This window comes from Durio zibethinus, chromosome 7 (assembly GCF_047325235.1).
Source record: "Durio zibethinus cultivar Kanyao isolate XHJ-2024 chromosome 7, ASM4732523v1, whole genome shotgun sequence".
In the NCBI taxonomy this organism is placed as follows: Eukaryota; Viridiplantae; Streptophyta; class Magnoliopsida; order Malvales; family Malvaceae; genus Durio; species Durio zibethinus.
The window spans coordinates 14,275,275-14,347,363 of record NC_143168.1 but is presented as its reverse complement, the minus strand read 5'-3'; the positions used below and the strand labels follow the sequence as shown (position 1 = coordinate 14,347,363).

Genomic DNA, 72,089 nt, shown 5'->3' with positions numbered 1-72,089 from the left:
GGATATTTTCATAATTTGACCTTTATGAGCTTTAATTTTAATGAAAACTTTCAAATTTTAATTTTATAATATTTCATGATGTTTGGTGCATTTAAAATCACAGCCGTACCCTAATAAATTTGAAATTATCAAAATACCCCTATAAAGGTATTTTCATAATTTGACTTTTTCGAGCTCGTATCTTCATGAAACTTTTGAGATATTAATTTCATAATATTTCATGATTTTTTGTTCATTTGAAATCATAGCAATACCCCAAAAATATCAAATTACCAAAATACCCCTATAAAGGTATTTTCGTAATTTGACCTTCATGAGCTCGGATTTTCATGAAACTTTTCAAATCTTAATTTTATAATATTTCATAATTTTTGACATTTTAAAATCTCAAAAATGAGCATGGGAGCATTGATATATAAAACAATAGCCTAAATACTAAAAACTTTGCACTATGGGTAAAATAGTCTTTTCATATGTTTGAAGGATAAAAATCCAACCTTTGCAATGAATAATATGAAAAATTGGATCTTTTATTGATCTTGATCCAATGGTCAAAGGTGGCTCCTTGGAATAATAAAAGGATAATCTTTGACCTTCGGATGAAATCTCATACAAGGGTCTATATTTATTAAGAATGAAATCTTTTTTTTATTTATTTAAGCTGACTATTAAAGGGGTTGGAGGTTTCAGTCAAGAGGGAGGATAGGGCTGAAAGGTTGGGAAGAAATGAGCTAAACATGTAAAAAAATGGGAGGGAAAGAAGCTACTAAAAAAAGAGGGGAAGAAGTTGAATAAGGAGGTGCAAGAGGAGGAAAAAAGAAAGAAAATGAGAGGAAGCTACTTAAAGAAAGGGGTTGGAGGGGAAGTTACCAAAGAAAGAAAAAAGAGGAAGCTACCAAAGGAAGAGGAAAAAATCTGCCGAAAGAAGGTAGCAAGCCAAGGTAAAAGAAGTTTCAAGTTGACTTTCTTTGTTCTTTCATGCGGCATGATTTCAATTACTTTTTTTTGTTGTTTTTAGCTTCTATAGTATTCTAATTTACATAATTTAGAGTGGACAAATTGACTTCATTTTCTTTACATGCCATATGCATATTTGGCTTAACTTCATGGAAGTTGTGGTCAATGCATTTCCAAGTTAATTTGCTTGATGCTAAGTTGCACTTAGTTATTGTTTTTTAAATATTCATTGAATCCATTGGTTTCTATGGCGTGATGAATGCTTATGGGAAGGCCATAATTTCTTTTTCTATTTTGGTTTTTTCATTTGTTAATAGTATTGTTTCACCTACTTCTTTTTCGATTGTTTACAATTTTACAAAGTTTTTAAAAGATGCTGAAATTTTTACAATAAGGCTTATTTTCATGTATGTTTTATATCATCATTTATATTTCTCTAATGTTGTTTCAAATATGATTATAATTTAAATCCCATGGATTTTCCTTTCATTGTTAGTTTGGTTAAATTTCTATGTTCATTTTGATCTTTATGCAATTTAGTTTTTGCACCTTAATTTCTTTTTTAAGGCAAATTTGTTCTTCACTTATTAATAATACATTAAATGAAATTTTTCGATAATGATATTTAGAGAAATCTGAGTAGTGATTCTCTAAAATATATAAGTGAGGATATTTTTTAAAAAATATTACCAAAGTAATGGAGTATTTAGGAAAATATTCAATTCAAAAAAGTTTCACTTGTCTATTTTTTTTAAAATTTTGATAAATATTAATAATAATGTGTAATGACTCTTTTAGTAATGAAATTGGTATAATCAAAGTTTAAAAATTAGATCAAGAAAGATATAATTAATTAAAAAAGGATAAAGTGAATAAAAATTTTCGAGGATAAGATTCTAAGGAAGTCTAGGTAGAAATTTTTAAAAAATTCTTAGATGAGAAAATGTTTCTAAAATACCACTAAAATATCAAGATATCTAAGAAAATTTTCAATAAAATTTTTTATTTACTTTGTTCATTTCAAAAGTGTTAGTGATAATTGGAAGATAAGTAAAAATGATTAAAGTATAATCAATATATATTTCTTTTTGTATACATATTCTACTTGATTATTTGCATTACATATTTTTAAATGAGATAAAAATTTTCAATGATGAGATCTCAAGAAATCTAAGTAGTGATTCCTAAGAATTCTCTAGGTGGAAAAAAGTCTTCTAAAATTTGCCAAAGTATTGAAATATTTAGAAGCCTTTTTTCAGTACGAAAGATTTTCATTTTATCATTATTCTCAATTTGAGTAATTTTATATCAAAATATACACTTTTGGAAATAAATTTGTTTATAGATAATGATATTATTACATAATTTTAAAGTAAATGAAATTTTCGATGATGGGACTTTGAAAAGTTCGAGTATTGATTTTTGAGAATTGCCTAGATGAGAAAAGCCTTCTAGAGATTGCCAAAGTATTGGAATATTTAGAAGTTTCTTTTCAATATGAAAAACATTTTCACTTTATAATCATTTTCTTTAATTGGAATAGTTTTTCTTAATAAATGGGAGAATTTTTTAAAGAAATAAATGTATTTGTGGATAATTATATTATTACATGATTTTTAATATTTTTTAAAACAAACAAAAATATTCCGAGGATAAGATTCTAAAGAAGTCTGAGTAGTGATTATTTAAGAATCTTTAGGTAAGAAAATCTATCTAAAATGCTGCTAATGTATTAGAGCATTTAGATTAATTTTCAGTAAACATTTCTCTTTTTTTAATGGCATAGAAATGAGTTTTGAAAAACAATATTTGTTTTAAAAAGATATTATATTTTATGCTAAAAAGAAACATGAACCACCAAAGATAAAATTTTTTAGAATTCTGAGTAGTGATTCTTAAAAGTTCTTTAGGTGAGATGGCTCCTTTTAATATTGCCAAAGTATTGGAATATTTGTAGGAATTTTTCAATATAAAGTTCTTATTTATTTTCAAGCATACTAAAAATATGTTTTTAAAGAAAATTAAATTTTAAATACCAAATTTAAACCATTTTTGTCAATATTAAAAGATAACACATGATTAATTGGTACTATTTTAAATGAGTATTGTAGGGGTGCTAATCTTTCCCTACACATAACTGACTCTTGAGCTCAAATTGTTTTTCGTAGACCAAAAAATTATCTTTTTAATAAATTTTAATTGGTTTTAAAATTTTATTAAAAGAATAAGTTTCAATAGGCAATCAATTACACCTAACGAAAAGATTGGTAGCGACTCCATTTCTTTTGTTTTTCAAATATGTCTAACGATCTCCAAAGCCATTATGATAGCTTTGTGACTCCACTGGAGATATCATTTTTAGAGAGTCAGGCCAAAAATTAATAATGTATTATCCTTAATTTTGATTTAATGGTCTTAATTGGTATTCAATGTTGATTTTCTTAATTTTAATTCTTTCTAATAAATAATAATAACAGTGGTAATAAAAAATTGTATTTTATTTGTACGTATGTCATCACTTTTTTATTTTATACTTTGTATGTACTATTATTGTTATTATAAAGTTATAATACTTTGTTCCCTTGTTCACACATAACATTTTCTTATCATACATGAGCTCTATGCCTGAGCTCTAACCCTTTTTAAGAGGGAGTAAAGTACATATGCTCTCGTGAGATAATAATCTTTGTAATGGCAAGCGAAATACTCTCATTCAGATTAAACCATTTCCGTTCATAGCCTATAATTGGTGAAGATTGGGATGCCTTACCAGTCCTTTATGGATGCCAATAAAGAACAATTTAAGAATCTTTTAGATGTATAAATCTTCACTTACCATATCATGAACTTTAGGGGACTAGCCTTAGGTAGAGCCATGCTAATCTTTTTTGTAGAAAATTACTCAAATTAGGGCACAAAGAAATATTCCAATATAATTTGTATTTAGGTGTAAGAATGCTATAAATAATACTAAAATAGTGTAAAATAATAACGACATGGGTAAAATTAAAATTTTGAAAAAAGAAGAAGCATTTTTTGAAAGAAAAAAACAAAAAATTTTCTTCAACATAAAGTTCATTCATTTTGTGATTATCCAAAAATTTGCATTTTCAAAAATGTTTTAAAATAAAATGAAGAAATTTTTTAGCATTATCCAACCAAAAAAAAAAAAAAAAACAAACAAATATTTTAAAAAATAAAGGTTTTTCTTAAATTTTTTTTTTATGTTTATTGGCTAAATAAAAATTGTGTGTTGTTGAATTTTTTTCCTTTTCTAAAAAAAATTTAAATTTGAATGTTGTTTTATCTTTCACATTTTTATTTGATCTATTATATACATTTTTCATAAAAAAAAGGATAGAATAATCAGATAATATATATGTCTCATCCCATGTATCCTAATAAATAATATATACATCCTATCTGATCACATCATAACAAGATAATACATGCATTGCATCCCATCCACAGTAATGGATTGTACATGCATCCCATTTTATGTACATGTTGATAAATGATACATGCTTCCTATGCACATCTTAATAGGTAGTGCATACATTTAGTCTCATTGTATATCTTAGGGTAATATTAACCTCATTTGGCTAATACAACACATGCATTGCATTCCATATAGACATATCTCATGCACATGGTAGGTCCATGCATTTCATACAAGTATGTTGCAAGTATACATCTCATCACCTATACAAGTATGTCATTGCATTTCATGCTTATGGAATCATGAATGGTAGGGTTTTATAAAACATGCATTGCATCTCATATCCCACCATCCTTGCAACAAAACACTACAAATTCATCGATGAAATTTTTATTATTTGGGTCCTTTTACAAATAAAAATCCACTATCTTAGTCATATATGCATTTTATGACATTCTTTAATCATCATATTCATGTATTCATAAACATGCTTTGTGTGTTATTGTTTTTGAAGTAGTCATCCAATAAGGGTAATAATATAGAATTTTTGGGTCCAAGTTTCAAAATAAAATGATGTCTTCGTGGGAATCAGAATGGCAAAAATGAAAGATCAATTGAAAGCAAAAATTAGTGCATTGGAGTTGAATCAAGAGAAATTTTGGCTCGAGCTTCGGGAGATAAAATAACAAATGGCTCAATTGATGGAAATGGTTAAACATAATGGTAGGATTGAGTTTGTTGCTCCTTAAGGATCGTTGCCACTTCTGATTCCATTAAATCATGACCATCGGGTTTTATTAGTTTTGGCACTTTTCTCGAGTAAACTAAGACATTAGGTGATCCAAACAGTGACCAAAGTTTAGGCAAGGTCAAGAGAAGAATGAGTGAACTGGCTATACAAATGATTGAGCTCAAAAGTATAATTCTCAAGATAAAGTCACTTGGCTTCAAACAACCTTTACCAACCATCCTGATTCCAAACTTGTACCTAAATTCTTCATATGACTGTTTTCGATCTTCTCTTAAAGCACCTAGGATTAGTCCCCTAAACTTTATACAACCTTCGAGAATCCTCACTTGAATTCATATCCACCACCTAACATTTCACAACCACTTGTTCAACATGCTATCCCATCACCATCTTTTCAATTCACTTTGAGACCAACTATACCACAATGTTTTTAACAAAGCAAACCAACCATAAAAAGAAAAACTCTTGCAACACCAAAAGAAAAACCCCTATTGATCTAATACCCATGTCTTACACAAAGTTTACCCACTGCTCCTAGAAAATTACCTCATTGCTCTTATCCCTGCTGAACCCTGCAAACCATCTTTTCTCAAATGGTATAATCCCAATGTTCGATATGAATACCATTTTGGCATTGCAAGCTATTTTTTGGAAGACTGCGCGATTTTGAAACATAGGATACAAGGACTTACGAAAGTCGAATATATTAGGTTTTAATGTTGAAATGAAGCCAAACATTTACAGGAATCCTTCATTGACCTATGTTGAGATAGCCTACAATGTTGTAGGCGGTAGTCAAACTAGTTAGGATAATGAACAAAAAGTAGAAGTTTTAAAGTAAAAGATTGTACTCCCAAGCAATTATTGTTAATTATTTTTGGATTTTTTAAAGACAAAGAAGAGTAAGAGTGGGTCTAACAGTTTTTAGCCCTAGTCTTAAGATAGTTCATGATGTGTAAACTCAAAGTTTTTGAAAATGAATAAACATCTTTGTTTACATTTCATTTTAATGGTACGCTTAAAGGAGCATATGAAAAAGAGCGAAGGTTACAAATACATTAAATTTTTGAAGCAAAAGAATGTCTTTAAATAACCTTATTTGAATATATGATGGAATTTAGGCTTATTTAATAATAATAAAATTTAACTTGCATATCGTGCGTCATTTATTTGAATTCATTGTTTTTCATGCCAGCTAAGGATAAGGAATGATAATTGTCAATATACTTTCGTCAAACCTTTGAAGCAAAAAGATATTTTTGAAAATATAATTCATGCCATGCATTTTTTACTTTTGGTAGTCAATAAAAGGTTCAAGGATAGTGCATCCTAGAAAACAATATAAATCTATGCACTTACAACACTCGAGCTTTACTAGAATCATGGAAAATGAAAATGCAAGTCAGATGAACAAAATGGAAAGGGTCCAAAGAGAGATTAGGGAAACAGTTACAGGAATACAACAGAATATAGATAGATAGTTGGCAAAATTAAAACAGATGTTAGTATGAAGGAAAAGAATCATTGAAACACACGGGGCAAAGAAAGAAATAGTTGTTGAAGCATCATTGTGTGCACCTAGGTTCATGCATCCATATGCTCGAAACCCTCATATGTCACAAGCACCTCCAGCAACTCATCAACCTTATATGGATACTTCTACCAAGTTACCTCCAATTCAGATAAATGTCAATTCTAGGCCTACTTCTTACGACTCCATTGATATGCCTAATTTAGATAATCCAAAAGAATATGAGCAACTAAAAAGGGTGCTGGATCCATTAGGAGAAATGGTGATGAAGGATAAATATGGTTTGTTGGAAAAAAGATTGAAGGCAATTGAAGCCATGATATATATGGAAGTGTTGATGTTAACGAGCTTAAACTAGTGCCTGATCTTGTCATTCCATCAAAATTTAAAGTCCCAAATTTTAAGAAGTATGATGGAATGAAATATCCTTCGACACATATTACCATATACTGCCAAAAGATGACAAGCCATGCTTATGATGATGAGTTGTTAATCCATTGCTTTCAAGATAGTCTTACTTGGCCTACAACAATGTGGTATGGCTAACTAGATCAAAGTAAGATTTACTTTTAGAATGATCTGGCTAGGGCCTTCCTAGCATAATACAAGTATGTATTAGACATAGCTCCTAATAGGTTGTCACTGTAAAATATGAAAAAAAGAGCCAATGAAATTTTTAAAGAATATGCACATAGATGGAGAGATGTGCTAGTCCAAGTACAACCACCTTTGTCAGAGAAAAAACTCACTATCATGTTTGACAATTCTCTAAATACTCCCTATTATGAAAAAATGATTGGGAATATGTCTAAAGACTTTGTTGATATGGTGATTAATGGGGAAATTATAGAAAATGTAAATAAGAATGGTAAGATTAAGTTGAATGATGCAACTGATGTTAAAAATAGGAGTACATAAAAAAAGAATAAAGGGGAGGTACAAACAATCATACTTGAGAGGCATCTACCCAAAAACTTCATCCTAGGTAATGTTTATCCTTTTCATCAACCCTATTTCTTAGCCATAAGTAGTATTCAACAAAGCCCATATCTTTGCCAACCAAGCTTATCATAACATATGGATCCGTAAATTTATAGTTAGACTTAACAAATTAAGGAATCGCCACCAATCTTTTTTACTAGATGTGATTAGCCACCTAAGGAATTTATTTTTTTAAGGAGCTCCTAAGCTTGACTAAGGGTCCCTAAAAGAATAGGTTTTGGTCTACAAACTAGAACAGGGTTTAGGAGTTTGGTTACATGTGAGGAACATTATAACACCCCTACATGCCCATCAAAGGATGGTAATTTTATTTTAAATTTATCCTTAGGTCTTGAGTCTAATGGTTTCAAGCTTTTATGTTGAAATATTGAAAATAATTTATAAGATTCTATTATCAATCTGATAGAATTCTTAAAAATATTTTCTCACCTCAAAAGTATTCAAGGATCCTATTTATTTCCTTGAAGAGACTCTATCGTTGGAAAAAGGTTTATTTATTATTCTTTTTTGTTGAAAATATATCTAATTATTCCATCATTTGGGCCAAATTAGAAATATTTTCTTTTTTGTTGAATTTCTAAATTTTTCACCATTTAGGCCTATTTAGAAATTCTCTCTTTTTTTGTTGGATTTCTATATTTTTCATCATTTTAGTCAATTTAGAAATATTTTCTTTTTTCAAAATTTTTAAATTTTCCACAATTTGGGCCTATTTAGAAATTTTTTTTTGTTGGATTTCTAAATTTCCCACCATTTGGGTCAATTTAGAAATATTTTTTCTTTATTTATCTTTTTGTCTTCAAAAAGAAAATAATGTGACAATTATTTTTTATTGAAATTTCATTTAAATTCTTCCACCATTTGGGACAAATTTAAAAAAATTTCTTACCTAGAGATTTCTTAAAAGTTTACTATTTAAAATTTCTAAGAATGTCATCATTTGATAATTATAAAATATTTTTAACCAAATTTGGAAAAGAATACAATTACTTTTATTTAAATTTCATCTAAATTATTCAACCATTTCAGACAAATTTAGAGAAAATTTCTCACCTAGAGATTTCTTAGAAATTTACCATTTGAAATTTCTAAAAATCTCATCTTTGGGTAATTTGTACTTAATTCTAAAATTTTGATCAATACTTTTTTATTTTTTTTGTTTTGAAAATAAATATTAATTATTGTTATTAAAACTTTATCTCAATTATTCCACCATTTGGGATAAATTTAGACAAAATTTCTCACCTAAGAATTTTATAAAAATTTACCATTTAAAATTTCTATAAATTTCATCATTGGATAATTAATATTTATTTTCAAATTTTATTTTATTTTTTACCTTTTTTATTTTTATTTTTTTCTAAAATTTAATCATGCAAAAATACTAAAAAAAAACAAATAAATAAAATGAAAAAAAAAACTTAAAACATGAGGCAGCTCGACTCTAATGGCTACAGCAACTGCAGGAAGAAAAGCTGGAATGGCTTAAAAAGTGGCTTTGCTTGGCTCGGCTTAAGATAAAGATTGGAAAAAGTCATCAGAATCTAAGAATTTTTCAAATTGTTTCCAAAAACAAATTTTTTAAAACCTTAAAAAATCTTCAAAAAATTTTCTTAATTACTTTCTCTGATTTCTGCATCTCTCTCTAATTTTTTGTTTCTTTGTGCAATCTGTGTAGGCATATATTTATAGGGTTTTGAATCTAAGAACTCCAATATAGAAAGGAATCCCAATTTACTTTGAATTCCAACCTTAAACCTAACTCCAACTTTACAAACCAGTTCCAATAATTTCACATAAACTCAACTACCTATTTTTTTATTTTTTATCTTTTTATTTTTTTATTAACAAAATTAATCTAAGTAGAACCCTAGACAGATTGGAGTGTTTACAGCTGCCCCATTTTGCACATTTTTTGTGAAACAGGAATTGTGCAAAGACGTAGACACCCAATCAAGACTCAACTCGACACTTCTCTCTTTTTTTTTTTTTTTTAAAAACAAAGCGTCTTTAAACAGAGGTTCAATGACTTTGAGAAAATAAAAATGCTCCTCTAAAGAGAGGCACCACAACTTTTGAAAATAAAATGCTCCTCTAAATAGAGGTACCACAACTTTGAAAAAGTAAAATGCTCATTTAAATAGAGGCACCATAACTTTGGAAAATAAAAAGCTCATTGACGATCATATCTAGAGGAGTTATAAATCAGATCTGATGAAATTTATAATGGAAACTCAAATATTCATAATTTGAGTTCGAAAATCAAAGGTTTAGATTTTCAAGAACCTTTCAACTTCGTAAGAATTCACTGAAATTTGATTATCAAAATTTCAGTTTCACAATGATTCAAATTTGTAAGATATCTTAAGATTTGCATTTACAAATTACAATATTTGCATCCAACATTTAAAGATTCTCATTTGAATTTTGGAGATTCACATCTAAAAGTTCAAAGCTTTTCATTCGAGTCCAAAGGCTTACATTTGACAAATTTTAGGGTTTCACACCTCAAAGATTCTCATTTGAAATTCAAATATTCTCATTTGTGTTCAAAGATTCACATTCGACAAATTTTGGGATCCACACCTTAAAGATTCTCATTTGAAATTCAAAGATTCTCATTTGAGTTCAAAGATTCACATTTAACAAATTTTGGGTTTCACACCTCAAAGATTCTTATTTGAAATTCAAAGCTTCTCATTTGAGTTTGAAGATTTTCATTTGAAATTCAAAGATTCTCATTTGAGAACTCAAAAATTCTCATCAAAGGATTCTCAATTTCTTTTCAAGTGACTCAAAATTGTGCATACAATAAACGTCATGATCAATAATGCAAATATTTTTCAATGATGCAAATGCAATAATCTAGATTCTCACAATGCCATATTCTTAACCATGATTCAAATGTTTACTGCATAATGCAAATGCATATCCAAACCAAAGTTTTAAACATTTTCCAAAAAATAATGCCAATGTAATGCATGTAATGCAGATATCAATACATGAAATTCTAATCAAAATGTGGTAATATGGTTCTCAAGACCCCATCATCTCACCTTTTTCCATTTTTATCTTTTCAGCACTTTAGAACAAATTTCGTCAATCGATCCTTGTCATTTCCATCACTTGATCATCATTCACAAATTTCTCAGCATTAGCAATTTCAGATCAAGTTTTTATCCTCCTTCATTCGACTATCACTCATTGGCTTCTTAGCAATAACCACTTCAAAACAAGTTTCGTTCATCAATCTATATTATTTTCATCATTTAATTATAGCTAACAAGCTTTTTAGCACTAGCCATTTCATCAACTGATTCACATTTTTCCATCACTCGACTCATAGGCTCATCAGCACTTACAAAACAAATTTCATCCTTTAACCACACTATTTTCGTCATTTGACCACAACTCATAAGTTATATCGGCTAATCCATCTCCATATACATTTATGGATGATATCATCTTTTTATATTTTTACCTTCTATTCATTTTGTTGAGCAATCCATTACCATGTTCATTATTTGGCCATCTCATGTGTCATTTTTTTCTAGTTTTTGCCATCTCTTCATCATTTTTCCTCCCCTTATCATCATGGATTTTTTTTCAAAAGAATATAAGAACCTTTTATGCACATCGTCATTCATTCATCATCATTTCAATTTTTGACAATTACAATGCAATCAAATATTTTTTCAATTTATTCTAAGGATGTGGAATAAAAGAGCACAAGGTGAATTAGAAGAAAGGTAATCAATGAGGAACGAGTTTGGTATAAAAACAATTGGGGAAATGATCAAATTCAAAATATGTCCTTGGAAATGGTATTGAATAAATGGAGAAACAATATCTAAACAATGAATACTCAAACAATTCTTAACATTAATCCAGAATTCTTTTTCGAAAACTCATTCCATTGACTTTTCAAAATCACATTAAGCACATTGAACTTTGCCCCAGCTTTAAAGGATATTCAAATATCTTTGACCTTTCATACATGTGAACTATCTATCCAACTCTCAACTCAGAGATTTTCAACCTAAATCGCCCTTTCGAGTTTTTAATTTTAGTTTTTCTTTTTTCTCATTTTCATTTTTTTTCCATTCTTTCATTTTTTTTCTTTCATTTTTTTCATTTTTTTCTTATTTTTCATTTTTTTTCATCTTTTTTCATCCATTAGTGGTATCTCTTACACTTCAATTTCTAAAACAATATAGCATGATTCCATTGTTCTATCACGAGCATGCCTTAGTCCAACATATGATCATTCAATTCAAGCATTCACACTTGATCCAAATGGACTTTTAAAGATTGTAATATAGGCCATAGTGAGGGGTCATGAAAAAAATGGGTAAAATAGGCTCACAACATGTGTTTAAAGGGTTAAAAACCAAAAGATCATTTCTCATCATTCAAAACAACTTGGCATTTTGCCCTATTCCACATCATTTCTCTACTTTTTCCTTTTTCATCTTATTCCTCACAAAAGAATTCTCATAACTTTGCCTCAACTTGTTTGTGGCATTTTTCTTTTCTCTCTTTGTTTCATTTTACTTTTCTTTATCTCTTTGAGACCTTTTACGATCTTTTAATTCTCTTTATTTTTTTCAAAAACAATAGCCTCCAATGTAGAAGGTGATCCTTGGTTAGGGTTTTTTTAAAAAAAAATCATAATAAACTCAAAGGGGGTAGCAATGAATGATTTTTCTAATGGTAAAAGAAATATGGCCATTTTTCATCTCAAATGTGAATGTTTTCCTTGAACTTCATATATTGAACAAAAATAAGCTCATGGATCTTTGCACATTTTTGAAACATATCTATTTCACATCTGCTAGTAGCTAGTTTATTTTACCCAAATAATCTTCTCAGATCAATGTGAATGAGTTCTCAAAATTAAATTTTAAAATTATTGTTATCATTGTCTAAATATTCATCATCTAAAATTTAAGAATGGGAATGAAAAGTATGAAAGGTAACAAAGTATGGAACCATGGTTGAATGAAAGAGAAAATGAAATGCATTATCCTTGCCTTTTATTAAAATGATAACAAATGAAATCTTATTGCATAAAAGAAATCCTAACATTACTCTAAAAGAAATCTTAAAATGATAAGAAACTTTCAACTAGCCTTATCGTCATTCTCCAAAATTATGCCTCTGTGAAATCAGGTGAAAGATCCTTCTTAATATTTGGCTCCCTAATTTATTGTAACTCTTCAGGCCTTTTGAATCAACTTGTTCTTGATTTTCACTCAGAGTATTGACATTATGATTAGGCAATAGATTACCACTAATATTAGGTGTTGTTATCCCTCATTGATTAAACTTTATCATTTCATTCTTGATCAATTGTAGCACCTTATGCTTTAGAGCAGTGCAATTCTCAGTGAAATGACCAATAATTTCATAATGGTAGTCACAATGGGCTATAAGATCATATCACTTGGGATAAGGTGGCTTAAGTAGCTCTACACGACTAGGGTAATCAAGTGGTTATTGTAGAGCTCTCGATATAACTCTGTATAAGTCATGCGGATTGGATCAAATACAAGTTTTTCTCGAGTAATTCATTGTTCTTGTGAACCACTTATTGGGCTAACAGGATGAATTTAGGGTCTTGCAAGAGGTTGAATGTTAAAGTTGTATGTGGGAGCTTAGAGGCTAAAAAATAGGTTAGTATATAGATGAGTAAGATGGTTGTGGTATGGGCTGATATGGGTAAGATGAGGTATTATTCACAATAGGATAGTATGAAGAGTAACCTTGTGAATACGGTTGATATCCCTTAAACTATTTGTCAAAGCTCATAGCTTGAGCTTCGATCTATTTCTTCTTTGATGCCTTTTTAGTTTCTCTTCCTTTCAACTTACCATTTTTAATGGCATTCTCAATGATTTCACCCGAGATCACCATGTCAGCGAAATTTTTTATTGCATTCTCTATTATCTTTTCATAATAGAGAGATTTTAAAGTGCTGACGAATAACACTGTGATTTTTTTCTCAGTTAGAAGAAGTTACACTTGATAAGCAATATTCTTCTACTTCTGGGCATATTTTTTAAATGATTCAGTCACTTTCTTTTCCATATTCTGTAAAAAAAGGTAATCTGAGGCTAAATCTATGATATGTCAATGTTGACTAATGAAGTCGTAGGCCATATCACTCTAAGAATGAATGCAAGTCCTATATAACTGGACATACTATCTAGCAGCAAAGCCCGTAAGATTATCTTGGAATATATGCATCAATAGCTTCTCATTATTAGCATAGACAACCATTTTTTGACCGTACATGATAATGTTAGTTTTTGGACACTTTGTACCATAATACTTCTTAAACTCTGACACTTTGAATTTTGAAGGAATAACAACATTCAGGACTAAACAGAGCCCAACTGTATCCACTGAACCATAAAAACCAACTCCTTTCATTGCTCACAGTCTTTCCTCTAATAAGTTCATCTTCTATTCAGCTTTTGAGACTTTTAAAGTCTCTTTTTCCTTAGGCCTCAATTTTTTTTCTCTTTTGGATCATCCAAATTAGGAATTAATATTGGTTCTACTGCCTTCTTGGTAAAGACATGATTTACATAACTCCGATACTATCTTAGATTTGAAGTTGATGGCATTCTAGGGTATGTATACCTTACAAGATATGTAAACTGTTGTGATGGTGAATCTTGAGTGGACTGGGCTTAATGAGGCCCAAAGCTAATAGGGTATAGAGGGTCAATCACCTTTTATGATGGATGGTCTTATTGGCTAGTACTTTTTTCTATACTCTTTCCCTTGTTTAATTTGTTTAAAGCTTCTAAAATCTTATTCAACTCCCCTTCTAGCTTCTCTTGGGTTTTATCTGTCCTCTCAAAATGATTAAAATTTTCTTACTCTATCTATCTGGGTTAAGCCCTCGTATGGTATTGGTGAGTGAGGTTGCTTGGTGGAGCTATCCTTGAACCTTAAGTACCATAATTATGATAAAAAATGATATGTTATGCTTTATGCACGATATGTTGATGCATGAATAAAATGTACATTTTCATGGACGAAATAAAAATGATGCCGATGTAGAATGTTACATATGACAATTAAAACGATGCATGATATGGTAATGCAAATGCATAAAGTCAAACAAACACAATAGTTAAATCACAAACTATTCCTTCTTGTGTCTTAGATTCAGGTTACATCTATCATTGGGTAGGAAAGGTTCTATCCTAGGGCTGGCCTCTTAAGTGTACACTATATGTAGGGTTAAGTGACTTTGACCACTAAAGGTTTCCAAATTGTTCCTTACATCATTGTCTATCACAGACTAGTAAGGCAGTCCAATCCTCACCCATCACATGGTAGGAAAGATTCAATTTGAGTAGGAGTATTTCACTAGCCATTACAGAGATTATCATCTCATGAGAGCATAGGTACTTTACTCCCCCCTAAAAGGGATGAAACTCAGGTATAAAGCTCATATAATGTAAATGCATGTGATAGTGTGTGTGAAGGAACATATAGGTTTCATGCCCTAAATATAAAATACAAGACAAAAAAGGAAAAATGTTAGTAAACAAATAATTACAATTTAAAACCATTAGGTCAAAGGATAGGACAAATTTAAAAGTTATGGCCTGATTTTCTATAGCATTCCCAGTGGAGTTACCAAACTGTCATAACATATAGATCCATAAATCTATAGCTAGACTTAACAAATTAAGAAGTTGTCACTAATCTTTTTTACTAGATGTGATTGATCACCTAATGAATCTATCTTTTTAAAGAGCTCCTAAGCTTGACTAAGGGTCCCTAAAAGAATAGGTTCGGGTCTCTAAATTAGAACAGGATTCGAGAGTTCTGTTATATGTGGAGAAGGTTATAGCACCCCTACATACTCATCCAAATGATGATACCATTTTATTTCAAATTTATCCTTAGGTCTTGAGTCTAATGGTTTAAAATTTTTATGTTGAAATATTGAAAATAATTTACAAGATTCTACTATCAATCTGATAAAATTCTTAAAAATATTTTCTCACCTCAACAGTATTCATGGATCCTATTTGTTTCCTTAAAGATACTCTATCGTCAGAAAAAATATTTATTTATTATTCTTTTTTTGGTGAAAATATATCTAATTATTCCACCATTTGGGCCAAATTAGAAATATTTTCTTTTTTTTTTAATTTCTAAAATTTTCACCATTTGGGCCTATTTGAAAATTCTCTCTTTTTTTTGTTGGATTTCTAAATTTTTTACCATTTGGGTCAATTTAGAAATATTTTCTTTTAATTTCTAAAATTTTCACCATTTGGACTTATTTAGAAATTCTCTCTTTTTTTTGTTGGATTTCTAAATTTTTCACCATTTAGGTCAATTTAGAAATATTTTTTCTTTATTTATTATTTTTTTGTCTTCGGAAGGAAAATAATGTGACAATTATTTTTTATTGAAATTTTATTTAAATTCTTTCACAATTTAGGACAAATTTAAAGAAATTTCTCACCTAGAGATTTATTAAGAATTTACCATTTGAAATTTCTAAGAATCTCATCATTTGATAATTATAAAATATTTTCAACCAAATTTGAAAAAGAATACAATTATTTTTATTTAAATTTTATCTAAATTATTCTACAATTTGGGACAAATTTAGAGAAAATTTCTCACTTAGAGATTTCTTAGAAATTTACTATTAGCAGTTTTTAAGAATCTTATCTATGGGTAACTTGTACTTAATTCCAAAATTTTTATCAATATTTTTTTATTTTTTGTTTTGAAAATAAATATTAATTATTGTTATTAAAACTTTATATAAATTATTCCACCATTTGGGACAAATTTAGACAAAATTTTTCACCTAGGAATTTTATAAAAATTTACCATTTGAAATTTCTATAAATTCCATCATTGGATAATTAATATTTATTCTCAAAATTTATTTTATTTTTTACCTTTCTTATTTTTATTTTTTTCTAAAATTTAATCATGCAAAAATACTCAATAAATAAATAAATAAATAAATAAAGTGAAAAAAAACCTAAAATAGGAGGCAACTCGACTTTAATAGCTACAGCGCAGCTTGACTACAAGTAAAATGGCTTAAAAATTGGCTTTGCTTGGCTCAATTTAAGACAAAGACTCGAAAAAGCCATTGGAATCTGAGAATTTTTCAAATTTTTTTCAATAAAAAATTTTTTAAAACCCCAAAAAATCTTCAAAAAAAATTTTTAACTGCTTTTTCTGATTTCTGCCTCTCTCTCTAATTTTTTTGTGTCTTTATATGATCTGTGTGGGCATGTATTTATAAGATTTTGAATCTAAGAACTCCAATCTAGAAAGGAATCCTAATTTTCTTTAAATTTCAACCTTAAACCCAACTCCAACTTTACAAATCAGTTCCAACAATTTCACATAAACTTAACTACCTATTTTTTTATTTTTTTATTAACAAAATTAATCTAAGTAGAACCCCAGATAGATTGAGGTGTTTACAAAGCCAATATCTAAGTTTTCCAACAAATCTCTATCCCCAAATGACCAGTTATATCTCTACATTTAAGCCTACCACTTGACCAACAAAAAATCCAAAAAAGAAAAGAAATGAATAAGAGAAATTTCTAATCCCTATTTCTCACCTTTTGCCTTTGCTAATAGAAGGCCGATACCTCACTCCTATGCCTCTAAAAATAACACCTAATCCATCAACATTGAGTTATGATCCTAATAGCAAGTGTGATTATCATATAGGGACAATTGGCCATTCAATTGAAAAATGTAAATAGCTAAAGGAAAGGGTTGAAAATCTTATCAAGAGTAATATTCTAGCTCTAGAACTAATGGAACAATGGAAGTCGACTCTATCCAATTGCAAAACATGAAGAGTTGAAATGTGGAAGAAGGTTTCGTGTGCTGAAAGATCAAGATAGAATAGTTTTCTTTTAAACCTTTAACCTTTTATGCATGAAATGTGCATGGTGTCTTTAGGTATTATTTAAATTAATCGTGATAAACTTTATTTTGGAAGTAATGAATGATTTCAATGAAATTTTATCTCTATGCATTTGTTTGAATAATAGCCCCACATAATTAGTTTTCAAAATCATAAAATGAAAACCATTTCACAAAAAAAAAAGATTCATAATAAAGTCCGATATAAGTAATTTTCAAGATCAAAAAATAAAAAATAAAATAATATAGGCTTTTTCAAAGGGAAATTTATGGTTTTTGGTGATAATCTCGAAGTAATTGGTGATTACCTAAAAAAATATACTCCTCCAATACCATTACATTTTTTCCTTAACCACTATTATATTTCAATCTTTTCAAATAATTTTACTCACTAGTCATAATCCTTTAAGAGATATGAATTTCCATTTGCGAACCTTATTATTATTTGATACATTGAAACTGTGATCATTTTTTAGGCAATTAACAAAAGAGACCAATTTTGAAAATTTATTTTGAATTTCAAAAAATTTTAAAAATCAAACAAGATACTTTTTTTAATTTTTAATTGATAGTTCAATGTATATCAAAATTTGCCAACAATGATTGAACCATCCAAATTCTTTCGATCACATAGACAAGAAAAATGCCTAAACTTTCTTTCTCAAGTAACTGTTGTTTCCTGTCTTAAGTCATAGTGACTAAAAAAAGAAAAATTCATTCTTGCCTAAGATAATTAGTTTCATGCCTTAATATCTTTTTCTCTTAAAATTCCAAATAATTTAGAACCAAAATAAGCCTTTTTGTGAACAGTGACTCAAATTTTGAACCTCTCATATGACCTGATTTTTACCATTATAAGAACCTTGAGTAAGAAAACAAGATGGGGCATCAGTCATACAAAAATGATTGATGGTTGCAACAAAAAATATAAAACAAAACAAAAACAAAAAAATGAAAACAAACATAAAGAGGAACTTTTTATCTATTTCTTCAAATACATTGCTTTTCTAACCAAGTGATCATATTTGAAATGATGAATGGCTATCTTTCTCTATCTTTCACTTATAGAAAACTTATCCACTTGTTATCCCTTTAAGCTTATTAAATTTGTTATTCCCAAAATGAACCCTGGCCAAGGATCGTTTTGCATTGGGAGGCAAAATAAGGATATCTTTAAAAGTCCACCTTCAAAAAAAGTGTTTGATATTGAAAATGTCAAACATGCACTTTAGAAATGAGAGTCCGAGGTAAAAAGTAAATAGAATTCAAGAATTTGATTGTTAAAGATGAAGTCAAATATCAAAAAAAAAAAAAAAAAGAGAAAAAATGGTTATGACATCATGCATTTAGGAAATTTGAACAAAATTCAATAAAGTTCTAGCAAATTCAAAGTTTTGGAAAATGGACAAGTAAAAAACAACTAAAAAAATTATTGAAATGAAAACCTTTTTTCGAGATTAATTTCCTAAAGGGAACTGCTCTTCGATTTAAGTTTTTATACTTGAAATGATAAATGGTTGTCATTCATTATCCTTTCACAAATATAGAAATTTATCATTTATTACCTTTTTTAGTCTGATTAAATTCTTTCAAAATAAACCTTATCTAAGAATCACCCTCCACACCGAAGGGTAAAGAACACATTTAAGGGTTAAGAATAGCGATGCCTAAATGAAATCTCGTATGTTGAGGCAAAGGCTCAATATGAAAGTTTACAATAAATTTTAAATTTACTAAGTGAAAGAAAACAAAAAAACAAAAAAAAAAAGAAAGGAAATGAAAGGAAGAATGAAATAAGGAAAAAAAATGAATGGGTGGCAAGTAAAAAGGAATAGACCTCAGAATGTATCCTTCAAACAGAAAAATGATAATTGGTTTTAAATACCCTTAAATACTTGTTTTGGACCTTTCTTTCATTTTCTTTGACAACCTTAAACCTTAACCTACTTTACAACCTTTAAAAAGTTCATATTAGATCAAACATGAATGCTTAAAATTGAAAAGTTTCTCTTAAAAAAACGACCATGAATCATTTAAGTCCTTATTTATTGCATAATTTCATGTTTGGACCATTAACCCCTTTTGAAAAAATTCTTTTCCTCTTTCGGATTAGTTTTGAATTTTTTAAGTGCATAGCGTGTTAATCAAAATTAAAAAAAAAAAAAGAGCAAAGAAAGATAGACACATGGCTTTTCATCCAGAGAATGCTCTATAAGATCCTTGGCTTAATTATCCATAATAATATATTTTGAGTGTATTTATCTATTTTTTCATAAACTCAAACCTTGGCCTACATTACATACCTTGAAAAGTTCATTCTGATCAAATGTGCACACTTGGATTGAATAGTTATATCCTTGAAGATTTTACCAAGTTCTTCATTGTTAAAAAATATAGCTCTAACGTGAAAACTCAAAAAGGGCAATTTAGAGCTATAACCACCCTTGAGACCCCAAAAAAATTTCAAAATTCTAAGGTTCTATCTGGAATAAAAAGTCACAATGCAAAACTTTTAAAAGGATCAATACCCATTAAAGACTTTGCATTTCATCAAAGTGTGAAAATAAAAGACCAACCCTTTTTCCTTCTCAAATTTTCTTCAAAAAATAATGATTAGTTTTGATGCATAATAAAGTATCATGTTTTCAATAAAAGAAAAGTGTTTTAGAAAAATTATCTCTTTTGTGAGCCCAAGAGAAATCTTTCTAACCCTTATTGAGCTTTCCTTGGACTATGCCCATTAGTGAAAATTTTGAATTATCAATCATCCCAAATAGTAATCATCGAGCCTTATTTGAAATATGCCCACCAATAAAAAAATTGAATTGCCAATCATACCATCCATAAGCATTCCAAATAGTAATTATCAATTTGCAAGAGATTCAAAAGTTATGTGCTTTTAGCTTTTCTCATTGATTACAAAAACACTTTATGTGGGACAATTTTGTTATTACTTTGGAAAAGTTTGGAGATAAGTTAAGAATATTTGTACAAGATATTGAGATTATTTTTGGTGAACCTTGAAATTTTGAACAAAGATTTTTTGAAAAAAAATGAAAAAAATGTAAAAATAAAAATAGAAGTCTTTGAATTTGCATCAACTACAAAAGACATTTAATCTGCATGTTGCAAAAATAAAAAGAGTCTTCGTATTTGCATTACTTGCATTTGTACTTACATGTGCATTATGAGAAAAACATTTGCATTCACATTTGCATCATAGGAAAGGACATTCACATTTGTATCACTTACATTCATACTTGATGTGCATCATGAGAAAAATATTTGCATTCACATTTGCATCACAATAAAGGACATTCGTATTTGCATCACTCGCATTCATACTTACATGTGCATCATGAGAAAGACATTTACATTCATATCTATATCATAAAAAAGGACATTCGTATTTACATCACTCGCATTTACACTTGCATGTGCATCTTAAGAAAGATATTTACATTTGTATTTGTATCACTTGCATCCACATCACATGAAAAAAAAATTAGCATTTGTATCACTTGCATCTGCATCACAAGAAAAAAGACATTTGCATTTGCATCACTAGCACCTGCATAAAAAAAAAAAAAGACATTTGCATTTGCATCAAGAAAAAAGACATTTGCATTTTCATCACTTGTACTTGCATCATGAAAAAGACATTCACATTTGCATCGCTTGTATCTGCATCACAAGAAAGACATTCACATCATGACATATGCATCCCAAGAAAAGGTATTTGTAAGGACATTTACATAAAAGTAACATTGTCATTTGCACTATGAAAAAGTCAAATGTATTTGCATCAACAATTCACATTCTTGCATTCGCATTGACAAATTCATTTGCATTGACAAATTCATTTGCGTCATTTGATGAGAATAAAAATTTGTATCATGATTGCATTTATTAACTTTGTAAATATTTAAAAAAAAAAAAAAGCTAAAAAAACAAAAAAATTTTGATGTAAGAAACCTTATTATCCTAATTTGGATGAGTCATATTGGTTTCTAATAGTACTTGCATTACATTCATTGCATTCATACATTATGTTTAATTTATTTTTCATAAAAATTTGAACTTTGCTTTTAAAGGAAGAATTATTCAAATAAAAGACTAAAGTATTAAAAATGATTTCGAAACAATTACAACTTGTGAAATCCTCGAGCCATAACATCATGAGTCATTTCCAAACTAGTTTCAAAATAAAAAGAAAAAGAGAGAGAAAAGAAAAATAAGATTTTAAAGTTTCAAAACCTTTTTGATTGGGGGAAAACATTTTAAATTTTTAAAGTTTCATTACTTCTGATTAGAGGAGTATTCAAAGATTTTGAGATTTGTAAGACCTCTAAGTATAATTTTTAAGAACTTTTTGAGATTTGTAAGACCTCCAAACATAATCTTTAAGACCTTCGAGCATAATTTTCAAGACCTCTATGCAAAATATTTTAAAATTTTAAAGTTTCAATGCCTCTGATTGGAGAAGCATTCAAAGATTTTGAGATTTGTAAGACCTCTGAGCATAATTTCTAAGACTTTCGAGCATAATTTTCAAGAACTCTGGCCAAAACTTTTTTTTAATTGTTAAAGTTTCAATGCCTCAGATTGGAGGAGCATTCAAAGATTTTGAGATTTGTAAAACCTCTGAGCATAATTTTCAAGAACTCTGGCCAAAACATTTTTTTAATTGTTAAAGTTTCAATGCCTCAGATTGGAGGAGCATTCAAAGATTTTGAGATTTGTAAGACCTCCGGGCATACTTTCTAAGACCTTCAGGCATAATTTTCAAGACATTCGAGTAAAACATTTTAAATTTTTAAAGTTTCAATACCTCTAATTAAAGGAGCATTCAAAGATTTTAACATTTGTAAGACCTTCGAGTATAATCTTTAAGACCTTCAAGTATAATTTTTAAGACCTCTGTGCAAAAGATTTTTTTTTTCAAAGTCTCTGTTTAAAGGGAGCCATTTTTTAAGTTTCAAAGCCGTTATTTGGGGGAGCAATTTTCAAACAAGTTTTTTTTTTTTAAATCTTTTTCAAAAGCATCATCTAGATAAAATTATTGTCTATGTCTTTGCATTATTTTTTATTCTCAAAAATATGTAAAGAGAGGTAGTTGGAGATACCGAATTTTATTTGAAACATTTTTATCATGATTGAACAAAACCCATTTAAAGCCCATAAAAAGACCCCTTAAAAAGCCTATAAAATGCATCGATATTTAGGCCTAATAAACAAAGAAAAAGGAAACACATATAATTACCATCAAATTCTTTTGCATGGGATATATATGAATGATACTTTTTTATGTGGATGCATGAGAAATAAAGAATAAATGAAACAAGTAAACCCCAAAGTCAACATAAGTTAAAATTACACAAAACTTAATCAAAATGAATAGAACTGGAGCAATCTTCAAAGTTCAAAGTCTAATTCAAATCAATGTGGTTTAAAATCAAATTTAGCGATTTTTAAAACACCAAAAAATTTTATTGCACTAGGAAGTACAAAATTACCAAAATACCCCTATAACAGATTTTTTTGTAATTTAACCTTTTTGAGCTTGGATTTTCATGAAACTTTTCATATCTTAATTTCATAATATTTCATGATTTTTTTTTTTTGCATTTGAAATCATAGTCGTATCGTGGGAAGTGTGAAATTACCAAAATACCACTATAAAGGTATTTTTTGTAATTTGACCTTTCCAAGCTTGGATCTTCATGAAACTTTTTAGATATTAATTTCATAATATTTTATGATTTTTGGTGCATTTGAAATCATAGTAGTACCTTGAAAAATGTGAAATTACGAAAATACCCTTATAAGGGTATTTTCATAATTTAACCTTTTTGAGCTTGAATTTTCATGAAACTTTTCAGATCTTAATTTTATAATATTTCATTATTTTTTGGTGTTTTAAAATCCCCAAAAATGAGCATGGAAATATTGATTTCCAAGAAAATTACCTAAATATCGAAAATTTTGCACTAGGGGTAGAATAGTCTTTTCATGTATTTGGAGGATAAAAATTCAACCTTTGCAATAAATAATATGGACCATGGGATCTTTTATTTATCTTGATCCAATGGTTAAAGGTGGCTCCATTAAATAATAAAAAGACAAGTTTTGACGCTTGGATGAAATCTCATCAAAGAGTTTATATTTATCAAGAATGAAATCTTTTTTTTTTTTGTATTTGAGTTGACTATTAAAGAGGGTTGGGGAGTTTGGTCAAGAGGGAGGAAAAGGCTGAAAGTTTGGGAAGAAAAGAACTAAACATGTAAAAAATAAAGGAAAAGAAGCTGCTAAAAAAAAAAGAGGGGAAGGAAGCCAAATAGAAAGGTAAAGGAGGAGGAGAAAATAGAAAGAAAAGGAGAGAAAGCTACCAAAAGAAAGGGGTTGGAAGGGAAGCTTCCAAAAGGAAGAGGAAGGAAGCTACCACAAAGGGGAAGAGAGGAAACAAGCCGACGTAAAAAAAAGTTTCAGGTTGACTTTTTTTGTTATTTCATGCAACATGATTTCAATTATTTTTCTTTATTATTTTTAGCTACTACAATGTTTTCATTTACATAATTTAGAGTGGACAAAATTGACTTCCTTTTCTTTACATGCCATGCATCTTTGGCTTGACGTTATGGAAGTTGTGGTCAATGCATTTCCAAGTTGATTTTTTGATGCCAAGTTGATTTGTTTAATGCTAAGTTGGATTTGGTCATTGTTTTTTAAATATTCATTGAATCCATTGGTCTTAATGGTGTGATGAATGCTTATAGAAAGGCTAAAATTTCTTTTTCTATTTTGGTTTTTTGACTTGTTAATAGTATTATTTCACCTACTTCTTTTTGGATTGTTTACAACTTTACAAAGTTTTTAAAAGATGCTAAAATTTTTACAATAAGGCTTATTTTCATGTATGCTTTATATCATCATTTATATTTCTCTAATGTTGTTTCATATATGATTATAATTTAAACCCTATGCATTTTCATTTCATTGCTAGTTTGGTTAAATTTCCATGTTCATTTTGATCTTTATGCAATTTAGTTTTTGCACCTTAATTTATTTTTGAATGAAAATTTGTTCTCCATTTATTAATAATAAATTAAATGAAAATTTCCAAGAATGATATTTAGAGAAATCCGAATAGTGAGAGGTGAGGATATTTTTCTAAAAATACTACCAAAGTAATAAGCATTTAGGAAAATATTCAATACAGAAAAGTTTCATTTGTTTATTTTTTTAAAATTTTGATACATGTTAATAATAATGTATAATGACTTTTTTAGTAATGAAATTGGTATAATGAAAGTTTAAAAATTAGATCAAGAAAGATATAATTAATTAAGTAAGAAAGGACAAAGTGAATAAAAATTTTTGAGGATGAGATTCTAAGAAAGTCTGAGTAGAGATTCCTAAATCCCTAGGTGAGAAAATTTTTCTAAAATACCACCAAAGTATTGGGGTATCTAAGGAAATTTTCAATAAAATTTTGTATTTACTTTGTTCATTTCAAAAATGTTAGTGATAATTGGAAGATAAGTAAAGATGATTAAAGTATAATCAATATATACATGTATATATTTGTATACATATTCTAATTGATTATTAGCATTATATATTTTTTAATGAAATAAAATTTTTCGATGATGGGATCTTAGGAAATCTGAGTAGTGATTTTCTACAATTCCATAGGTAAGAAAATATTTTCTAAAATTGGCAAAGTAGTGGAATATTTAGAAGCCTTTTTTCAATATGAAAGATTTTCATTTTATCATTATTCTCAATTTGAGTAATTTTATATGAAAATATGCACTTTTGGAAATAAATTTGTTTATAGATAATGATATTATTACATGATTTTAAAGTAAATGAAATTTTTTATAATGGGACTCTCGAAAGTCCGAATAGTGATTCCTGATAATTCTTTTGGTGAGAAAAGCCTTCTAAAAATTATCAAAGTACTGGAATATTTAGAAGTTTCATTTCAATAAGAAATTTTTTTTTCATTTTATAATCATTTTCTTTAACTTGAATAGTTTTTCTTAATAAATAGAAGAATGTTTTTAAGAAATAAATGTATTTGTGGATAATTATATTATTACATGATTTTTAACATTTTTTAAATAAACAAAAATTTTTTGAGGATGAGAGTCTAAAGAAATCCGAGTAGTGATTCTTTAGAAATCTTTAGGTAAGAAAATTTATCTAAAATGCCAACAATGTATTAGAGCATTTAGATTAATTTTCGATAAAGATTTCTTGTTCTTTTTTAATGGCGTAGAAATGAGTTTTGAAAAACAATATTTGTTTTAAAAAAATATTATATTTTATGCTGAAAATAAACATGACTCACTGAGAATAGGATCTTTGAAAATTCCAAGTAACGATTCTTAAATGTTCCTAAAGTGAGATGATTCCTTTTAATATTGCTAGAGTATTAGAATATTTGTAGGAATTTTTCAATATAAAGTTCTTATTTATTTTTTAAGCATACTAAAAATATGTTTTTAAAGAAAATTAAGAAAATTAAATTTTCAATACCAAATTTAAGACAATTTTGTCAATATTAAAAGATAGCATATGCTTAATTGATACTGTTTTAAATAAGCATTGTGGGGTGCTAATTTTTTCCCACGCGTAATCAACTTTCGAACCCAAATTATTTTTTGCAGACCAAAAAATTATCTTTTTAATAAATTTTAATTATTTTAAAAATTTTATTAAAAAAATAAATTTTAATAGGTGGCCAATCACACCTAATCAAAAAATATTAGTGTCAACTCTATTTCTTTTGTTTTTCAAATATGTCTGGCGTTCTCTAAAATCATTACAATAATAATTATACATAACTTGGATTGGAACAAATCTTGCATCCTTAATATTTGAGCTTTGTTGTGAAAAGTGGATTCAATTTGGACTGTTATATGGAAACCCTTAATTTCCATTATATGAAGGATAGCAAGGTGTGCTCATATTTATCATGTGTGGAAAGAGAGAGAAACAACGGGCTAAATGGAAAATTGTAAAAATTTGCAGCACAAATTCATAGTCATACTAAAGAAGTGGTTAGATTGCGACTATCATGGTTGACTCATTTCACAGCAAAGTGTGTTAATAACAATGTCTGCACTAATTGGGGTCTAAATTAACCAACTCTTGTTGTTTGATTTTTATATGCTAGTTATTTCGGTTAGAACAATTTTGATGTAACAATACTTCAATTCTTTAGATATATAAAATTATTTAATTATCTAAAAGAAAGCATTTGAATAAAAATTTAATAATCATTTAAATTTTTGATATTTTATTGCAATCAGTCTAACTTAAATATTTTATTTTATATTAATTGAACCTTTAAATATCTATTTTCATCCAATTAAACAATTAAATATCTATTTTCATCCAATTTTAGCCCTAATTGGATACGTGTTATTTTTATTTAATAAAGGCTCAATTGGTGAAAAAAATATTTGAAGGCTTAATTTATTTTAAAAAATCAACAAGAGGCTTGGATGATTAATTTAGTTTGAGGGAATTTTTTTTATACTTATGCCTTTTAGAAAAATCAAATGTAGGTTTAATAAAAATAAAATAAATGTATTTCATATTTTTTGTGCCTATATGAATTGTGACATATTATTTTTTATATAAAATACATGAATTAACAAGTCTACTTTTATGTTGCCAAATATATATAATTTTTATATGAAGTATTTTAGCAGTTTAAAATATTATCATATTTCTTTTTATTAATTTATTAAGTTTTTAATATATTTTAATGGGACATGTAATAACCCTAAATCCTTAATCATAATGTAAACTTTGGTTTTGTTTTTTCTATAATTTATTTGTTTTTCTTTTTTTTTTATTTAAAGTTTTTCAAATAATTTCATTATAATTGTTTGACAAATCATTTATATAATTATTTAATAAACTAATTAAAAAAATATATTTAAAAGTAAAAATTATAAATAAATAATCAATTTTATAATCAAATAAATTACTAGCAAATGAACAAATTCAAACATCTTTAAAATGAAGTAATCAACTAAAATAGATAATTATATAAATAATAAATTAAATAATTATTGATTGTTTTTATTTTAAGATTTGTAAATATATCATTATTTTTAAAAATAATGATTCTTTGAAAATAAAAATAATCATATATATATATATATATAACAAAAAAAGTTAAAAATAAAAAATATAATCAATTTATTTATTGAATAAAAAATTTATATAAATGAAAATACTAAAATTTTAATTAATTATTTAAAGTAATGAATAAATTTATATAATATAATTGTATAGCCACCAAATAATGTAATTAATTACCTATCTAATATGCCTAATGATTATTATTTTATTCTTACTACATTTTATTTGATTAACATTGTATGTTTTTAGGTTAAATTATATAATTAGTTTTTTTTATTTATATAAAATTTGAACTTTAGTTCTTATATAATAATTTACAAAAATTAAATTCACATATTGGTTTTATTTAATAATATTGATACAATTGATAATGGTGTTATTTGATCTAAGTTAAATTAGTTGACGTGGCCATTGATCATATTGACGTGGCATTGACTTACTGACGTAAAAATTGAGTTGTTGAAATTAGTTGTTAAATTATACAAATAATCTTTATACTCATACGAAATTTAAAATTTAGTCTTTATACTCGCACAAACAAAATTTAAAATTTAATCCTTATACTCATTCAAAATTTGAAATTTAATCTCTCTAATATAGAAAAGTATTTTGAATTTCTTTTAGTTTTTTAAAAATATTAAATTTTAAAAATATTTCGGTTCTTTTAATATATTAGTTTTTATTATATATAATTAATTATTAATAATATCATATTAATAATATTATTATCATTTATATCTATTAATTATAATATTAATAATTTAAATTAATATGTCAGAGTTAATATTATTTTAATTAGTGTAAATGTATCATATAACAAAATTTAAAATAAACCAAACTATTGAATAAAATTGCATTTTTTAATGAATTTGACTATAAATAAAATAATCATTCCACCCATAAAAAAAAAAAAAAATTCAAACCTAAACGTTTTGCAAGGGACAAGCTCTTATCCATTTAAAGAACAAACTTTAAATTCTTACAAAATGAAAAAAAAATGATTTATTTGGTAAACATCAATATTGTGTATCATAATGAGAACTTATAATTTTTTGGGTTTTCACAAAATTTTTTTAAAAAAATAATGATATTAAATTAAATAATAAGATTAATTTTAAAATCAATACATATTAAATTTAGTAAATTATTTTAATGTATTTAGAATCTTGAACTTATATTTGATTATAAAACATCATTTAAATAGGATTTAATTTAAAGGAATGAAAATATTATTTTATGGATAATTTTACTCTTATGGGATGTAATTATAATTGTAATTCATTAGATAAATTAATAAAAAATCATAGTTTTATTAAAAAATTAGATATTGAGAAATTTGTACCATATATTAACAAATTTGTAATAAATTTGTTTAAGAGTTTTTTTATTAGCCACAATATGCTACGATTATTATAAAAAAAAGTGTGACAAAATTTGTAATAAATTTATGTTTTATGATAGATTGTGATAAGAAATTGTGATAGAATTAGTAATAATATTTTCACATAAGTGACAAAAAATTGTAACAGATTTGATGATAATATATGAAAATTATGATTAAATATTATAATAGAATTTTTAATATTATGATAGAATATTATAAGAGAATATTGAAGTAATTTTTACTATTTAATATTTTAAAAATCAAGAAAATCTTTAAAAAAATATTTTTGTATTAAAGGAATTAAATTTCAAATTTTGTGTAAATATAAGGACTAAATTTTAAATTTCGTGTGAATATAAAGATTATATTTTAAATTTTGTATGAATATAAAAATTATTTACATGATTTAACAACTGATTTTATCAATTCTAATTATCACATCAGAAGTCAATGTCATATTATTAAAGTTAATGGTTATGTGAATATAGTCAGTGACTACGTTAGCTAATTTAATAAAAATCAAGTAATACTATTATTAATTGAATCAATATTATTAAATTAAATTAATATGAGAATTTAACTTTTATAAATTATTATATAAAGATTAAAATTTAAATTTTATATAAACATAAAGGCTAATTACATAATTTAAACTTTTTTTTTTTTTAAATACAAATCCGACTACTAATCTTACAATAGGCCCCATTTAGATGGCTAGTTACCGTCAGTGAGAAGTGATTATATCCTCTAATTGGACTAGCCGTCCATTTGCGTTACAAGATATTTTATGTTTTCATCGCATTGGAATTGTTTTTTAACTGGGGCTCAAGGCTCCTGTGAATAAACTTGCCGCCCATTATACATATTTTTCTTCCAATTAAATCCCTATTTTCTTTTATTACCTTTAAATCTTTTCCTTTTTATTTTTTTGTTTTATTTTTTATTTAAAATTTTAAAATAACTTTGTTAATTTAATTTAATAAATAAAATATGATAATTGTATAATAAAAATAATTAATTAATAATTAAAATTAAATGAATACTAAATTTTATAATCAAATAAATGTTTAATAAATTAAAAAATAAATATTTTGTAATTAGTATGAGTTAACAAAAATATATAATTACATAAATAATAAAAACAACAAATTCTAGTGTAATATCTTTAATAATTATTTTATTTTCTTAATATATTTAATCTCATTGCTATAGATATTTTTACATTTAAACATATTTCATTGTTAATTTTAATTCCATCCACTATAATATTTTATTTCACCATTACAATAATTATTAATCTCATTAAAATTAATTTCACAGTTCATTCAAATTCAAATAGACCCTTAATATATAAGTCTTCCCTAATTTTTTTTCCTCATTATATTTTGCTCAACTGTGCATTTATGTACCGGGCCACAAACGTAGATTATTCCCTAAAGAAAATTGCATATTCTACGTATAAAGGGGTGACATTGTTTGACATTGTTAAAAATTTTTAAAAATCTATATTAAATATCTTGAATCAAATTAAAAAATTAAATAAGAAAAAACAAAATTTCATTAAATAATTAACTTTTCCTCCGACCAAAACAAACGCTGTCTTAAAAGAATTCTTTCCTCGTCTTCAAAGGCCTGAAATCAAGATTAGTTGTGCCACAATCTCTCCGTTTGTTCAAATGCGAGAATGCCAACCGCATCAGAAGCTCCCTACAATTTTTCCTACCAAACTGAAGTCTTGAAATCCGCAATCCTCTCAAGGCTTCTCCTCTTAATCCTAATCCTCTTGTGGCGGACCCTTCTCACCCCCTACGACACCTCGGCGCCCCTCAATCCCACATGCCTCAACCACCCCTCTTCCTCTCCCCCTCCTCCTCTCCTCCCCTCCCTCGGCTCCGCCATCGAAAACGGCGTCGTCTGGGACAGCGTTTACTTCCTTCGGATCGCTCAGTGCGGGTATGAATACGAGCAGTCGTACGCGTTTCTCCCATTATTGCCGGCATGCATCTTTATCTTATCACGCACAGGTTCGATACTTCATTACAAAATTTGAAGAATTGGGATTGTATTTTAAACTCGACTGGCAGCGTATGACATAATTTTCCATTTTCGTTACAGTTTTTGCGCCTTTGGTTTCGCTGATTGGTGATAGGGCAGTGTTGGCATTGTCTGGTTATGTTATTTGCAATGTTGCATTTGTTTTAGCAGCTATTTACTTTTACAGGTGAGCCTTTTTTCATTACTAAGCGGAAATGCATACATCTACCATCGGGACACATGCTCAGTTTTGCTACTAAATGTTAGATTTAATGTCATAATAATAGCATTACAAGTTGTAATTTTAGATTGTGTCTGCGTTATTGTTTTTGATTTGATAATTGTGAATAGGGAAGTAATGATTAAGGTTTATTTCTTTGAAAGTTCTTTGTGATTCTAAATTCATAAATTGGCGTACACTTTTGATAGGGCAAAAGAACTCAATTTCTGACTCTTGTGTGATTTTGTGAATTAATGTAATACAATGCAAACATTGTATTGTTTCACTGAAAGATTAATGGAAATTGACTCTGGAAATGCTGGGACACTTAAGCAAAAGTAAAGAGTTTGATAGCATGGCCTCAGCATCTTTTACCCAAAATGTTAAGAAAGCAATATCTCTAATTGGTGATGACTGTTGTTATCAAAGTACGTAAATTTTCTGCCCACAAAACCTGTGCTTGTTTGAACTTGGACCATGTGATTTTGTAGCTTAGTAATAAGTCTTTTCTCATTGTTGTTCTTCCTCAATGACAACTCTCCTTGACCATACCAAGCTTTAATTTCGGTCACCTAAATGTTTTAGTGCAGTGCTTTCATGAGGATTTGACCAAAATATTGAGAGAAGCCATCATGAATATTTTTGCTTTGATCACTTTGTAGTTTCTCTCTTTTTTTTGTGACTTTGAAGCGGTGGAGCTGGCATTTTTCTCTCTAAAGGTTATGTACATTTAACATATGATTTCTGTTTCATGAATTCATATGTTCATGGAGCAGCTCTAGATCTCTTCATTTATCTAGAATGGCCAATTTGAAAATTTTCTCATAATTGTGTAGGATTTATGTTATATAACCTGAGCGTTCCCATTTCTTGTCTGAGTTGAGGTTTCTAGGTGCTCCAGACAAATAAAACCAAACTTAGTTGGGAATGTGTACTTGTATTCTGAGACAGTCTTACTATGTTTGGTAGTTGGAATGGCAAGAAATGTGGGCACCTACTGCAATTATGATTTAAGTTTTCTAATGTATAAGTGTTAGCTTGTCTATTATTTGTTTTATCTTAAAGTTGGTGAATTTTAACAGTCTCCATTGTAGCTTTAAGTAAAATTGTTATTACCTTTTTGTCTGTGATATATTGCTAAATTTTTTTCTACATTTATTGAGAATCATAATGTTTTATTTTACTGATACTTATGATTGCTGTTGTGGTGCTTCTTGCTCTAACAGGCTTTCAGCTGTTGTTTTGAAGGACCCTAATGCAGCATTGCGGGCTTCTGTTTTATTTTGCTTCAATCCAGCGTCCATATTCTACTCATCAATGTAGTGCTCTCATTTCTTTCTTCTTGCGTTGATTATCAAAAGGTGAACTTAATTTTGGATTCTCTTTTCTGTGTGTTCTTGTGATGGCAGATATTCAGAGAGCTTGTATGCCCTATTTTCAGTTGGTGGATTGTACTATTTAGAATCTCGTGCAAATAATACTGCTTTGGTTTGGCTTGCCCTTTCTGGTTTTGCAAGATCTAATGGAGTGCTCAATGCTGGTTATTATGGTTTTCAGACAATGCATCAGGCTTATGATGCTGCATTCATGAGAAAGCGTGCTCTTGTAAGTTTCTTGTTTTCTTTGGTTACATGTTCCATTTTTAAGCAGTTTTATTCCCCACTAGGCTTTTTCATTAAAGCAAAGTTGAAAGGACCATATTGCAACATCATTTATCCTGTTTGATCAATGCATTCTGCCTCCATTGTTCCCCGTATCTAACAGGGCATTTGATTTTTAGAAAGAAATATGCTCTAAATAAGCACAATAGGTGTAGATGAGGCATAGATGATAGACATTCATATAATGCAGTGTAGTATTGTTACATGAAATAATCTTTATGAGGAAATAAGATAATTTTGCTTATTGATGCTACTATATTTTCAACATAATGACAATTGCTTCTAGACATATTAATTAGCATCAAATATAAGTTGGGAATCTTATGATATGGAATGGACATTAATCCTTAACATCTTTTGTAGTTGACACTTAGTCCAATCTATCACTTTGCTTATACTGCAAATGTGCTTCTTTTTTATGATTATTTTTATTCAATTCTTGGCAAGGTAGGGACCTAGCCAGAGGTGCTCTAAAAGTTCTCATTCTAAATGGCATGAGTGCACTGATTGAAAAATGCTGTGATTTTCCCTACCCACTTAAACAAACAATATTCATTCCAATCCAGTGACAGGTAGTTAAAGTTGGAAAACCACAATACATGCTGGTAGTCAAGTATTGGCATTGGTATTAAGCTACTAACTACTTTTGTTAATAAGATTGTTGCTGACCAATTATCTCAAAACCTAAGCTTTAAGAAAGGGCCCAACTTTTATTTAAGTTTTAATACATCTCCTCGTGTGTGTGAACAGAATGAATGTTTAATGGGCTTTGCACGTGGGCCCAAATTTGGAAGAAAACTGTAAGCTAAAGAAGCATTAAACAAGTATTGCACATAAAGCCTCTTACTTGGTGAAGAAATTAATGAAAATGGGGGGTGGGGTGGGGGTGGTGCTTCTGGGATTCGAATTTGTAATCTCAGCTCTAATACCATGTTAATGAGATAGTGAGGTGACCGATTATATTAAAAGCTTACGCTATTAGAAATGGACCAATTTTAATATTTAACTTCTAGCAGTTTTATTTGTTATGCTTTATGGAATCCTTTAATGCATTTACTAGAAATATTTTACTGTGTCATAAAATTGATCTTTTAATACTATCATATTCATTTTTTAGTAGTTCTATATACTTAATCTTAAATTCACTGTGCATATAACTTTGTATGCAGATTAAGAAGAAAATTTTGACTTTAGTGCATGCCGAGTTGCCAACTTTAGTTTTGCACCCTTTAGTCTTTAGCAAAATGAAGTGCCACACTAAACAAACGAATAAAATAAACCTTTTCCCACTAAGTATGATTGGCTTCACGTATTATATTGCTTTAGCACGTGTTATTTAAGACCATACTCAAATAAGTTCAGTAAAAATGAAGATTTTTTTATGGTTTCCATCCATGTTCTTTTTGGTCTTCTTGTCCTTGTGATATGAATATCTTCCATTTAATATTCATGTTCCCACTAGGGATTTGTAGTTGTCGTGGCTCTTTACATGTTAGACATGTTTCCTTAATTTAGTCCTCAATGACGGTGGATCATATTGAAAATGTCAAAGTAGCTATATTGGTCTATTAATCCCTCATTGGAATTGAGGAAATGCTTAAAAATTTGTTTTTCTTTTTTATGTATAGTATGCAAATTTGCATCAAAGTCAGTTGATTTATGGGAATGGATGGTTTCATAACTAATTTACTATTTCCATGCTAGTTGGCATTGCAGATTCTTTTAAGTGGAGCACTGCGTTGTATGTGCATTTTTGTTCCTTTTATTACTTTTCAAACATATGGCTACCACAATATATGCCTTGGACGTTCTTCAGATGAAATGAGGCCTTGGTGTAAAGCAAGAATACCTTTGTTATACAATTACATTCAAAGTCATTACTGGTATGTTCTTTTGCAATTGGTCATCGTATTCCATTCATTTCATTTTAATCATGCATGAGACGTTAATAATTCTCAGGTTTTCTAGTTGCTAATTTAAACATGCCGCTTGCAGAAAAGCTCTTTGGTATCTATTTCTAGCTTTCAAAATTAGGATTTTGATGTGATTGCCTTTCAGTTGCATGCTTTAATATTATACTTTATTCTTATTATTATTTTTTAATGCCAGGGGAGTGGGGTTCTTGAAATACTTCCAATTAAAACAATTGCCAAACTTTCTACTGGCATCTCCAATATTGTCTTTGGCAGTTTGCTCGATTATCTATTATGTGAAGTCACGACCTGAAATAGTTTTATCTTTGGGTTTTCAACCTTCACTTGAGGAAAAAAGTTCCACGGTTGTGATATTTTCTGAGGATAAATCATCAAACAGCCCCCCAATTTCAGAGAAATATACTTCTAGGAGGCAAGGTATTACTTTCAAAAACTAAATGGCTGGTCAATTGTAAATGCCTACTATGTGTGGGCATGGTTGTTGATTTGACCAAGGTTGTGATGACTTTCACATATAGTGGTCATTTAAGTATTATGTTAAGCATGCCTCTCTGATTTTAAATGTCAACTCAACCTTTAATTATCTTTCTTGCAAGATATTATATTAAAAAATATGTTGGACCATTTAGGCTACCTGTTGAAGCAATTATTATCTTTGTGACAGAAAACCATAATATTAAATTGAGGAAGAAAATGAACCGAGGAGGGGATCCTGCTGAGTGCAGAATAGATCATGGATCAGTAGAGAAGCTAGGATACACGTCTGCTTCTATTCTCCCATATATCCTGCACTTAAGCTTCATGGTAGCTACAGCATTTTTTGTCATGCATGTCCAGGTCAGTTTTGTCTTTTTGTCCTTGCATCCTTGAAATTGCTCAAGACCATTATGTTTGCAAAAATTTGATAACATGAGTAAGCATTATATCAATCTTTTTCTTATCTTCTTTCCTTCCCCTCTTGCTAACTCTCCTTTAGATGCAATAATTTTTTTGCCTTTTGATTTCACTAGGGAAGATTGTTGTTGAAACTAAGCATGATGGGGCTTATATCTGAAATTTCATGGTGAATCAATGATATTTGGAATAAATCACTTTTTGTTTGTCATATCTATTTAGAATTTCTAGTGGACATAAGTAGATCATGTTTTATACCGTTACTTTAAATCCTAGGATAAAGTTGGGTTCATTTACTACATAGTTTCCTTCCCTTTTTTTTTTTTTTTTCTCTCTTAATACTATGAACAAAGGACTCGTTGGTGTGCATTGACTCTTGGGGTGTGTTTGGTGCATAAAATTATGATAGGATATGATAAGATAATATTATGATTAATATCAGATTAAATAATGTTATACTATCTTGTGTTTGATGCATGCAAGGATTATGATAGGATAATTTATTTATTAGTCAAAATGATCCTTCTTTAAAGTTTATACAATTTAAATTATTGATGTAATTTTTAAAGGTATAATAAGATATGTAAGTTCAATTCTATCGATTAAAAATAATTCTCTCCATTTTGGGAAGATTGAATCTTCCTATGCCAGAGATGATTATCATCCTATCTTATCAATCATCTTATGCTTCAAATATGACTTTAGTTGATTTGAGTTATTTAAATCCTTTCTTTTGGCATTAAGGCTAAATTGCTATTATACTTTTGTCCAAATTTAAGTATTCTGGTAAAATGCAATGGAAGTGAAGTACAATGGCAAAATTCAATATTGGACAGTAGTATAATAGCAAACATGGCTTTCAATTCTGCATTTTAGAAAATAATTTTTTTTTTTTAGTCTTTAAAAGCTTCTACTAAGTGGTGATAAATTGTATATTGAATTTTGTTCTATACCTTATGCATTAAGAATTTATATATTACTTTCTAAGTTTTTGCATGAAGATTAGATATGCTTCTTTAATCTGAGTGTTGTAACTTGTAACTTTAGTATCTTAGCACGATTTCTTGTTAAATGTGGGAAACATTATAGGAGGAAAATGAAGTTAAAAGGATTCCTGATAAAGGAATTACAACATGATCGAATTGTGGGAAATTCTATTTGCAGTTATAATTTTGCTTATGACTGCCACATTTTTTATTACAAAATTACCCTTAGATTAAATTACTTTATTATCCCTAATAAAATTACTTTATATCCCTTCATCTGCATCCAATTACCTTGCCTTACTCACAACCCACTTCCAAACAGATGGATATGCACTTTTGGTAATGTTCCCATAATGCCGAATTGTATTTCTGGTAAATGGCCCGCCTTATGGAACTGCAGGAACTGCAGGTCCATAAGTGCAGACCAGGTTTTACACAATGAGCACAGAAATGCATTTCCATATAAACTTCAAGGCAAAACTGCAAGTGCACAAGTGTTATATTGGTTGTATTAAGCAATTTTAATTAGTGAGATGGTGTAGTTAGTACTTGGCTGTTGTGAGCAAAAATGTGATTGGAAATAGAATTTGTCTTGATTTGTATGTATGGCTCATAGAAAAGAATCAGTAAGTATGAAATCATAGAACTTTCATTCATTTTTTTCTAGTTTTTGTTTATTTTTATGTTACCAATTGATATGCACTGTGAAAGGTAGCTTAGATTTGAACATCATTTGAATAATTTACGTTTGGCAGGTAGCAACACGTTTATTGTCAGCCAGTCCTTCTCTTTATTGGTTTGCTTCATTACTAATGTATTATCCCAGTATTAGTAAGAGATGTGGATATATGATATGGGCATACTGTTCTGCGTACATCCTCCTGGGTAGCTTGCTGTTTTCAAATTTTTACCCTTTCACTTAAGAGTGGTGGTTCTTTATCATGCAAGCCAATCTTGGCAATGAGTTCTTTCATGTCTTTAATCTATTCTGGATATTTTGAAGTTCTTCCCCACTTAATCATTTCTCCATATGCTTCAAGAAGGTAATGAATGAGACTGGAGGAATCAGGAATTTTGCATGAGCTGCTCCTTGACATGACAACTTGACAGTTTTAAGTATTTATATCGTGTAAAATATTGATAATACGTGTATTTGTATCATATTTTACATGAAAATTATTTATTATTATTCGTTCTGACACAGAAAATACAAAATATATATATATTTTTTATTTATGTTAAACTCATGTTTTTACTAAAATTTAACTCCTGTCATCTTTGTACATATATTTTTTTATCATTTTCGTTTAGTGTCTTAGCTCTACAGGCCTATCATTTAAATTGAATGATCGAAAAAGCTCTTGATAATTATGATTGTATGCTTGAATTGAATACTGAGATGGATGTTGCTTAATCCTGCTGTATCAAATTCATATATTCACAAATTTCTTTGAGGCCAAAAGTTCTAAAATGCTATGGAACCGTTTCCATTTAATTAAATCCATGTGGTTCTTTTGTGATTAAGGAAAGAAAATATTCATTAGCTTCTCATGATGAAAAAGCAGTCGCTATTTTTGATAAGTGAAATGGTGTTTGCTTCGTTACTAAGTAATATCATAAAACTAGAGATCATTTTCATGGAAATTATAAATACTAAGTACGAAATTAGAATACCTTAAATTATATTTAAAAAATTAACTAAAATAAAAAAAATGAAAAACATATAAGTTAAAAATTGCAACAAATAAACTTAACTAAGGATGAAACTCGCTCCACTTATAATAGGTATTCCTCGTAGACCTCTCATTTAAAATAATAGTGGAAAGCAAAATTTATAAATTAGATAAATCTCATTACTAATTTTTATTTAACATATGCATATTCAAAAAAAATATTTATTTAAAACAAAAAATTTAAAATGGCACTATAAAATATAATGAACAAAAATATTCGTTTTATTATTTAGAAGTTTTTCAACATATGCCCTTTTGTATGGATTATAGATCATAAATGACAAATATTTGTTAAAATTTAATTTAACAAAATATTTAAACAATTAAAATCAACATTGAAAACTTTGATTAAAAAATTTAAACTAAAATAATATTTGTGACACAGATGGAGTACACAATTTAGATATAAATTATAAATATTAAAAAATAAAATAAAAATGATTCCATCCTAATTTGATAGAAATAATAATAATAATAAATACAATCTTGAAATTTGATAAAATTAAATAAAAAATCAGCAATTTTAGTTCAATTAAAATAGGTCTCATTTTAATATAATATTCTGAAAATACATTTATGAATACGGGATAACGGATAAAAAGTATTAATATATATATTTATCTATTTCTTCAAGTCAACAAATAGTCCCGGTTTTCTCTAGCACGAAGTATCCTCCGCTCCTCTTTCTTTCTCTCTCATTTTCTCACTTTCTTCTTTCCCTGGTAAGTAATCTAATCTTTTCTATTCTAATTCCATATTTGTTGAGATTTTCTTCCTTCTTGCTGTTTGGTTGGCGGATTTAAGTCGGAAGCAAGAAAAACCCTTGAATTTTTCCAAATTCTTTTGGGTTATTTTTAAAATTGTTAGAACACGATCAGTTTATTTATTTATTTTTCATAAAATTGGATTGTCATAACTGCAGGGAAGCTAAGTCTTTGATGTTTGAGCCCGAGATTTTTATTGTATCATTATGGTTTTCTTCTCTTTTTTTTTTTTTGTGAAATTTAAATTTTATCATTAATTTTGAGAAAATAATTAGCAATTCAACTGAGGTTTAATCCAAGTAATAAGATTTGAGAAAATTGTTTGATCTGGTAGACTGTAGTTATCGATGGTAGAGTTGAAATTAGGTGCTGTAATATGAGTTGATTTATCAGGTTAGCTATATGGTTGATTTAACTTAATGAACTCATTTTCTGGAATTATAAATATTTATGTCTTTCTATTTGGTATTTTTTTTATTGGTTGGAGTTGAGTAGCTTGCCATGTTTGTTGAAGCGGTGGAATTGTAAGTTTGGTTCATAGATTATTGTAAGCTCAACATTAGGGAAAAAAAAAGAAAAAAAAACATTGATTATTGACTGATGAGATGCATTATTGTAATTAAATAGTGGGATTATTGTCTCGAGGGTAAAAGTGTTTTCTAATGTAACAGGTAACCATATATGATGGGTGGAAGTGCGATAGATGATGATTGGGAGTTTACCCCACCTTCCAACCGAGTCAGGACTGTGGTTTTAGTTGGACGTACGGGCAATGGGAAAAGTGCTACTGGCAATAGTATTCTTGGAAAAAAGTCCTTCAAATCAAGGGCTAGCTCATCTGGGGTTACCAGTACTTGTGAATTGCAGAGAACAGTGCTCAAAGATGGGCAAATTGTGAATGTCATTGATACTCCTGGTATGGTGTCTTACTTGTATCATTTTTGCAATTATATTTGATAGTATCATTTTTGCAATTATATTTGATAGTAGTATCATTAACTTGGTCATGGAATGGCTGTTCTTTCCTAGGTTATCAATTATCAATTCATTTACTATAAAGACTAATTTAACATGTCAATGCAGGGTTGTTTGATTTCTCAGCTGGATCTGAATTCATTGGAAAAGAAATTGTCAAATGTATTGATCTTGCCAAGGATGGAATCCATGCAGTTCTTGTTGTTTTCTCGGTTAGGACCCGCTTTTCTCAAGAAGAGGAAGCTGCATTGCATAGTTTGCAGACTTTGTTTGGAAGCAAAATTGTCAAGTACATGATTGTAGTGTTTACTGGTGGGGATGAACTTGAAGAAAATGAAGAAACATTGGAAGATTATTTGGGTCGTGAGTGTCCACAGCCATTAAAGGTTGCTCCCTAAACCAAATGCAACTTGAATTTACATTTATGACCTACTTTATTTGTGTTCAGTTCACCTATGTGTTGGGGTTTGAAGAATATAATACTGACCAGGTGGCGGGATAAAAAAATATTGGGTTCCTAATAGTCCTAATATCATGTTTTACATTTACTAATTATTGAAGTATAATGCTTTGCTTAGATGTGAAGTTCAAAATTTTGATTTTGCTGATTTTGCAAAGATAAAGTTATTGGTGCTTCAGTTGGATGGCATAAACTTTATGATCAGTTCTTTTATCTTTGTTAGAGGGCTGCTAGATGCATGAGTGCTTCATTTGAGAAGATATGATTGCTTAGGTGCCTCCAAGTGGCTGTCTTTGTCTGGATATCTGACAGAAAGGTTCTCATGAATGACATGCTCATGACAAGGGCTTCTTCTGTCTAATGTAGAGGAAATAATGGGGAATCAATTGATCTTATATCATGTTGAATATTTGCTTGGATTCTAGAGTATTTTCTTTTGATTGCATCTGAGAATATTTTATTGCCAAAATCTTTCCAACAGGTGTATCTTATGAAAAATGGTAAATTGGTTGATGAAAAATGCTTGAATTCTGGTGCAATCTCCCTGTAAATATTGTTGCATGTATTTGGTTGGAGGGGACCGGGCAGACTCTTCTTTGTTCCTTTTTCTGTACAGAATTTAGAAATTTGTTCATTTTCTTCTTTGCCTTCTTGTTGAAGCTTATTTGGACATTTCTTGAATGCACTTTGTTTCCTTGGGTTTCAGGATAATGATTAAAAAGTAGATGAGTGTATCAATGATCGGTATTATTCAATGCTCTCAAATTGGAGGGAGAATAAAGAATTCTTGGGTAGCATAGAATGTTAGGCTCTAAGTGAAACATATCTCTCGTTATGCACTGAGCAACCAAAAGATTCTTTATCAATTCACATATTGATACATATAATTTCGGTCTTAGGTTACTGTGTGGAAAACTAAGAGTAAAACTGAATATGTATTGAAAAACTGCTCATAAATAATTATACAAGCACCTTAGGTTTATATATAACTAACTAGTGGGTAAACTAGAAAACTAAATCTTCATAAAATTGATCTTATAATTGAGGGATTGTTTATCTTAATTTTTTATCCTTAATTCGAGGGATACAAATACTTAATTCTAGAGATACAAATATAAATATATAGATTACAATATTACAAGCAACTGCAAATAAGTGTTTTCCCACACTTCCCCTCAAGTTGGTGAATGGTTGTTTTCCATTCCCAGCTTAGAAATAATTTCTTGAAATGTTGCATTGCTGAGGCTTTTAGTCAAAAACATCTGCAAGTTGACTCTTGGTTGATATATATGGTGTACAAATCAACCCACTATCTAGTTTCTCATTTATGAAATGTCGGTTTGCTTCATTATGTTTTGTTCTGTCATGTTGCAAAGGATTGTGTGCAATGCTTATTGCAGACTTGTTATCACAGTAAAGTCTCATTGGTCCATCCCACTTGATCTTCAAGTTTTCTAGGATAATCTTTAACCATTGTAGTTCACAAATTCCTTGAGCCATTGCTCTAAATTTTGCTTTGGCACTTGATCTTGCCACCACATTTTGTTTTTTACTCCTCCAAGTCGCAAGATTACCTCTTAGGAAAGTGCAGTAGCTTGAGGTGGATTTTTTATCAGTGATTGAACTTGCATAATCTGCATCTGTATATGCCTCTAAAATTAGCTCCAAATTTCTTTTGAATAAGATACCTCTCCCAGGATTAGCCTTCAAATGCAATACACTATAGATAGCATGTAGGTGCACTTCTTTAGGACTATGCATAAATTGACTTATCACACTCATAACATATGCTATATCAGGTCTAGTATGTGATAGATAAATGAGTCTTCCAACTAATCTCTGGTATTTCTGTCTATCTATAGTAGCATTTTCATTAACTTCTCCAAGTTTATGATTAGGATCTATAGGGGTGTTTGCAGGTTTACATGCAAGCTTCCCAGTTTCCTTCAAAAGATGCATTACATAGTTCTGTTGTGAGATGAAAATACCATGTCGTGAGTGAGCTACTTCAATCTCCCTAGCTCTTTTTATCTCAAATTCTCTAGCCAAACATTGTTTTAGAGATTCTCTCTCTTCTTCATAATTTCCGGTTACAATTATATCATCAACATACACTAATAGAACTATGATTCTCCTTGAATCAGAGTGCTTGATAAGCAATGTGTAATCTCTTTGACTCTGCTTATATCCCATTGCTAGCATCACTTTGGCAAATCTCCCGAACCAAGCCCTAGGAGACTGTTTAAGGCTATATAAAGCTCTTTTCAGCTTGCATACTTTGTTTGCTTCTAGATGACCTCCAAATCTCGGTGGAGCCTTCATATATATTTCTTCTTGCAAATCACCATGTAGAAAAGCATTCTTTACATCAAATTGTTGAAGCTGCCAATTGTAATTTGCAGCCAATAATAACAAAATCCTAACTGTATTCATCTTGGCAACTGGAGCAAAAGTTTCCTAATAGTTTACTCCATAAGTTTGAGTGTAGCCTTTAGCCACCAATCTCGTTTTATACCTTTCAACAGTACCATTCGCCCTGTATTTTACAGTGAAAACCTATTTACACCCAGTTGGATTTTTTCCTTGGGGTAACTTTACTAGTTCCCATGTTTTGCTTTTTTCTAAGGCCTCCATTTCTATTTTCATGGCTTGCCTCCATTTCTCATTGAATAATGCCTTGGATAATGTAGTTGGAATTGAAATAGTGGATGCTTAGTACATTCTTTATTTCCTTTTCTAATAGTAATAGGCATATCATAATTACTAGTTATAGTTTTAGGAGATTCATGCTCATTTTGAGAAACATAGTTAAAGACTGTAGTTAACCTATTTTTAGAGTTAGGATCAGGTTCTTGAACTTGCACTGGTTCAGGATCTGGAACTTTCCTTCTTGATTACACTTGTAATTCCTTCATAAAATCAAGAACAATATTATACTTTGTCACATCTTTAGGTTTATATACAACTAACTAGCGGGTAAGCTAGTAAACTAAATCTTCCTAAAACTGATCTTATAATTGAGGGATTGTCTATCCTAATTTTCTGTCCCTAATTCTAGGGATACAAATAGTTAATTTTAGATATACACATATAAATATACAGAGTACAATATTACAACCAATTGTAAATTAGTGTTTTCCCACAGTTATAGTTGTTGTTACTTTGGTAGTCAGCATATTGAAACTTAAGCATAATTGGTGTGCAATAGCAACAGATACTTAATTTATCGTTACTGCAAAATGATCAGGACATTCTAGTTCTTTGTGAAAACCGACTTGTACTTTTTGACAACAAGACTAAGGATGAAACCAAGAGAGTAAAACAAGTACAGGATCTTCTATCACTTGTGAACATGGTCATAGCACAGAATGGTGGCCAACCTTATTCTGATGAGTTGTTTGTGGAACTGAAGGTTAGTGTCTTTACATTCTTTTTCATTTTGCAGTGATTTTAATATAAAGAAGTGATTTGATTGCATTTATTGGACAGAAAGGGGCAATGAAACTCCGTGATCAACAAGAAGAGGTTGCTGCATTAAAAGGCTACTCCAAGCGAGAAATATCTGAGTTTAAGGAGCAGATTGAAAGATCATATGAAGAGCAGCTTATGCGAATTACTGAGATGGTAATGTGAAATTGTGAATACTTTCTTGTTATATTTGATGGTGATATGTATTTCTTTTGACATCTCAATTTTGTAGATCTTTATTTTTCTGGCTGATTTTATAGATCTTTGTTGGTGTATATAATCATAAAAAATACAATAATACCATTGTTGCAACCTAAACTATGAATAAAATCCCAATAACCTAAGGAAAAGCCAAAATATGATGGGATCTTCTATTTGCACCTCAAGAATTGCTCTATACGCACTAAAATTTTTATTACAAAAATACCTCTATATAAAATTACTTAGCAACCTTTGGTAAATTACCTTTCAAGCATTCCATTCACCCTTTCCTTCTTTTCTTTGTCTCCATCACAAACCCTAAACCATTAAAATTACTGTTATTATCTTGTACATTGTGAAAATGCATACCCAGAATATAAAAAATAGGTTGGGATGAAGAGTGACGAATAAACTATTAAAACTACCAAAAAATATGCACTCTAAATATCCAGAAACTTTTAGAAGCTTATGGATTTGTAAAAGCATTTGCATATCTGGAAGCTTCTAAAAGCTTCCGGAAATGTAAATCCGGAAACTTGCACAGCCATATGGAAACGGGAAACGCATTTCCTTAAAGTCACATTTTCACAAAAAAGGTAACATAGGTTGTGGTATTTGTGAAAAAACTAAGAAATAAATTAGTGTGGAAACTGAATGTATATTGAAAAACTGCTAATTAAGAATTATACAAGAATCTTAGGTTTATATACAACTAACTAGGGGTTAAACTAGGAAACTAAATCTTCCTAAAAATCTAATCCTACAATTGAGGGACTGTCTATCCTAATTTTAAGGATACAAATACTTAATTCTAGAGATACAAATATAAATATACAGATTACAAGATTACAACCAGTTGTAAATAAGTGTTTTCCCACACTCCCCCTCAAGCTGGTGAATAGGTGTTTTCCATTCCCAGCTTGGAAATAATTTCTTGAAATGTTGCACTGCTAAGACCTTTATTCAACACCTCTGCAAGTTGACCCTTGGTTGATACATAAGGGGCACAAATCAACCCATTGTCTAGTTTCTCCTTTATGAAATGCGGGTCTACTTCAATGTGTTTTGTTCTGTCACGTTGCACAGGATTGTGTGCAATGGTTATTGCAGACTTATTATCACAGTAGAGTCTCATTGGTCCATCCCACTTGATCTTCAAGTCTTCTAGGATAATCTTTAACCATAGTGGTTCACAAATTCCTTGAGCCATTGCTCTGAACTTTGCTTCAGCACTTGATCTTGCCACCACATTTTGTTTTTTACTCCTCCAAGTCACAAGATTACCACCTAAGAAAGTGCAGTAGCCTGAGGTGGATCTTCTATCAGTTACTGAACCCGCATAATCAGCATCTGTATAAGCTTCTAGAACTAACCCCAAATTTCTTTTGAATAAGATACCTCTCCCAGGATTAGCCTTCAAATAGTGCAATATACGGTAGACCGCCTGTAGGTGCACTTCTTTAGGACTATGCATAAATTGACTTACTACACTCACAGCATATGCTATATCAGGTCTAGTATGTGAGAGATAAATGAGTCTTCCAACTAATTTTTGGTACATCTCTCTATTTACAGCAGCATCTTCAATAGTTTTTCCAATTTTATGATTAGGATCTATAGGGGTATTTGCAGGTTTACATGCAAGCTTTCCAGTTTCCTTCATAAGATCCATCACATATTTTTGTTGTGAGATGAAAATACCATGCTGTGAGTGAGCTACTTCAATTCCTAGCAAGTACTTCAATCTCCTTAGCTCTTTTATTTCAAATTCTCTAGCCAAACACTGTTTTAGAGATTCTCTTTCTTTTCCATCATCTCTAGTTACAGTTATATCATCAACATACACTAATAGAACTGTGACTCCCTGAATCAGAGTGCTTGATAAACAATGTGTGATCTCCTTGACTCTGTTTATATCTCATTGCTAGCATCACTTTGGCGAATCTCCTGAACCAAGCTCTAGGAGACTGTTTAAGGCCATATAAAGCTTTTTTCAGCCTGCATACTTTGTTTGCTTCTAGATGACCTCTAAATCCCGGTGGAACCTTCATATATATTTCTTCTTCCAAATCACCATGTAGAAAAGCATTCTTTACATCAAATTGTTGAAGCTGCCAATTGTAATTTGCAGCCAATGATAACAAAATCCTAACTGTATTCATCTTGGCAACTGGAGCAAAGGTTTCCTGGTAATCCACTCCATAGGTTTGAGTGTAGCCCTTAGCCACTAACCTGGTTTTATACCTTTCAACAGTACCATCTGCTTTGTATTTTGCAGTGAAAACCCATTTACACCCCACTGGATTTGTTCCTTTAGGCAACTCTAACAGTTTTCATGTCTGATTTTTCTCTAAGGCCTCCATTTCTATTTTCATGGCTTGCCTCCATTTCTCACTGGATAATGCCTCGAATAATGTAGTTGGAACAGAAATAGTGTTTAGGCTCACAAGAAAATTTTTGTGGGACGGTGAGAATTTTTCAAATGACACAAAATTAGAGATTAGGTATAGTGGATGCTTGGTACATTCTCTGGTTCCTTTCCTAATGGCAATAGCCAGATCATAATCACTAGTTATAGTTTTAGGAGATTCATGCTCATTTTGAGAAACAGAGTCAAAAACTGTAATTACTTCATTTCCAGAGTTAGGATCAGGTTCTTAGACTGGCACTGGTTCAGGATCTGGAACTTTCCTTCTTGAGTACACTTGTAATTCCTTCATAGAATCAAGAACAATATTATCTTTTGTCACATCTTCCGTATTTGGAATGGGTTCAGACTCAAATTCAGTGTTTGACTTGGGCTCAGCAGAAACAGGTTTCGACTCAGAAGAATTAATGGGTGTAAATGTTGAAGAAGGGGGCAAATCAAGCAAAAAGAAGTCATTATCCTTATCTTCCATGAATGAAGTCTCCCGTTGAAGATAAGGTTGAGTAAAAAATGGTTTATTTTCTTCAAAAGTGACATCTGCAGACACATAGAATTTTTTGGTAGGAGGATGATAGCACTTATATCCTTTTGGAGTTGAAGAATACCCTACAAAAATACACTTAATCGCTCTTGGATCCAACTTTCCCCTGTTATGACTATGAACATGAACAAATGATGTACAACTAAATATCTTAGGTGTGAGATTGTTTGTAGTATTGAGGTTGGGATAAAATTGTGAGAGTAGTTTCATAGGAGTTTTAAATCCCAAAACTCTTGAAGGTAACCTATTTATAATGTGTGTGGCAGTGAGAACCGATTCCCCCCAGTAAGATTTAGGTACATTTGTTTGAAAAAGAAAGGCTCGGGTTGTGGCTAGTAAATGGCTGTTTTTCCTCTCTGCCTCCATTCTGCTGTGGAGTATTAACATAAGATGACTTATGGATAATCCCCTCTTTTTGGAAATAGGTGGATAGACTTTGGTTGAAGTAGTCTCTTGCATTATTAGATCTAAATCTCTTGATTTTCACTCCAAATTGATTTTAGATCATGTTTTGGAAGCTTAAAAACACACTATTCACATTTGATTTGGATTTAAGTTAAAAAACCCAAGAGACCCTGGTACAATCATCTATGAATGAAACAAACCATCTCGTACCAAAAATATTAGGAATTGTAAAGGGACCCCAAATGTCACTATGAATCAAGTAAAAAGGAGTAGGACTTCTTTTGTTACTAATTGGAAAAGAAACACGTCTATGCTTTGCAAGTTCGCAAATATCACAATGAAAATCTTTGACATTTAATCCTTTGAACAAAGAAGGAAACATGTTTCTCAAAGTTCCAAAAGAAGGATGTCCAAAACGAAAATGATAAAGCCAGATTTTGTTTTTATTGGAAGATTTTTCAAAAAGAAATGTCAAAGGTAAACTATTCTTGATATTACTTGTGTTATTTGATGTCTCAAGATAGTATAGTCCATCATTCTCCTTAGCAAGTCTAATCATCTTTCCCAAACTCTGGTCCTGATATTCACAATAAGAGAGATAAAAAGTTACTTTGCGATTCATATCTCTGGTAAGTTTTTGTATAGATATTAAATTAGTAGACAATCCAGGAACATGAAGAACATTTTTTAGAACAAATGAGGGATTAACTTGAGCATCTCCTAATCCTGCCACTGTAGTAAGTGAACCATCTGCAACAATAATTTTTTTATTACTAGGACACAGGTTATATGTAGTAAACTTTTGTGAGGAATGTATCATATGGTCTGTGGCTCCTGAGTTAATGACCTAAGAACTCGTAATAGGCTTAGCTGAGACATTTAATCCATGAGAACCGGAAGCTTTAACTGAACTAGAAACCTTACCCAAAGAAAAAACCACAGTAGGCTTTTCAAATATTTTCAATAAGTTTTTCAGTTTTTCAATCTCTTCTTTATCGAACTCTCCTTGTTTTTGAGACATCTGTAGTACTTTAGTGATTTTTTCAGTTGATATTTCCTCAAATTAGGTGGTAGTGATATCTTTCTTTGAAAGTGTTCGGCAATGAAGGCCTAAACAGGATTCGGCAATGAAGGCCTAAAATAAAAGTCAGCAATGAAGGCTGAAAATTTTGCTTCCCAAGAAGAGCCTAAAGCTCTAATACCATGTGGAAAAACTAAGAAATAAATTAGTGTGGAAATTGAATGTATATTGAAAAACTACTAATTAAGAATTATACAAGAATCTTAGGTTTATATACAACTAACTAGGGGTTAAACTAGGAAACTAAATCTTCCTAAAAAACTAATCCTATAATTGAGGGATTGTCTATCCTAATTTTAGGGATACAAATACTTAATTCTAGAGATACAAATATAAATATACAGATTACAAGATTACAACCAGTTGTAAATAAGTGTTTTCCTACAGTATTCAATCCCATTCTTCACAAAAAAAAAAAAAAAAAATCTCTATGTTCAAAAGGATTATTTGAAACTGTTAATCTCTTCGAAACTTGAGATTGTTGGTGTTGATTCAACTAAGAATCAAATGAAGAAAGGAAATTGGTTTAGGGTTGGATTAGTTTAGGGTTTGGGAATGAGTATAAGGAATTGTAAATTTGGAGGTGAGGGGTGTGGAAAGTAAAGACAATTTTGTTGAGTTTGAATTTGGGGTGTTAAAAGAAATGGGGTGTAGAGAGCAAATTCAGGGGTGCAAATAGAAGATCCCAAATATGATTCAAGGATGCTCAGAAAATTACATAACTGCCCCTAACACTTGAAATTCAAGAAAAATGAAATTAAAACAAGATTCAGCAATATTTGCTTTAAAGATGCCAAAAATTTATTACTTAAAAGCAACTATTTAGCCTACTAAATGATACCAGTGGGCTTCTCATTTTTGGAAATGTGCCAAATCAAGGCCCTGGCTTTAGAGCCATCCTTAGTATGTCTTCTTAACAGCTTTGCAGGCTGCCGCCAATGTGCTCTATCAGGCTGTCCCAACTAAATTCAGCTGTTATTTCTGACATATAGCTTTTCTATTTGAATTTTAGCTGTCTTGTTTCCCTTCTGGTCAAAAAGAGTGCAGTCTTGGGACATACCTGTTGGTTGGTTATTCATCTCAGTTGTTTTATTAGTTTCTTGTGGTGAAAATATCTACATTGCATTGCATTTACTCAGATTTGTTTTGGTATAAGAAATGATGCTTTTCTCATTCTGACATCATCTCCTAGCTCAGCACATCTCAACCTGTTGGTGTTGGCTAGATGAGTGCTTATGTCTGTCTTCCTTGTTTTAGGTCCAAACATTCTGGAACATGGAGTATCAAGTTCTTTTCTACTTTACCCAATATGGCTTTTGTTTTACCTCTAGCCTCCTTTTACCTTCTTCGTGAATCAACAAACTCCTTTACAGAATGTCCTTAATTCTTTGTTGTCCTGTGCAACTCCAATAATCTATGCTGTCCTCTCAACTTGTTTTCCGTTCTTGCCTTTTCACTGTTTTACTTACAACTTCATTTCTTTTTCTACTAGATCTTTGGCTGCAAGTACAAGGGTGATAAAACTAGAAAAGAAATTGCAAAAGAAATATTTCTTGAGGAGATAATGTGGAGAAAATGGAAAGATATAATTTCTTAACTTATACAATGAAGAGAGAGGGAGAATATATATTAGTAGTGGAGTTTTGAGTTATATAAAATGCCAACTCAGGTGCCTCACCAACTTAGTTAGCGTCTTTATAAATAGCATCTACTTCTCTGTTCTAACCATTACCTTGCATTTATCTTTTTATTTCAGCTACAACTATTTCTAACTGCTCTATAATCTGAGCAATGAGGTGCAGTGAGTTCAAATTTAAAAGATAGATATTTTCATTTTGGCTGATATCCTACCATCACTGCTTTTATAACTTACAAAGTTTCCCTTTCAGCTTGGTTGGTATCTTATCATCACATTATGTCTCAACTCTGAGTTTTCCATTTCGTCCAATTCACTTCAGCTTTTCTCTACCATACTTTATGAATAATCAATCCTACATGTCAAAAGCTTTTACTCTTAGGAAGGATCATTGGTATTGATCTACCATCTCTGCTCTATTACGCCACCAGTAACCTTACCATATTTTCAAGAGTTCTATATGATTTTCTAGCAAGGAAGAAATCTATTTGACAAATAATTTATCTGGTTTTATTAATGTTACTCCCTCCATCCCAAATTGAATGTCAATCTTTCCATATTGGGCCATTCCAAAACTATGTACACTTTCTTGCTGTGAGCACCTGTAACTCTTACTTTTTCTATGTTTCCTATTAATTTTTAATATATATATATTGACATTAAAAACTATAGTTTATCAATATTATAAATTTATCTTAAAAAAAACGACAACACTAAAGTTAAATTGTTTTTCTTAATCTCCATGCTAGGTCAAAAGTGGGCATGCAATTTGACATGGAGTAAGAGATTTGAGTCCTTTTTAAAGAATTGTTAGTCGACACCAGTTAACTACATGCCATTGCAAACTTCAAATTTGGTCCTATTTCCTCATTTCTATCTCCAAAACCATAATCGTGTAGCCTTTTGAACCCTGCACCATCTTTTCCCAGATACCCTTTCAAATTGTGCCTGATAGTTGTCTTAGCTAGGAATCCTTGAGTCTCTGTAATTTTCCTGAAGTGTTGCATTTTGGCCTTGTTTAATCTAACTTGGGAGTATGGGTATTGACATTTTGATGTACTCAGAGAAACATAGTTTGGGCTTCCATCAAATGTAGCTTTTACTCTTTCATGGATGCCCTTCCATCTGTACTAAAGTTACGATATCTATTACCTAGTTCCTTCTTTGCCTCATGTAATGTAAGTTTACTTATGGCTCTCCTTTAATGTGTAAGAATCATTGCTTACTTCTTATATCTAAGCATTGATCTGTTGTGCAGCTGATGAAGAATGCCTTGTTAATTTCATTTTGCCCAGGTCAAATGCAGTATGTCCCTAGGACGGAATGTCTTAACTGTTTCCTTTTTATAATTCATGTCCATTGGATGGGACTGGTTTTATGCCAGCTGTCAACCTACCTCAACCATTTTTCTTTGTGGCTCAAAATCTAATATGTGTGTTAATCATGATATAGCCCCAGCCATTTCACATTTCAGAAGGAACAAGTTAATGCCATAAGTTCAGAAATTAAATTTCTACAATTTTTATTATTCTTTTTTTAGGAGAAAACCGTTAAGAGTACAAGGAAATGGCCAAAAGTTAATGTAGTTTTATCTCCTTCAGCATTATGGGTGTTTGAACTGAGATCTAGTTTGCTTTCCTTCCACTTCCCTCTTCTCTAATCTCATAACATTTAATTCCTTTTGAGGATCTAAATCACGGCAAGGATTTTTGGTCAATGGTGGTTACTATCATATGCTTTGTTATTGGGAAGCACCCTTGGAATTGGTTAATATGCATTTTTATTGTGCTTAAAGAAGAATACAAATCAAATTGAAATATGAGAACAGTTTGGTTAATTTCTGATGTTGAAAGCGTGAAGGACGATACTTCGTCGAATCGAGCACAAATAAACTTAAATTGCTTGTCTATTCTGTTTCAAAAGATGCTTGCTTCCAGCTTCAGACTATATTTCTTTGGCTAATTTTGGTTTTTTGGATTATTGAGATAATTTTTATGCATTCAGTCACCATAACTAATGGTTTCATTGTCTCTCTGCTTAATGAATGATGGTGTTCTACAGGTCGAGTCAAAGCTGAAGGAGACAACTGCCAGGCTCGAGCAGCAGTTAGCAGAGGAGCAGGCAGCGCGGCTGAAGGCTGAAGAGATGGCACAGCTAGCTCAAATGAAATCAAATGATGAAATTCGCAAGCTCAGAGAGAATCTAGAAAGAGCACAGAGAGAGACTGAGGAGCTCCGGAAGCAAGCTGCCCGATGTGCCATCCTCTGACTTAGGTATTGATGAAACTGTTAAAATTGTGTGGAATGCCTCACCCTTCTGGCCCACCTCTTTATTCTTAACCTGTTGGTTTGAACTTTGTGTGTGACTGCAAATATATATATGTACAAATTCAATCTTTTAAAAATGCTATAATATTTAAATTCTGAGTAAATGACCATCGTTCTCTAAATTCAGCTTGTCTTATTAAAGTTTTAACAGATTTGAGCTCTGTGGTTTTAGATATGTTTCTTTTTTGATGAAAAAAGGAAAAGAAAATCAGCAAGAAAATAATTGACAGTTATTTAATTTTTATTGTAATTTTCCTGAAGAAGTTTAGTGCGAAAGCTTCTTCTATCTCATTCTGAAACTATTTTTTCTTTTTATTGTAACACTTAAATCTTTTTTTTTTTTTTTTGTATTCTAAAATTATTTTTCTTGATATTTTTTTCTTATTTTTAGACATTAAAAATGATGGAACATTAAATTTATAAAAAAATTGAAACAAATAATTCAAAGTTTTTATTTTACTATTTTTAAATTCCATGAAAGTAAAAGGGAATTAATAATTTGAGATAAAAGGAGTATTTAAAATCAATATACATTTTTTTGAGTAAAAAACTCGATACCATTTATGACCCAATGTTTATTTTTATATTTTCAAATATTTCAGAATTGTTAAATTTTCCATTTTGAATATCTAAGATTTTTTTTTTTTTAATAAAAAGATAATAGTTTAGGTTGAGAATAATTAAATTTTAAGCATGTTACATTTGCTAAATTATGGTTCAGAAAATTAAAATACCCATAAACCCGACGGTAAAATAAAGCCCAAAGTGATGAATTTAAAATTGGCCTAACACTTTCTAAAGCCAAATTTAGATCAAATTTAAATTGACATGAATTCGATATCAAGGAATCTGATTAATAGTTAAATTTAATTTCATTCAAATCGTGTTGAAAATCTTTTTAAAAGATTCTGAATAAAATAAAGTATCTACGGAATTCATAGTATTAATTAATACGTTAAACAGTTTCACATGCAAAATTAATCATAACCATATGCACGTTCCATAAATGAGAGTGCTACTCCAATTAAAAACAAGCAAATAACCGGTAACAGTTATATCACACCAACTTCGTAATAGTCGTACAAATGGTTCAAATGCATGCTTATTTCATATATATTATATGAAAACACCATTTTCAGATTTGTTCTCTCCAACTTTCTACCTGCAATCAGTGTTGCAAACAATTAGTTATTAATCCCATCCCTTAATTTTGTAACGTAAATTAAAGTCAAGTATAAGAATTTATAATAATGTATATATATATATATATATATATATATGGTCATTTAAAAAACGTAAAACTGTAAAAGTATAAAACAAAATATCACACATGTTGACATGCAAAAACAATTATTATACAAATTCAAATTTTCGTTTAGTTAATTTATGCAATTATTTTGAACAATTGGTATCTTAAAATTTAAATTTTAAGATTTATCATTTCTTTTCATAACTTGAAACTATATTCTCCTTTGTATATATAAGAGATAGACTAATATATACAAGATGAAAATTATTTTCATTATCAATAATTACCAAGCATGTTTTGTAGATTTTGAAATTTTATTTTGCAGGCTTCAAGTTCAATATTTTAGGAGAAATTGCACCTAATTATAGAACATAAATAATTGACTCATGTAGTAACAATATCATTTTTGCATGCTTGGAGAATCATTTATGGAGAAATTAATAGTACAAAACTGCTTGGAAGCAAACAAATTAGTGGGTAAAAATAAAATGCAATAGAGAATTACCCAAGATGGAGAATCTTCTTGTCAGGGTGTGAGTAGGCAATTCCTCCCTCAATCACATTTGGGCTAAAGAAATTGCGAGAAGTTAGTGCTTGGATTGCATTGAGCTCTGGTCCACTCACCATGTTTGCCTGCTGAAGCCTCTCAATTTCTGCAATCTAGCGTTTGACATAAGTTGCATAAAATTAGTCTCTCTAAGACCAAAAACAATCAACAGCACCAGATATTTAGGGCATACTGTCACTTCTTATAAATTGTAAACTTTTACATTAGAGATACAACGACAGACCACATGACTGTTGTTACCCGTAACTAATCTTTAATAATACACAAACATATTGTATCCATGCCAAAACAATTAGTTTGTGTGTATGTACATAAATGCATAAGTGTATGTGTTGGGATAGCAAGGCATATTTCTTTAGCATAAATTTCCTTTAATCATATTATTAGGGAATCCATTAAATTATGTGTTTACCTTGGTTCGTAGACAAACGCTTTCATTTTCCAACTCAGTTTCCTATATAAAAGCGAAAATTAAGGTACAACTTAAGTTATATAAACTCATTAAATATAGAATTGGGGTTAACAACGTTAGAAAAAGTCATAAGAAAGTTAGAATTCACCCTTTTCTGCATATACTCTATTTCAGCTAGCAGCATTTCGTGCTGTTGCAGCAAAAAGAAACCAAAGTTAATTATATAAAAGAACATAAAGAAAACAAAAAAAATTATGGAATAATATTGATAATTTGATGAACATAAATAATTGATGAGTTAGATGCATTTAAATTGTCATATTTCCTTCTTATTTTTGTTACCTTCTTTGACCTGATCCTAGTAATGCCACGCTCAAGCCTATTCTCTAGCTGCTTTAACTCCTTAACAGTTAAGGAACTCAAGGAATCTCCCATCAGGTGCCTTCAAACAAAGAAAAAAAAACTGTATAAGCAACATATATGTGTGTGTGTATATATATATATATATATATAAATATTGAATCAACATAAAAGATTCTTACCAAATGTGTTTTTGTCAAAATTTTATGTTCTTCAATTTATATATATATATATATATATATAAAGAAATCTATAAGTGCAATGCATATATGAAAAGAAATCTATCCAAATCCTTGTATCAATCTTTATGATTCCTCTTTTCTTAAAAGAAATTCTTAAATGCAGGAAATTATGGGAGAAAATGCCGTAATTGGGCAATAGAGTTTAATTTATAGATCTTCAATCTTCATTTATAAATTCAAGTTTTATTTTTGAAAAGCAAGCTTTGTTATATATAATTGCTTAGTGCCCCCAAATTTTTATGCTGGCATTGCTAGCTACTTTTTTTTTTCTTGGTTCATATCATCATTGTTCAAGGATATTAATTACCTGTTAGAATTCTGTAGCATTTGTATCTGCTGTCTCAATTTGGCTGATTCTTGCTGATAATACTACAGCCAGTTCAATGAATCAAAATAGCAAGAAAAAGTAAGATTCATTGGTTGAACAAATTTGTGGAAAATGGTCATCAATCTTGCCATGCAAATTCATGCATGCTTCATGACAATATATTAATTACCTGAGCATTGATTTCAGTAACAGTGTTTGTGTTTGAACTATCTGAACATGCCTTCTTGTACCTCTCTATTGTTGATCTTATACTGCATCCAACAAAAAAAAAGTTCCTAAATTCATGCAGAAAAACCCAAATTCACATGGACTCTACATATAAATAAGCATGTAAACTAATAAAACACATGCATATATATTGTCCTTCAATTTTTGAATCAATATATCCAGCTTCAGTTATATATATGAGATTTCTGACTTTAATATTTTGGGTCAACTAGGAGTAAAATTCATGCAGATTTGAATCAAATTGTTTTGATGAGTCAAACAGTTCCAATTTATATTCTTCACAAAATCACAAAGCTAAATAAAGCAATAGAAAATAGATAATATTCCTTAATAAATATATATATATATATATTTATATTTATATACTGCTCTGTTGAGTAAAAAAACTTCATAGGTTGAGTTAAAAATTGTCATGCATGTTTTATTTTTTTATTATTTTAATCTTTTGATTTTTTAAACATATCTTAAATGATCGTGTGTCAATCCTCTAACTAATTATAGAAGAAAAAAAAACTCTAACCTCGTTAGTGAAATTTTAAAAATTTTATTGACAATGTATGAGATAATTTTTACATGCACACACATACACACATATATATAAACACACACACATATATATATCACTTTAATGTAAAAAAATGCATTAACAAATTCATAATTCATGAATACTCAATTATATATTTTGTTACTTGTTTATCTAGGTTTAAAAAATGTAAGAGAAAGGAAAGGAACAAAGGAAGGAAGGAACAACATAGTGAAAGACTCATGCACTATTTTTTTTTTTGTTGAAAGGCAGAAATTTTCATTGATAAATAACTCAGATACAAAACAATGACCAGAATAGCAAACATCGAGTAGCATATCTTACTAAAAAAAATTACATCTGAAAAGAATGAACCAACATCTAACTTTACCATTCTAAGATTTTGGATCTATTCACTCTTAATTTAGCAAAGCTATCAGCAACATCATGCACTATTAATCATGATGGATTCATTCTCACGGAAAAAATGAAATCAACATTATTAAAATTCAATTGAATTTAATTAAATCAACATTATTGAAAATTAATAAAAGTTTCATGTACTACTAATTATGATGTATTCATTCTCACGGAAATAATTAATTAAATCAACGTTATTAAAATCCAATGCAATATAATTAAATCAACATTAATAAAAGTTTTATGTTATTTAGATATCGTTTTGCATTGTGTTTGACTTTCAAAACACAGGTTTTGACTACTAACGTAATGACAAACATGGCATGGTTTGGGAGGGAGCTGTTTTTGTGATTTGCAAACTATGTTTGAAGGGAAATTATCAAATACCCTCCTTATTTTGTAATTATGAAAAAAAAATTATTCCCTAATTATTTTTTTCATTTTTTATAATTATTTTTAAATATATAGCATTCTCATCTTTTGATATATTAATATATTTTGAATTACTTATATAGAGGGAATATAACTATCTATTTTCTAGCTTGAAGATATTTAATCTTTTCAAGAAAATTTAAAACTTGTATTTTTGTATAATTTTTAAAATTAAGTCTTACAATTATTTTTTATACATCTTGATATAATTTAATTAAATAAAATTAACAATGGCTTATTTATGCTTTTAAATATGATTTTTTTCTCAATAATAACAAATATTAAAAATCTCATACCTCAAATTTTCACCATACTTTTTAAATATACACTTTTTTCCAAACCGAACTTTATTGAACCGCAGCATCTAGGCTATATTTGCTGCATTCGAACGTGTGTCTCACGGTCGTTAGTAAAAGTAATAACTTTTAAGAACTGAATTACGATAGTCAAAACTAGAGAGCAACATTGTTTTGTGTTAGCAATGAAGGAAAGGCCTAGCGAAGCACGAAAGACAGTTCCAATATCCTTTTTATAATGGAAATCTAAGACAAAAGGAAGGCAAAGAAAGGGATCTAGATTGCTTCCCATGAGAGCAAGGGATAGAAATCTTCAAAGCCCTAAAAGAGAAGAAGGAAAACTTTGGCTTTTTCATTAGAAAAGAAATTGATGTTTGTAGCTGATCAGAATAGCTGTGACCAACTATAGATTGCAATCATACAAAAATGGAAGAGAACTGATTCAAGTTTCAAACAAACTATTATAGCAGTAATATTTATTGCATGGACTTACTCAAGCAAAGAAAGCAAGTAGTAGATTTATTAGCGTATAAATATTATATATTATCAATAAATCACACAATGTTATGTCATAAAAAAATTTTAATATACTTTTAAGATTAAGTGTCTTTTTTAAGATTTTAAAATTTTAAAATTAAATTTTTTATGAGATATCATTGTATGATGTATCGATCGTGCATAATTTATATATACACTGATAATACATCAAATATGAACTCTTAAATTAATATCAAAAGTTTGGACAATAAAGGGCTTGTCCTATCCACAATATTACATATTATCATTGGTGGATCCACCTTATAAATTAGAGTATCTATGTATATCTCAAAAATTAAAAATTTAAAAATTTGAAAAAATAAATTATTGGATACTTCCAGAATTTTCATGTAGACATCCAAAAAATAAAAAAATAAGAAAATTTAAAGAAAAATTTTTTACTAAACATTTAAAATTTTTTCGAATATATATATTTTTTATAAAATTAATAAATTTATCCACTAATTTATATATATATATATATATATATATATATATATATATTAGAAGTGAACATTTTAAAAAAAATTCTAAATCCATTGATGTTGGTAGGGAATCAAATAATTCAACCAATACCCACGAAGATAGAAGAAAAAGAAATATTAGTATATTGTGAATGATGGCGGTGTTATAGCACGAGGTGGATAAGATAAAGAGCACTGCTCAGAAATAAAAGAAAAATGATGGATGGAGACTGGCGGTGGGAGGGGAGGGCTCACTACTGTAACGATGTGACGTGATGATTTAGGTGCTAATTGAAATAAAAGCGTTGTTTGCTTCACTTGCGATTCTCAAGGGTTAAAAAAAAAAAGAAAATCTAATTTAAAATTATAGTATTTAATTTAGTTAGGATTTTTTTATTTGATTTAATTAAATTTAAATATTAAATATATATAATAAATTCAAGTCAAATTCTTAATTGAGATGTAAAAAAATAAAAAAAAATTAAATCAAATCAAATTATATATTTTTATTAATTTATATATTTTTTAAATTTTATAAAAAAATTAATTATTTTATATATAAATTTATTTAAATATATTAAAAATTATATTAAAATAATATATAAAAAACAAAAAGTTAAATTTAAAAATTAATTAATCATATCGAACTAAATCGATAAAATTCGATTCGAATCGATCAATTTAAAAAAAAAATATATGTTCAAATTTGAAACAAATTTAAAAAATTTATAATATTAAATATTATTTAAAAAATTTAAATCAAATCTAATTCTATTTGAATCTTACCACTTTTAAATATTATAAAACTGAAGTTCGGTCCATTGATGATGCAAATTACAATTACAGCTGCCAGTACAACAGCTGCTGGGAGGAGAAAACTCATCCTTTTTTTGTTTTTGCTTTATTTCATTCTTTCAGCAGTGGGAGTAAAAAGCAGGAAGGTAAAGGACACAGATTAAATGCATTAATTTATCAATGAAGGAAAAGCTAACAAAGCAATGGTTACATATCTTAGTGAAGATAGAAAGAAAAGAAAGATCGGAAAGTTTCATGGTTAGCTAGAAATAGTAGCAGACAAACCGAAGAAATTGGCATCTCAGAAAGAATGAAACAGAAATTTTTGGAACTCTGTGCTAACAGATGTTGACTTATACGTCTGACATTAAAAACATTGAAAGCCAATGTTGATATGATATATCAATCTTTTCTTGATATGACAGAGTTTATCTCCAACGTTAACACTGAATCTACAAAGTCAATGGATTCATAATCGATTCCATAGAGTGTATACAAGCATTTCAAAAGTCAATGATCTATTTAATTTTGGTCATATAACACATCCAATTGTGAAACATAGTTAGATAAATATTAAAAGAATAAAGGAAAAAGTTTATAGTTATCTTAAAATGGAATAATTAAAGAGAAAATGATGGAATAAACAATTTCCAAAATAGAGCATAAACATGATGAATTATTTTTTAAAATTTGAATTCCTTCTTTAGAAATTCAAATTATTATTATAGCTTTATTAGTAAATATATTTTAAAATTTTTTAACTGATTTCTTTATCAATTCCTCGGTTGAGGTGATATAATTTTACTTGTGTCACAAACTTAAAAAATTTTTTAATAATTAAGAGATTTACAATTATATACTCAAATAGTTTTTAAAGATATATTGAAGACAAGTGACTTGAGTTAAACAAAGAGAGGTAGCTTTAATTATATATCCTATTTTATAAACTCTCCCAAGATCTAATTAAACTTTTAATATAAGTATCAAGTTCTAATTATTAGAGTGTCTCATTAGGGAAAAGGCATACATATATATATATATATATTATGGTAGATATATATTGAAACTCAAGTCGAATGTGCTTAATCTATGTTAGAATTGTTTGTCTATGAATTAGTTATATATCTTGCAGACATGACCTAGGATATATTATGCCTTCCTAACAAGTGATTGTAAAACCAATATCAAAATAGCCAATTTAAACCAATAATTGATTATCTTCTTTTGAATCTTCACCTTCAAACTAATCAATTAGTTTATTATTAAACCATCATACTAATCAAAACTAATGTTTTCAAACTCAAAGTTTAATTGAGTTGATTCATTCAATTGTATCATTAAAAGAAGACATTGAACAGATCTGATATTCAAATTCTCATACTTGCATTCCTTCTCTTATTCTTATAGTTGCTATCTTCTTTGTAAAGAAAAACAAATATTGTCAAATTGCTAATACATATTCAGAACATGTTCTAATTAAAAAAGAACACACATACTCCACTAGATTTTAATAATTATCATTGATTAGGCAATGAAAATGATTGAACTAGTTGACCAGTTCAGAAGACAAGACATAGCCCTCATGATTCCTTAACGGTTCAATGTCGTAGGCCAGTTTCCGAAAAGACTGCTCCCTAACCAACTCTCCATTTAATATGTAGCATATGCATCAGATGCATATAAAGCATGTCACATATATTTATTATATTTTCTATCAAATGGGACCACACACTCTCACTTTGGAAGGTCTTTACTTCTATATTGGAACTTTCTATTCTTTTATATTTTATTTTTATCATAACGTATAAATTCGTAAATTTATAATTAAATATAATTTAAAAAATCTTTATCAATTTTTTATTAAAGTTTGATTGACCACCAATCCTAAACTTGATTATCAGTCTTTAAAAAATAGGTTTTAATCTTCTTAACAGAACTAGATTTAAAAGTTCAGTTAAATGTAAAGAAGGTTATAGCACTTCTATAATATATACCCATTTAATTATAAATTATCTTAAAATTTTATAGTTTTAACAGTCTTAAATTTAATATTGAAAATAACTTTTAAAATTTTTTATTAATTTGATAGAATTCTTTAAAATATTTCATTACCTCTAAAGTATTTAAAAATCTTATTTGTTTTTTTGAAAATGCTCCGTCGTCAGAAAAATTTAATCATTTATTTTTTGTTAAATTTTCATTTTATTGAAAATATGTCTAATTTTTTCATCATTTGGGCCAAAATTAAAAATATTTTTTCACCTAAAAATGTCTTAGATTATCATCCATTTGCAATTATTAAGAATTTCATCATTGGAATTTATTTTCAAACAAAATTTTATGGTTTTACTTCTTAGTTTGGAGAAGAGTACAATTACTTTTATTGAAATTTCATTAAAATTATTTCACCATTTGGGTTAAATTTAGATAAATTCCTCACCTAAAGATTTTTTAAAAATTTACCATTTAAAATTTTTAGGAATCTCATCTTTTGAATAATTGTTAATTCATTCCCTAAAATTTTATTAAATTTATTTATATTTCTTTTGTAATTTGAAAATAAATATTAATTATTGTTATTGAAATTTTACCTAAATTTTTTTTAATTTGGGTAAAATTTAGAGAAAAATTTCTTGCCTGAAAATTTTCTAGAAATTAACCATTTGTAATTTCTAATAATCTAATAATTGGATAATTATTATTTATTTTTAAAATTTTATTAAAGTTTTATTTTATATATTTTTATACTTAGTTCTTCTAATTTTTCCTAAAAATTTAAACATGTATAATATTTCAAAAATAAACAAATAAAACAAAATAAAAAAAAATATACAAAAAAAAAAAATCGGCTTGACGAGGACTAGAAAATGGCTCATTTGAAGGAACAGAAACTAGCTTGGAAAGGCTAAAATCTTGGCTTGACTCAGTGGTGCGGCTTAGTGTTGAATTTACAGGTTTGGGTTTCAAGCGCGAGCTCCCCATCCAAATCCGGGTTGAGGCATGGATCTTCTTTACTTAATTGAAATATAGTGTTTCATGCTGCTATAAAAGCTAAATTTTGTCTTCTTCTTTCATTTCTTTTGGCTAGCTTCTCTCTCTAATTTTATTATCCTCCCTCTCTTTTACATCTCAAATGATCTTTCAACCTATTTTTTCAGATTTCAACTAGCGAGCACCACGTCAGCCTTCACAAGTCGTTGCCAAACACCATCGGCCGGAGCCATTTCAAGTCCAAAAACTCTCCTTCACTTGAGATTTATTTCTAAAATTTTAAATTTATTTATTTGATTTATTTTTCAAAATCCAATACGATAAACTAAACCAAAATTAACTTATTAAGCCTTTGATTTAAAATACCCAAATCATAAACAACTCCACCAAGAAATGGACTAGTTCATAGCTCACCACAATTGGGACTCAAAACAATTTCAAATGATATCAGACAAAATTAAGTGTTCACAATAATTCATTTGATAATTCGAACCCTACTAAGAAAACCAACGATTTTTTCACCTATAACATTATGTATACTTAATCCATCGATCCTTTAACCCATTATTGACCTCGCAAGTAGTAGGGTCACTGTTTCTGTAATAGAGACTTGACAATTTTGTTGGAAAGTGAAACACAATTTCAATTGTGTAAAAGCCAAAAGCTCAAGGCACTTGGCATCCGCTAGAAGTCTTCAAACATGAAGGAAGAAGAAGAAAAAAAAAGCATACGGACTTTGAAAGGAAAACAAAGAACTCTATTAGAAAATGTATTATTAGCAACTACAATTGTAACGAATAAAAATATCGTTGTAAAATATTATTATATTTATAATATTTTTAATTGTTATTACTTATTTGGATTTTTTATGTTTTATATAACGATAATTTTGTTGTTGTGAATTTCTATAAAATTGGTAGTGATAAAAAAACCTAAGAAACCTTAATAAAGTTGCAAGACAAAAATGAAGGCGGAGATATGACCCTGGTGCTAAGACACTTGAAAATTATGGAGTTCATTTGTGCTAAGACACATGAAAAATATAAAGTTCATTAAAGTTTATTAGATAGCATGATCGGAGAGACTCTGCATTTTATGATTGGACCTAAAATTATATTTACTTTCTATCTTTATTAATCCAAAATATAAGTACTTTGTATGATGAAGCCGTCAGAATTGGAAAAAAAGATTGGTCTTTCTTATCAAGAGGAAGATATCGTAATTAAAAAAAATTTATGAAAATGAAGAAAGAGAAGCAAGCTCATGAGGAAAGTAGTTCGGAGTCCGTTTGATTGGTGTTTAATTGGAATCTTAGTTTCTTTTTTCTAGTAAAGTATTCTGATGGGTCATTCGATGTTTCTGATATTTTTGCTAGCAATTGATGGAAGGAGTTGCTGACATGTTGCTTTGTTGGAGCCATCCTGATTGAATTCTCAAGATCTGGTTGTGCTTTGGTCCAGGATAAAGAGAAAGGAGCATTTATTTTTTGTGCAAGTTCAAGTTCCTTAGTAATCTGGGTTTTTAGATTAGTTTTATTGATTATTCGATTTTGGGTTTTTGTGAATGTTTGAACTTTTGTTGTTATCAGTTGTCACTGCTCTTGGATATCTTATTTACTATTGATATAATATCATATTAGATTTTTAGTGTTTTGTAGGTCTTTCAAACCTTTAGGTTCCATATTTGTAACCTTTTGATTACTATTTAATAAAATTTTATTTTGACAGAAAAAAAGTATTAACTTTCAGTTATATGGAGTTGATATAGGAGAACTTCATGCATTCTCTAATATAAGTATTAAGGATAACAAATCTAAAGATATTTAATTAGATTATAAAATTTTTATTTTATTTTTTAGGATAAGTCATTATAAACGTTTTTAAGATAGCTGCCGATCGACTAGACTTTGCCCGTATTTCCAGAAATAAGAAATGGTAATTTTAACAGAGAAAAGAAACTCAGCTATACATGCAAGAGATATGAAATTAAATATCTAAATTCATAAAACATATAATATAATATCATAATATATATATATATATATGATAATAGCTTCTGACACTCTCCAAAATAGCTAAAAATCACAGCCACTTAACTTAAGATTTGGCTGACTTCCATTGTCTGCTCACTTTCTGTTTTCAGCTCAGAAAATACATTGTCCCATTCTTGTTTTTTGTCAAAGCTTTTTCTTGTGAAGAATGTTCAAACCATGCATGTGATTAAAATAAATGACATAAAAAAATGAACCCACAAGCCAGAAATTGATCCCAAGCAAAGCAATCACAATTCACAACCAAAAATAGCATGAGGTGAGATTGAGATTTGAGGAAGAAAAGAGAAGTTAATTACTTGTTATTGGAGTACTCATAGAGGCGGCCACGGCTGGAGAAGACAATGAGAGCCACTTCCGCATCACAAAGGACTGAAAGTTCGTAAGCTTTCTTGAGCAGCCCATTCCTGCGCTTGCAAAAGGTAACCTGACGATTGGTGGTGTTCTCAATCCTCTTGATCTCGATCTTTCCTCTTCCCATCTTCACCAAATTAACCCTTTTTCAGTTCACAGAATTCTTCCTAAACAACCTGCAGCAATACACCCTGGTGGCTTAGAATTTGTCTCCTAAGGCTTCTTTTCTTTCTTTTCTTTTGGTTTTTTGGGTTTGGAAATATCTGATGTGATCAGTAAAAAAAGTGATGAAAAGCTAAGAAGAAAATTGTGAGTAGAAGCAGATCCAAAACAATGGATTGTTTCTGACTTAAGTAGAAGTAATAAAGGTTGCAAAACCACTGAGAAAACCTGCATCAATTAATAAGAAGGGCATGGAGAAAAAGTTAGTCATTCCCATACCCTATCTTCCGAGAAACTTTCAATCTTTAGCTAGTAAAAATGAACAAGATTTTTGGGTTTTATTTATTTCATAAATATAGCATCCTCTTTCTCCAGTATGAATGTGCGTGCGTATACGGTCGCACTAGTCTAGCATAGGCCCTCAACGGAGACCTAGAACAGGATAGAGAACTTCTATTATTTTTGGCTGATAAAAACTTGAAAAGAAAAGGATATCAACTCTAAATGAACGGAAGTTGAAGAGATTTGAACAGATCTGTACAGATTGTCCGAAATTCAAACCATAAAATATAGGTATGACAAAGGTATTAAAGCAGTGGCAATCAAGGAAAAGAAGAAAAAGCATCGTCTGAAGATCAAGTAGGGATGACAAACGAAGAAAACCCATCATGTATTTTGTTGGAAACCAAAGAATTATCTGTGATTATGCTGAGAAAAGAAGGGAAAGAAATGGAAAAGAGATCTTCTTCATGCAAGGAAGTATATAGAAGATTCCCTTGCTCTGACAACAGATCTAAGAAGATATATAAACCTCTTAAGAAAAGCAAAAAAACCATGCATTTAGGTAAACAGATATTGTTATAAAAAGTAAGTATATACATATTTTGACAAGATCTTCTTTCAAAGAAGATGAAAAAGCCCACGGACAGACCTGAGCTTTGGTCACACTTCCGGTCACTTCAGCTTTCGGAAAATTACGAATTCCAAAGAAGGAAAAATGTTTGGTCTGTAGATCGGCTGATAGCCCTTTGCTTTGTTTGTCAATCTAGAGAGGGGGAGATAATGAGCTAGAATGAATACAAAAGGAAGAGAGAGATGGGGGAGTCTTAGTCTATGAGTTGGAAAAAGGCGTTGGAATTGTAATTTGCCGAAAGGGCAGAGAGGACGTTGTAGTTTTAGCTAAATGAAAGAACTTTGCAGGTGCAAATTCCCACCATTTTTGGCAATAACGTTTCCATTTCATAGTCGTTATTTAAGGCCCCTGAACTCACTAACGTGCCCTTCCCACTAGGAATCTTTTTGTTTGTCAATTTAATGGGCGGTGTGAGATTGATCCCAATTCCCTGTCTCACTCTTTCCTTCCAATTCAATGGAATTAGGGTTTGGTCTTTGGTGTCATCCACGTATCTCTGCACTACCTAGTACCTACCCTACCTTATATAAATATTAACAGTTTATATTTCATCTAATGTCAGTGTGTAGATATCAAAGAAAATTCATTAAAAAATTAATATTAAAATTTTAAAATTCTAAACATAAAGAGTTTATATTTAATGCACTCTCAATTTATATACTTTATACATGCTTAGGGTTAGGGTTAAGAGTGGCAAAGGATGTTTATTACATTAATTTGATTAGTTTTAAATTGAATTAATCAAAATCAAATTATATGCTATTTTATTTTTATTAATTGTATTGAATTTATTAGTTTTGAAAATCTAATAAATCAAATTTAATTTGGTTAATTTTAAAATTAATCAAATAATAAAATATATTTAAGTTAAATTATATTTTAAACCCTAATTTTTTTATATTTGAAATAAACTAAATAAAATTGTCCAATAAAATATTTAATACCATTAAATTAAAAACTCTAACAGTTTATAAAATGAAATGGTTTACTTCATATCTCTTTAGTTTTAGTTTTGGTTTTTTTTTTTATATTTTAGTTAAAACTTAGGTTAATTCAATTCTTGAATTAAATTAATCGAAAATCAAAATTCTTTTAAAATCATGTTTGATAGCCAATCAAAATTAATTTAGTGGTCTACTAATTAATTAACCGAATTACATTGATTCAATTAAAATTGAAATATAGAGTGCATTTGTAAAAAAATTTGTTTTGTACGCTATTACCAGCTCGATTTTAAGATCACTATAGGTTTTCTTCTTAATACCATAATTTTTATTTTAAAATTTTTATTTTTATTTTTCTTATTTAGTTCACTAAGTCATTTTTCTTGGTCTTAAAATCATTATGAGATACAAATAAAGCATGGGCTTAATTTATTGTAAAGCTTTAATTATTTTCCAGTTTTCAATAACCTTTGGAACTTTTTATGTTGCAAAAGCATATAATTTAGGAATAGAATATAATATGAAAAGTTTTTAAAGGAAGATTGATAGTTATATGTTGATATATGACCACTGTAAGACGCCTTAAAATGTCGTTCGTGAAGCTCACTTCCACTGGCACAACTCTAAAACGCTGCATGCATGACCACTGAAACTGACCTTGTCGAGAGAATTGGCATTTAACCAAAAATTTTCCTCATATCTTTATCTGATGCCGCTAAACTCAAAACAAATTACACTTCAACTAAGTTGTTGTATTTTCAAATTTTAAAGGCATAGTAAACCATGAGAAACATAGATAATTTATATTAGTGGCATTTTATACAACCAAAAGTATAACACTTTCCATGTTTAATTGATATCATTTTAAAGTTTCAACATTTCAATGTTTAAAATGTCTGGAATTTGCCTGCAAAGCCTAAATAGACTTGTTCATGAGCCCAGTTGGCCTCGCTCATGATATTTTTGCTAAAAAAAAAATTAAAATTTTAAAATTTTTTAAAAAATATATTAATATATTATTATTTTAAGTATATTTTATAACTAAAATTATATAAAATAATTTTATTAATTAAATAATATTTCAAGTTTGGTTGGACCAAACCTAAGCTTAAAAAAGCTTGTCCAAGGCCAAACTTGACTTGAGCCGGAATCACTCGATCAATAACCAGTCCTTGGAAAAATATACACCTAGTACATTGTTATTGTAAAATGACCCACATGTCTTTCTAGCAACCCAATCCTTAGAAAATCTACACCTAAAATGACCCACACTCCTTTCTAGCGTATATCTATTAACTTGGTGATATTTTAAATGCCCAAAAATCTAATATTTAAAAGAAAGGTTCTATTTGCACCCCAAAATTTACTCACTACACTCTAAAACTTATATTATAGACTTAATCTTTAATAAAATTATTTAAATACCCATTAATAAATTACTTTTTTATCCTTCATGCACCCTTTTCTTTTTCTCCTTTTCTCTTCTCTTTTTCTTTTCTCTCTAACAACTTTCTTCTCTCATTCTTCCCAGCAACAAGATATATTGTTATCAAAATTCACAATCAAAATTTGTAATATCTTATATATTGTCAAATTGAAAAGTGAACTTGAGAGAAACAACTAAGTAATGAAGATTTGGGAGATGACAATTAAGTAAGTTGATTTTATCTCTAAATTCACACTTTCTAAAATTACTTTTTTTAAAAAATATATTGAGTTTATAAAAATTTATTTCTGAAAGTATTTATATGTTTTCAAATATGAGTTATTATAAATGAATTTTCAAAAGAATCTTTATGTAACTAGATATACATATCCAGTGTAGACACTCAATTTGGTCCAGGTCCGAATCAATTGGACTTGGTCCAAATGGGGTTAGTCAAACCCAAAGATTTGGGTTTAATTGATTATTATTTTTATGTAATTTATTGATTTATTGATTTTGTTTTTCTTCTAAATTTTTTTCCTCTTTCTTTTCTTTTTCAGATTAATTTTTGGTTAGGAGATAATAATTAGAATATTTAAAAATAATAAAAATGGGAATGAATCTGGCCATAAATAAGGGTGGTAGAGTCATAGGTGGATTTGGATTCAAAGACTCTATGATGAATATAATTAATCTGATAATCCAGAAACCTAATTAAAGAAAGAATTTGGATTAATCAGAAACTTTGTGATTGATCCTATAAATACCTATTAATCAGAAGCAAAAAAAACACACAGAAAGCACATAGAAAGAAAACAAAAGTGAAAAAGTTTGAAGGCAGCTCTAGAATTTTTAGAAAAATTTTTGAAATTTTTTATTTTTTTTTCTGAAAAATTTCTGGAAAAATTCCATATTTCGGTGAATTTTTTGACGAGATTTAAATTTTTCGACGACTTTCCTACAATATTCAAAGTTTCTAGTGAAGTTTCCAATTTTCGACCTTTATTTTTCAGAAACTGGTGAACTTTCGACCAAATTCTAGTGACCCTACCCAGATTTCAAAGAAAATCTCAGAATCCGATGAAAGATTCAACCTGCGATCTTGAATCCTAGAGAGAGAAAAAAAGAAAAGGAAAGGGAGAGAGAGAAAAAAAGAGAAGAGATCTAGTGAAAAAGATCGAATTTAGCCTTTTATATTATCACAAAATGACGTCGTTTTGGACGTTAAGAGATCCCAAGATTCACGCGTTTTGATTCGGATCAACCTGCTTCTAGTTGACCTACGTTCCAGCCTATCTTCAAGCCGAGTCGAGTCGAGCCAACCACCTGAGCCATGCCTTCTTACTACTTTTGTGCCTCAAGCCGAGTTGTTTTAGCCGCTGAACCGAGCTACGTTAAGATTTTTTTATTTTTTTTTTATTATTATTATTATTTATGTCTATTTATTTATTGATTAAATTGGAATTATTTTTCTTCATTTTTCAATAATTTTCTTAAAAATAAAATTTTAAAATATATATTTTTGAGAAAAAGTTGAAAGTATGAATTTTTCTTGAAAATAAAAAATTAAATAAAAAAAATATTTTTGAAAAAAATTGAAAGTATCAATTTTTTCTGAAAAATAAAAAATAAAATTTTTTTAAAAATTATTTTTAAGGAAAAGTTGACAGTATCAATTTTTCTTAAAAATCAAATTTTAAAAAATATTTTCCTTGAAAATAAAATTTAAGAAAAAAATATTTTGAGGAAAAGTTGAAAGTATCAATTTTCCTTAAAAATAAAATTTCTAAAATAAAAATTTTCAAAAGCATTTTGAGAAAAAGTTGATAGTATCAATTTTTCTTAAAATTAAAATTTCAGAAAAAAGCATTTTGAGAAAAAGTTGGAAGGACCAATTTTTCTTAAAAAATAAAAATTATCAAGAAAAATATTTTTTAGGAAAAGTTAAAAGTATCAATTTTTCTTGTATAAAAGCAATGAGTTTTTTTTTTATATATAAAACAAAAAGAAAAAGATTTATATCAAAAGTCGAATCATTATTTTTTTTCTTTTTTTTCTTTCTTTCTTTGAAAAATTTTTAAATGTTAAATAATCTAACAATGGAGCTTCTACAAGAGAAACAATAGTTTTCTTGCATATTCTTGAGGTAAGAAAATTTTCTTAATTTTTTGCCAAAAGTATTGGAGTTAATTAAGAATAATTTTCAATAATTAATTACTTGGTAAAATTTTTAAGGCTTATTGGATAACATGAAATTGAGTTGGTACCATCTTTCAATGGCTGTTGTGAGGTGTTGTAACCTTCCTCACACGTAGCTGTATTCTTGGACCTAGTTCTGGTTTCGCAGACATTGAATTTACCTTTGTCGAACTTAAGAATTCTCTTTAAAAAAGACAAATTCAATTAGGTGACCAATCGCACATAAACAAAAAAGATTGGTGGCGACTCTTCAAGTCAATGTTTAGCGATAGGTCTACGAATCTAAACGTTATGACATCCATGATTATTTAGTAGCTTTAGGAAATTTATTTTTAGAAATGCAAAAAATTTAACAAAAAATAATTTTTGAAAACATGGGAAATTTACTAGAAATAAATATTCGAAAACTTTTTCAATGTACTAAAAATGTATTTTTGAAAAACACTACAATGAACCAAAAATGCATTTTCGGAAGCAATATTTTTTTATTTTTATTTAATTAACATTCAAAATAATTTGAAAATTACACTGATAAAGTGGAATGAATCACCAAAGAATTTTGATGCCAAATATGATTGTAGTTCTTTATTTATTACTGCAAAGGTAATATTATATTTTTAAAGTAAACTTTGGAAGGCATAAAGATCACTTTTTTAATGTTAGTTTTTGCAAATGCAAAATATGACATTTCAAATTGTTATGTAGTTGCTAATTTGTAGCAGGGAAGCATTTATTTCTTTAGTAAGACAGGTAGGAAAAGATATTAGTTTTGTAGTGGTGTTTAAAAACTCTAATTTAGGATGTCTAGGTAGAAAACCTAGAATCAAATTCGTATATGAATGTAGTGAAAAATATATGCAGCAAAAGAATATGACAAATGTAAAAAAAAATAGTGTAAGGGAACGGAGACAAAGAAGTGTGATTCCCATTTTAGTTATATGGGTTTAAATTGGCAAGCAATGATGAATGGGGTGTGAGGGTAGTTTATGGGTTTCACAATTGTCTACCCGTAAAACAATTAGAGAAACATTCATTTGTGGGTCGGTTGTTTGACAAAAGAAAAACAATAGTGGCTGGTATGTCAAACTGTATGGTCAAACCTAAAAACATATTATTGACCATAAAACAACATGATAAGAAGAATGTCAACATTATAAAGACTATATATAATGAATGTCAAATAAACAAATATTTTGAGAAAGCTACTAGATCATAAATGTAAAAACTAATGAAAAAAATTGTTTGATTGTAAATACGTGGAGTGGCATAGGACTA

The 72,089-nt window shown here is 29.1% G+C and overlaps 3 protein-coding genes across 9 annotated transcripts; 2 read left to right on the top strand and 1 right to left on the bottom strand.

The window, feature by feature from the left end:
- Positions 1-30,731: 30,731 nt before the first annotated feature.
- On the top strand, positions 30,732-38,145 carry LOC111278005 (transferases, transferring hexosyl groups). Of its 3 annotated transcripts, none has more exons than XM_022862645.2 (8): positions 30,740-31,197; positions 31,289-31,394; positions 32,654-32,746; positions 32,837-33,032; positions 34,805-34,971; positions 35,198-35,439; positions 35,687-35,859; positions 37,658-38,145. In XM_022862645.2, the coding sequence occupies exons 1-8, from the start codon at positions 30,858-30,860 to the stop codon at positions 37,823-37,825; spliced, it is 1,485 nt and encodes a 494-aa protein (XP_022718380.1). In that variant the 5' UTR covers positions 30,740-30,857; the 3' UTR covers positions 37,826-38,145. The 3 variants fall into 3 exon arrangements, with proteins under 3 accessions (XP_022718382.1, XP_022718380.1, XP_022718379.1); XM_022862644.2 differs by having other exon boundaries at positions 30,741-31,197; positions 34,793-34,971; XM_022862647.2 differs by lacking the exon at positions 35,687-35,859 and having other exon boundaries at positions 30,732-31,197; positions 34,793-34,971; positions 37,658-37,871.
- Positions 38,146-39,274: 1,129 nt separating this feature from the next.
- On the top strand, positions 39,275-53,043 carry LOC111276798 (immune-associated nucleotide-binding protein 9-like). The gene is made up of 6 exons (XM_022862642.2): positions 39,275-39,357; positions 40,071-40,315; positions 40,483-40,760; positions 44,082-44,246; positions 44,324-44,458; positions 52,656-53,043. The coding sequence occupies exons 2-6, from the start codon at positions 40,081-40,083 to the stop codon at positions 52,860-52,862; spliced, it is 1,020 nt and encodes a 339-aa protein (XP_022718377.2). The 5' UTR covers positions 39,275-39,357; positions 40,071-40,080; the 3' UTR covers positions 52,863-53,043.
- Positions 53,044-53,919: 876 nt separating this feature from the next.
- LOC111276795 (agamous-like MADS-box protein AGL11) lies at positions 53,920-66,412 on the bottom strand. Of its 5 annotated transcripts, XM_022862639.2 has the most exons (10): positions 66,264-66,412; positions 65,612-65,764; positions 65,116-65,346; positions 56,250-56,331; positions 56,060-56,121; positions 55,493-55,592; positions 55,299-55,340; positions 55,151-55,192; positions 54,676-54,830; positions 53,920-54,083 (listed from the first exon to the last, which is right to left on the bottom strand). In XM_022862639.2, exons 3-10 carry the CDS (start codon positions 65,295-65,297, stop codon positions 54,080-54,082), a joined length of 669 nt encoding a protein of 222 aa, XP_022718374.1. In that variant the 5' UTR covers positions 65,298-65,346; positions 65,612-65,764; positions 66,264-66,412; the 3' UTR covers positions 53,920-54,079. The 5 variants fall into 5 exon arrangements, with proteins under 5 accessions (XP_022718374.1, XP_089619707.1, XP_022718367.1 ...); XM_089763581.1 differs by lacking the exon at positions 65,612-65,764 and having other exon boundaries at positions 65,116-65,560; XM_022862632.2 differs by lacking the exon at positions 65,612-65,764.
- Positions 66,413-72,089: the final 5,677 nt, after the last annotated feature.

What these genes read in the sequence shown, in the direction of transcription:
- LOC111276795 (XM_022862639.2), bottom strand. Translation starts at nt 65,297, where the DNA reads ATGGGAAGAGGAAAGATCGAGATCAAGAGGATTGAGAACACCACCAAT. An exon ending in TATGAGTACTCCAATAACAA is followed by an intron (nt 56,332 to 65,115) that starts GTAATTAACTTC and finishes TGTTGGATGCAG; the next exon opens with TATAAGATCAACAATAGAGA. An exon ending in CTAGGATCAGGTCAAAGAAG is followed by an intron (nt 55,341 to 55,492) that starts GTAACAAAAATA and finishes TTGCTGCAACAG; the next exon opens with CACGAAATGCTGCTAGCTGA.
- LOC111278005 (XM_022862644.2), top strand. Translation starts at nt 30,858, where the DNA reads ATGCCAACCGCATCAGAAGCTCCCTACAATTTTTCCTACCAAACTGAA. An exon ending in CTTTATCTTATCACGCACAG is followed by an intron (nt 31,198 to 31,288) that starts GTTCGATACTTC and finishes TTTTCGTTACAG; the next exon opens with TTTTTGCGCCTTTGGTTTCG. An exon ending in TTTTTGTCATGCATGTCCAG is followed by an intron (nt 35,860 to 37,657) that starts GTCAGTTTTGTC and finishes TACGTTTGGCAG; the next exon opens with GTAGCAACACGTTTATTGTC.
- LOC111276798 (XM_022862642.2), top strand. Translation starts at nt 40,081, where the DNA reads ATGATGGGTGGAAGTGCGATAGATGATGATTGGGAGTTTACCCCACCT. An exon ending in GAATGTCATTGATACTCCTG is followed by an intron (nt 40,316 to 40,482) that starts GTATGGTGTCTT and finishes ATGTCAATGCAG; the next exon opens with GGTTGTTTGATTTCTCAGCT. An exon ending in TTATGCGAATTACTGAGATG is followed by an intron (nt 44,459 to 52,655) that starts GTAATGTGAAAT and finishes GGTGTTCTACAG; the next exon opens with GTCGAGTCAAAGCTGAAGGA.